The sequence below is a fragment of the Arachis ipaensis genome, chromosome B7 (genome assembly GCF_059453495.1).
Source record: "Arachis ipaensis isolate K30076 ecotype BB chromosome B7, ASM5945349v1, whole genome shotgun sequence".
Taxonomy (NCBI): Eukaryota; Viridiplantae; Streptophyta; class Magnoliopsida; order Fabales; family Fabaceae; genus Arachis; species Arachis ipaensis.
In genome coordinates, this window is record NC_142442.1 from 136163043 (window position 1) to 136235131 (window position 72089).

Genomic DNA, 72089 nt, shown 5'->3' on the forward strand with positions numbered 1-72089 from the left:
CAAGGATTTAAAGTTGGAGGTGGAATAAGGGGTTAGGGTTTGTTTTTTATTCTCCTCCCCCAAATCAAAGTTCATCGTGCTTCAAATGAAAGAATGAGGAAGAGAAGGCTGAATTTGGTTATTTATATGTTGGGCCATGGGCTCATTTTGGATCTGGTCTAACCGGTTCGGCCTGTTGGCCCATTTTTGGGGCAAAAATTTTTAAATTAGTGTCAAAATCAATATTTTAATTATTTTTACTTTATTAAACTATAAAATTTATTTTCCTAATTTTTTTAAATAATAATTAATTTACTAGTTAATTATTTATTAATTACTCGAAGTTTACATCCTACCCCCCTAACAAAAATTTTCGCCCTCGAAAATTTGCTCTAAAATCTTCGTATATACTTCCTCAAATTCAACCGACCTCATATCATTCATTCTGATATTTTCCAACATCAATTCAAACACTAATTCATATTTTCCATTCTCATGTACAAGATCATAAACTTAACCAAATTCAAGCCTAAGTCATACCCATTTGTTTCACTCTTAGCTTCGTCTAGCTCTTTCTTAGTAACTACACTCTCTCTTACCCTTTAAGGTTTCCATCTAAATAAAAATAATCTCAAATGCTTCTCACTATCTCAAACAATAAACAATTCCTCAATCTCTTAGTCTGATTCAACCCGCTATAACCTAAATCATACACTCACACTTTTCATTCCTTGATCCTACGTCAATCCTCGAAACAATCTCCTATTCCAAGACTCCTTTCTCACGTCACTACAACTCTAGAGCCACTAAATCACCACATTTTCGTAGCGTCACTCTAATTATAAATCACTAAGAGCTTAATCCTTCACTCACTTCCACCGAACATCTCCTTACCTCTCTAACTAGACGCTATTGTCCTTTACTCCAGTTGCACGAGTTCTAATCACTTGGTTTTTTTTTTCACACCAGGTCCATTACCACCTCTATTACCATTTCTAGCTTGTTGTCTCAACTTGTCAGCAATAGCCTGTACAGCAGCAGCCCTATCGTCAACCGTATCTGTAACAACCTAATTACCCTAAGCCTTACCTCTAGCCGTAAAGCAAAAGATAATTAAATGTCACAACAGTTCTAAGGCTTATACGATAATATATATATAGAAAAGGATAATAATACGAGAAGCCTGGTGAAGAATTACAACTCAAAAACAGAGATAGAAAAGTGCGAAGCATTCACACGATAACTAAAAGCGTAACGGATAAGATACCGGTACAAGATAACAAGTATATGTAGATATATAAGCATAATAGTCATAGAGTACTAGCCCCAGCCCGCGTTGTTTAGGCCGACTAGTTATATACAGACATAACAGAGTTCTGAAAGTTAAAACAGCATATACAACATCTCTCTCAAAGTTAGCCTCTAAGGCAAATAAAGATACAAAAGTGAGAGTACTAAAACAAAACATTCAAAAAAAAGATGATAAAGATCCTCCGCGTTGTCACCATTACGCAACTCACCGAGGTGGGTTACGACCTGCAGCTGAAAAACAATAACAGAATATGGTATGAGAACTGGAGGTTCTCAGTATGGTAACAATGCCTAGTAATGTAAGATATAAGGCTCCAGGACGCCGGAGGCAATCCTAGAACTTCACATCAAACGTAAGATTCAAGCTTAAAGCATAACTAAAATTTAAAACCATAACTTTAAATCCATAACTAAAGAAGGGTAATCTAACTTAGGAAATTCTAAACTATCATTTTACCACTGTCCCACAGCTTTCACCAGCATAACCGCCATGCGATCCCATCGCCATCGCTTACCGAGCCTCCTCAATCCCAGTAGAAAACACAAGTAATAATCAAGTATAGCAAGTAAATCAAGAAGCAATTAAGCATGTTATACAAATTAAATAGGCATAGTATGCAAGTAGTCAAAGCAAGCAACCATATAGAAAATGCACATGATGAATGCCTGCCCTATTGGATGTGATATCACATTGTCGGTTCAACTGCTAACCCGACACATCCCCATGGAGATGTTGCCTTTTGATCACGAATAAAATGGGTACCTCCAGGGATATCGTGCCCGGCACACGGTCCAGGGATATAGTGCTCGCGCACACTCTTGTGATTTTGAAAGGATGCGAGTGGGATACTCAGCCACAGACCTCACATCTCAATGTAAGCGGGACTAATCACCACCCTTATGCCGCCGCCGCGCCTTTGACAGGTGGGATTAACCTACCGTCTCTGCCAGGCGCATAGCGTCTCAACAATATCAGTATAATACAATATATATCGATATTCCATCAGTGATCACTTTCAACATTCAATAATTCACCATTTCTCTTTGAGTCCTAGACTTGTCATAACTATCATCAGTCCGTAATTCCACAACTCATCACATTAATCATCATTACAGTACTCCGCTATCTCACTCAACGAATCCATCCTCAGTACTCCAGAAACCTAAGTTTCCGTCTTCTAAATCCATATAGAATTTCACTAATTTGATTCACCACGCTATCTCTATCAATATTAGGGCCTAATTACTAATTTGCAATCTTATACAGTAGATAAAGAAGTTTGGAAGGCTAGAGAATCCTTGAAAATAAAGAAAAACTATTTTTTAGCAGAACAGGGTCTGTGCGTATGCACATGTTGAAAAAGAACGTGTCTGCGTACGCGACACTTGATCGCGTACGCGAGTGTTCAACCCGAATGGAATGCTTGCATCGCATGTTCTGGGCCGCGTACGCATGCTACAATAAACTTAGAAAAAGCTTAAAGTTGTAGAAATCAGATTTTTATATCAAACTTCAAACGTTCATAACTTCTTCTATAAAACTCCGTTTTTCTCAAACTTTATATCATTTTAAAGATCTTGAAATCATCTTTATTTTAAAGTAAAAACACACTCAATTTCAAAATCTAAGACTCAAGTTATGATCCGCCAAAGTTCGTTAAAACAAGGTTTTACACAAAAACATAAGTTCTCTAGTTTCCAAAATTCCAAAACCAAACCAAGACCATACTCAAATCATCACAAAACACTACCACACACTACACTTTATCATTCCATTGCACTTCAAATCAACTCAACCTCTTTTTCGCTCAATCTTTCCACCATAATTCAACAAAAATCAACAATTCTCAACTCAAGATCTCAATCATCAATAATTCGCACAATTTTACCATCATAAACATAATTCATCATATCTCACCATAAATTCTCATAATTATTATTATTCAATCTCAATCTCAATCATCAATACCATTCACCAACAATAACATCATAATTCATCAATACCCTCCATCAATCATCATAATCATAAACAACACCAATACTCATCATATTATTATCATAATTCATATATCACACATTCCAACACTCCATATCATCCTCTTCATCATCAAACATAAATTCATATATAATTAATCATGCACCAACATTATTCAATCCTATCTTAGAGTCCACTAGCCTAAGTGTCCAAAAACATTACATACTACATAAAGAAAACTGAAATCATACCTTGGCCGATTTCCAATATGTGCAAAATACCAAATTTCAGTCCAAAATCAAGCCTTCAATCATCAACAATTCACCAACTCAAATCGAATGCTCCAAATCAACTCCAACAATCACAAATTTAAACTATACACAAGCAATATATCCAAAATGAATATCTAGGGTTCACAAAATACCAAACCACAAGGGTTTCGAAGTAACTCACCTTACTCAAAGGAAATAAGGATGAAACAAAACAATACTCTAATGGTAGATCACCCTTAAATAATTACAAAACTTCTTCAAAACTCAAACCTAAAAACGTGAAAATTGTTAGGGCTGAGAAAGGGAGTGTGAAACATGATTCCTTACCAGAAATACTTAGATAAAAATGACGGGCTCGCTTCGCATGGTCGCAAACGGCACGCAAATCAGAGTATCGTAGCTCAAGATACAAGCAAATGAAGGTGAATGTGAATAGTGCCACTTTCCTTCTTCTACTCTCAATCCTCAGCTGTGATTTTGTGTTGGTGGCGTGTTATGAGGCTGAAAGGCTTTATTAAGTGGTTATATATAAGTTGAGCTTGGACCCAACTTGGGTCCGGTCCAACCCGTTAGCGTTTTTGGCCCATCTGGCCTAATTTTGGGCCAAACCTTTAGAATTAACGCTCGGTTTTCAACTTTAATTATTTTCCTAAACTTTTCTACTATTTTTATCATTCTCACACAGTACCGGACATACTTAAGCTGGTACTGCCGGCTAATTTACCGGTACATATTTTTATGTAATTTTCCATAAAAAATTACATTTTCCAACTCAGAAAAATCTACTGAGTCCAAATATCAAATTTAAATGTTCTAATTAATATTCTAAATTTTTGAACTTATTTTTAGGCAATTAAATTATTAATAACGATTCTTACAGTATCACCTCACTTGCATCCACGAGACGCCCTTTGGGTCTTGTCCACACCGAACAATTGATATTAAGGTGATCAGTCATAATATCTCAAGTCTAGTATTTCGAATCTCCAAAAATATGCTCATGAACATTTATGCTATATATGTCAAGCAGACATCCTAAATAACATGTACACATAGCCAGAGTATGCTCAGAAGCATAGTCAGTCAATTCTCTAGGTTCTACGAGAACGAACTGCTCTGATACCATAATACAACATCCTACCACACAGAGCTTTACGCGTAGGATGTAAATCAGGGGTGGTGAGGCGCTATGAACTTTAAACATAAAATACGTACATAGATATAGTTGAAAGAAGTTATAACTAGGAACCTTGAAAAAGAAGTTAAGCAAAATCGAAACAGAAATCACGTCGCTCACGAAAGATAAGCATAGACAGATAAGCAAGATCGAAAGGAAGGCTAAAAGACCATAAACATAGATTAGAATTCCAAAATACAAATATGAAGCTCCGAACTTGACCTGCGAAGCAAAGGCCATCCAAAGTATATATTTATACATACATATAACCCAAAATATTCCAGACTCATAAAACTGACCTCCAAGTCAACCTCTAAGAGGGACATGCATAAAATACAAGATGGAGAATCTTTATACATATATAAACATAAATAAAATACAACCTTAAGTCCCTAGAGTTCTTCGCTTCCACAGAGTATCCAGAATGCTCAGTGAGGTACCTTCTGACCTGCATCTAAAAAGCAACAATATGTATGGAGTGAGAACCAGAGGTTCTCGGCATGGTAAAGGTGCCCACATAATTAATATAAAAGGTCCCAAAAAAGTCAGAGGCAATCCTAGAACTCCGTCACTCAGATATAAACTTAAAAGAATAAACTAAACCATAAATTTGGTAAAACTCTCTAAAGTATCCAAGTCTCAATCTAACTCTAATTCTACAATTCACTTTCTGTCTTATTATACTCTAACCCTACAATTCACTCTCTGTCTCCTCCAATCTAATTGTGATCCAATCCTTCATTTTTTGTTTCCTGCATTCCTCCAAAACTCCGGTGCATAGACAAGCAATAGAGACAAAGCAAGCACAAGTAAGATACAGATACAACAGGTAGCAATTATAGCAGGTAAGCATAATAATCACATAGGCAAGCCCAATTAATGCACGATCAAACAAAGTACACATATGCATATGATGTATACCTGCCCTATGGACGATGAGTCTCATTTGTCGATTATAAAGCCAAACCCGACATGTCCAGTAGCTAACCCTAGACAGAACACTAAACACGGAGCAAGTGGGACAACGCCACAACCCTTGCATCTTACCCGCGTACCCAGAGTAGGCGACAACCTCACCACTGCCTCTTACCCAGACGGTGTTATGCGGAGCAAGCGGCGACAAAACTCAGCCTTTGCATCTTACCCGAAGCCTCGAACTCTCCCGGAGCAAGTGGATAACAATGCTGTATCTTACTCGGCTTATTGACTCTTACCCGGAGCAAGTGGATAATACCACTGCATCTTATCCGGAGTCACATTCAGAAATTCATTCTCATTATCATTACAATTTATTCATATTCATTCAAATTCATAATCAAAATTAGTCTTCAACCTTCCTCTTCCTCATAGCCAACCTCATCCTCAATCATATCTCATACAACTCCATCACTGACCCGGAGCGAGTGGACAATACCACCGGATCTTACTCGGCATCTCAATTCATTCTCGGTCGCATATATATATCACAATCAGTCATCATCATCTCAATCAAACTCATTCATCATCAGCTCATTATCATTATAATTCATTCCTATTCATTCAACCATTAGACTTTAAAATCAATTCTCATTATCCTTCATTCCTTATTATCACACCTCCCATTTCGTTCATCAATAATTCATACTCAAAACACAATTCATTTTTTCTAAATAAAACAAACTCAAAATGTAATCCTTTTCTTAATAACTCAAAATCAAATTATAAAATTCTCAAAAATCTAAATCTTTCTAAATAACCACTTCAAACGAAGCCTCCTATTTTCATAAAAATTTCAGCAACATCTCTAAAACTTAGACTTTTGCCACCCCTCAAGGGTCCCAACCACCACCAAACACGTCTCGGTCATTCAAATCATTTTTAGTATCAAATTATTTCAAAATCAGACCAATTCTAATATTAAATCTTTTTCAAAAACCAACCAACTCTAATAGCAAACCGTTTACGAAATTGAATCACACATCACATACCATATGCACAATCCATCAATAATTCATTCAGTTCATTCCTATCTTAAGGCCTTCTAGCCTAAATTTTCACGTGACATTAAACATTAATTACGAGAAACCAAAATTATATCTTGATCGATTCCTTCCTAAGCCTGGAACACCTCAATTATCCACCGTTCCTAAAGCTCCAAAGCTCCAACTCCTCACCAATTGAATTTTCAGCTCTTAGGATTCAATTCCAAGCTTCGAATATCCACCAATTTAACTCCAATTCAACAAGATATACGATCTAATTAATATAATATAATAATAATCAACATTGAGCTCACTAAATCATTAATTCACAAGGGTTATAGTTTTTTTACCATTACCCACGAGTTAAATGGACAAAATTCGGTGATTATCCACCACTACAGTATCCCAAATTTTTTTAGTAAGTTATGTAGAGAATTACGAGACGAACGTATAGCCGCTGACGGCTCGTCAATTGAAACTCCGGATTGAAAGTTACAAGGATTTGAAATTGGAGGTGGAATAAGGGGTTAGGGTTTGTTTTTTATTCTCCTCCCCCAAATCAAATTTCAGCGTGCTTCAAATGAAAGAATGAAGAAGAGAAGGCTGAATTTGGTTATTTATATGTTGGGTTATGGATCTGGTTTGGGTTTGGTCTAACTGGTTCAGTTTGTTGGCCTGTTTTTGGGCCAACGTTTTTTAAATTAATGTCAAAATTTATATTTTAATTATTTCTACTTCATTAAATTATAAAATTTAATTTTTTAATTTTTAAATAATAATTAATTTACTGGTTAATTATTTACTAATTACTCGTGATTTACACATTCTGCAAAGTATAAAGCATCAGGTGTGTTTTTTTTTTTTTACTTTTTTTATGTTATTCAGTTATTGGGTTATAATTTAATTAACTGAGTTACTGATTAATAATGTTAATTAAGTAAAATTTTTTTATTCTTGATTGTTGTTGATTATATATTTGGTTGATTATGTTCATACTCTGGCCCAAACTCATAAAGGTCAGGTCCAACAAGGATAAAAAGGTCTTTTTCAAAAGATAGATTCTAACAAACTCTTAAGATAAAGGAAATGATTACCCATCAATAAATGTAGAACTATTTCAAAAGGTAGTTATCTACTCTACTATGATACACTGACACCCCTCAGGTATATTCACATTCTAATCTACTAAAACCTGTCAAAAGTCCTTACTAACTTAAGTATCGGAATCTCTTGCAAGTACCACCCTCACCTCCTCACGAAAAACTCGGACGACGGCACCTCAACAAAAGAACAAGTTGGACGCTGTCTCAGAAGGAATCTGGACCTCACGTTCAGGTCCAAAATCATTGGCCATTGCCAGAGACCTAGAGCCCAACCCTTAACAATGACAGATAATCTGTATGAAGATGGCCATACGGCATTAGAATCAAAACCCAAACCTCAACGTGACAATCTTGCACTTTCAATACTTCCACCACACGAGAGAACACACATTCCTCACAAAAAAAGAACATCCAGAAATCTCCCGTCGAGGCAGATCCACTCAGAGGTACATCCACTTGGAGAGGAAGAACACCATTACCCTGTTGTTGGAAAATAAAATTACAAAAAAAGAAAAATAAAAAATGGTCTTATATGCCTAATTGGCTAATGATAGAATATTAATTAGTGGCCCGACGGCCAGTCACACTACTGAGACAAAATATAGTGATTCACGAGGAGAGGTATATTTTTTTTTTTATATTATGGTAATTAATGTATACGTGTAAAACACTAGCTAGGAATATGTATGTCCCAATAATCTACACTTAGAAATTTAATTTATTGCTTTTTTTCTTAAAAAAAAAAAAGCTTAAATAAGTGCAGTAATATCAACAGTTCCTTACAAAATCTAAAACTACTACATAATATATTTACAAATAAATTAAATTATCTAAAAAAAATAACCCCTGTTAAAAACAAGAATGGAACTTAAATTTAAGATGTGTCTAAAGTATGAAAACTGATTGTTTAGATTGCTAAAATTTGGCATAATATATATATTAGCTGGAAATTAAAAGATGCATAGTTATGTCATATATAAACGCACTATCCTTTTCTGCGCAAAGTCGTTGAAGTGCGTTCATTTTGCGCTAATAATTTAATATATAAAATAAATTATTTATTATATACCCCCTCCTCCTGAAATTGAAGCTCCACTGAATTAATTCTGTGCAGCTCAGAAGGACTACAAATATCCAAGTGTATATCACTATGTCTCATAAATTAATGTGGCCAATATCTGTTATTTTTCTTTATGATTAACTGCTAATTAACGGTTATAATCATCAAGAATATTCAAGACATGTTTATTGTTTGTACATATATTGCACTTAATGGCCAAAATGTAGCTAGGCTTTAATATTTGAATAATGTTAGGTAGTTAAAATATTATAGATAATAAATAAAAATATATGATTAATAATATTTGTATATATATGTATAAATTTGTGAATATTATGAGTAAATTTGTCAATTGAATAAATTAATATAAATATTTGATATTTTTTTAAATTTAATTATGATAAAATTTAAAAATATTTGTCTTAAAAAATTAGAATAAATTATTATTATACTTTAAAAAATATAAAACAAATATTATGTAAGTGAGACAATAAATTAGTGATCACAAAAAAAATTAATTAAAATTAATGACAACTAAAATTTAAATTACTCTAATTTCTATAATATTACGTAGGTGCAGTGAAATAATAAAAAAAATTAATAGTTATAAAAAAATCAATTAACATTAATGACATTCAAAGTATATTATTATGATTAGTCTTTAATGCAATAATATATATAAAAATCAAATAGTCACCAAAAGAATATATAAAAATTAAATTATAAAATGTCTCATTAATATATAATATGTTACATCCTAGTAGTTAGGGATATAATGTGATAAGTTAAGTGATAAGAGAATGAGATAAAAAATTATATAAATAAAGTGAAATTAAAAAAATTTTGGTTAGTTATAACCGAATTATTTTAGTTTTTAATTTTTTTTAATATTTATTCTATTGATAATATTAGAGAGAAAAAAAAATAACCAACTCAAATAGTTTAAATTTATTTTATTTAATATTTATTTATTATAAAATATATTAAATAAAATTAAAAATAATAAATTTTGATAATTTTTTATTAATATTTTTTGGTTATTAAATATTTTTATTTTATTGCTGATAATAATGATAGGAATAATGGCACCAGATATATGATTAATTTATTGTTACTTTATATATATATATATATATATATATATATATATATATATATATATATATATATGCACCTCGTTGATTAGTTTTAATGATATATGGATGACGTGCGCAGACACAACTCTTGGCCAATGGCCACTACTAATTAACCATCCTTAATTAGTCAATCTACGAAGGATTAAGTCTAAATCTGATACTAATATATACACTAAGCCTAGGTATATGCTTTCATCATCTCCGATCCGTATAGTAATATATAATGTTACATTGGCTCTGAATGGCTCAGAAGTACATTAAAAAATATAACAAGCACTCAGAGATATTGAATTACATGATTTAAATAATTCTTGTTTATTTATAAAAAGTTTTGATATTGCACTAAACATTAAGTCATATATAAATTCCAGATATATAAATTTCTTTTTTCGATAAGTAATTTTTAATTAAGGTTTCGTGCATATATAAAAGTCTTAAAGATTAAAGACAAAAACCCCATAGTGATTAAAAACTAAGAGAATAATGAATTAAAAAAATTAATAAAATCTGTATTGATTGCTTGTGATGCAAGTTAATCAGTATTACAATTTTTCTCTACAATTATACATATTCTGCCTTATATAGAGGTGAAGGGTAAGGCTATTGTTCTGTATCATAAAGAGAAAAAAAAATTAACTAATGTATAACAGACTTTTAAGGTGCTATTAGAGTTTTACTCTTATTAATATTAACTAATTTGTAAATAAATGTCTTTTAATTTTCTACATTGTACATTATAGCTATATAGCTAGGGACGGACTTACGGAGGGGTGAGTGGAGGTCTCGACCCCCAATTTTTTTAAAAAAATATTAATAGTAATAAGTTATTAAGTACAATTTAATTTTTTTTAAATTTATTTAATATTTAGTCTAATATAAATAAAAATCCAGTCTAACCTAAATATTAATGATTTTTAATATCTAAAAAGTAAGTAACAATATTAAAAAAATATAAAAAAATATTATTACTAATATTTTTTAATTAAATAAAATTTTTCAATTCTTATAAAGTAGATTTTTTTTTTCTTGTGAGCGTTTTTCTTGTATTAATTTTTTCTGTTTCAACTACTACAACTGAGAGTTTTTTTTTCAGCTATGAATATTGTGAAGAATAATTCAGAAACAAAATGAAAGATAAGTTTCTTGCTAATTGTCTTTTAATTATATTGAAAAAAATTGTAGAAAATTTTGACAAATTATATTATCGATGAATTTATGAAATGAGGAATCGACCACTTCGTTAATAAAAGGTATATATATATTTTTTGTACTTTAAAATATATTCTCTATCAATATATTTTTGAATGCATTTTATATTATATAATTTTTTGCATAACTTTTTAATATTATATATATTATTGGCTCCCTATGATACTATTTTTAGATCCGTCCTGTATACAGCCATGTAAAATCGTTAGTGAAAGAGTTTAATTAGGTAGTTATTATGTACCTTTTAGCTTTTGTCATTTGATATGAGGCTAATTTTTTAGTGTCTTTTTGGTCTTGATATATGAATTTTGAAAAAAAACTGTCAATTTAAAATTTATCAGAATATGTGTGTTAGACAATTAATTTTTGATACCATAGATAATAATAATATCTTGGTATGATGTGTTGGCAAGAGTAAAGTTGTATGAAAAGTTGTGTAAAATGTACCTTCTATTGTGTAACCATATATAGTTTCCTCGGTTTGGCTAAAATCAGAGAATGAAAAGAAATGTTTTCTCTTCTTTGTCATGTTTGACCTTTTTCCCTAATATTATATACATAAAAATGTAATAAATATAAATAATTAAGTTTTTGTAGATAGTTGCTTCCCATTCAGCGTGCAACATCAACAGCGCAAGGCACAAGTCAGCGCCAAAAGAAAGCAATAGGAACTGGTTTCTCATCCACATGTATGCATGCTCTTTTTAATTGGAAATTTATACAATAATAAGGTAGAATTATTAAATTAAAGGAAGTTATTTTTTTTGGAATGTATTACTACTATTACAGATAGCTATCATCATCACTGTGAGTTACACATGCTTGTCACCATCATTTAGTTAATGCTGTCTAATTCACCACACATTAAATTAGTTCACGCCAGAATTCATCAACAGTCGCGGATAGATCTAAAAATATTATTATGGAAGAAATAATATATATATATAATATTAAAAAATTATGTAAAAAATTATATAATATAAAATGTATTACAAAAATATATTCATAGAGAATATATTTTAAAATATAAAAAATATTATATATTTTTTTTAAAAAAAGTGGTCAATTCTTCGTATCATAAAATTCATCGATAATAGAATTTGTGTCAAATTTTTCAATGATTTTTTTAATATAATTAAAAGACAATTAGCAAGAAATTCATCTTTTATTTTGTTTCTGAGTTATTCTTCATAATATTCGTAACTGAAAAAGATCTCTTAGTTGTAATAGTTGAAACAGAAAGAATTAATACCAAATGAATCAAGAAGAACACTCACAAAAAAAAATCCACTTTATGGTATTTAAAATTTTTTATTTAATTAAAAATATTAATAATAATATCTTTTTAGATTTTTTTTAATATTGTTACTTACTTTTTATATATTAAAAATTATTAATATTTAATAACTTATTACTATTAATCTTTTTTTAAAACAGTTGGGGGAGGCCGAGGCCTCCACTCACCCCTTTATGTCTGTCCCTGTGAACAGTATATTGGTTACATACATAATGGGAGCCACTCAGATAAAGACGCTTAAAACGTCTTTTTTAAAGATGTTTTTTAATAATTAAAATTCAATACATATACTTAATTAAATCGTGTTATTTTTATCAAAATATAGATCAGATAAATTGATTTGGCCAAAAAATAAGTGAACTACTCCTTGAACCGATCTAAATTAATATTTTTTTTATAAAAATAATTACAATATCTCTATTATAAAAAATAACTAAAATATTCTTATTCTTATTATATATATATAACCCTAAATCCTAATTCTTCTCTTCTCTTTGTGCCATCATAGAGTTAGGATTTAGAGTTCTCAAAATTTTAAAAATATATATAATAGAAGTATTTTAATCATTTTCTATAATAAGGTTATTGTAGTCTTTTTTTATAAAAAAAAATATTGATCAGTTCAAGATTTGATTTACAAATTTTTGGCCAAATTAATTTATTTAATCTAATTTTGACAAAAATAACATAATATAATTAATTATATGTATTAAATTTTAATTACTAAAAAATATCTTTAAAAAAAGACGTTTTAAACGCATTTATCTAAGTGACTCCCTACATAATTTACACATGCTTCTTGAATTTATAATTTGAAGAGGATTATTACTAGGGGTGTCCGTGGATCGGATCGGATCGGATATGGCCGAAAATTCGATCCGATCCGCACAATTTTCATCGGATATGATATCCGCACTTTTTAGTGCCGGATCCGATCCGATCCGATCCGCACATTTGCGGATCGGATCGGATCGGATCGGATATCGAATATATCCGTATAATTAAACCTTCTCTTTTTAGTCATATTTCTATGTAAAAGAATTCGATAAAAATATTTCTTTCATACTTTTAAACTTATTTATTCCTAAAATATTTTTAGTCAAACTCTCTCTAAATAACAAAAGTAAAATAATACAATATATGAATAATAATTACTAACTAAAACATACAAACAAGTAAATATAATACCAAACATATATATATTTATTTATTTTTTAATTATTATAGTGCGGATATGCGGATGTAGAGCAGATATCCGCGATCCGATCCACAAAGGGTGCGGATCGGATCCGATCCGATCCACAAATCCGATCCGATCCGATCAATTTGCGGATCGGATCGAATCCGCAATTTTCGAATCGAATGCGAATATTTACCGCGGATCTGCGGATACGATTCGATTCATGGACACCCCTAATTATTACATCCTCCTATTACAAATTATGATAATGTTACAACGAAAGTAAAACAGTACTGGATTGTTTTACATATTATTGTTTGAAAAATAATCATTTATATATATTTTTTATTACTTTATATTTTTAAGACAAAAAATAATTTCATTATATAGGATGAGATTATATAAGTATAGAATTCAATTCATGTTCACCATTTATATATATTTTCTCCTATTAACTTTTTAAATAAATAATTTTATTATAATTATTGCTATATTAAATAATTAAATAAAAAATATTAGAGAATCATCAAAATTTATTTATTTTTAATCATTATTTAATTATCAACTCAATTTTTTGTTTAGTTTTTTTAATCTAGTAATCTAACAACGTACTTTATTCTATATTTTTAAACGGTAATGCTAGAGAGACAAAAAAAATCAGAACTTACCTTATTTAACATTCATTAATTGTCACAACAATTAATAAACACTAAATAAGACAAATTATATCTATTTTTTACTATTTTTTTTAGTTGCCAAATATTTCTAATTTTTAAATATTAATGACTAATAACCTAAAACAATAAATTTTAATGATTCTCTAAATTTTGTTAATTAAATTCGATGATCAAATTTGGTTATAGTGGCTTTAAATTCGGGGAATCTATATAAGGGGTACTTGAATCGCCATAAGCATGATAAAATGCCCACCACTTTTACATGAAAATAATAATGGAGAATCCCACTCAACTCCCTAGAATTTTTCTAATGAAAATAATAATGTTGTTCTAAATTCGATTATATGAGCAGTCATTATATATACGCGGGAATCCACTTAGCTTTTAATTAGAAAAGGGTAATGATGAAGACGGACGAGTCAGGTTCAAACTAAAACAAAGCTAGTTTTGGTTGGTCATTTAGGTAAATCTTGAAGAGAAATTATTTTTTGTATATTTGTTTATAGTATAGAAGATAAATTTTTATATTTACTTATTTCTTATCAAATCACTTTCAATACTAAAAATAAAAAATATATTAAATGAAATAACATACACAAAAATAATATACTTATAACGTTTTTTAATTTTAAAACTTTTAAATTATTAGTATTAGAAATATAATTATTTATTTTTTTATCAGTTTAAATTTTTAAAATAAATAATATGATATTAAGATAATATATATATATATATATATATATATATATATCTCAGAAATAAAAGAAGTTTAGAAATTAAATATTTAATATTTCATATCTAGAGCCTTATTTGAAGGTGAAAAGAAAGGATATAGCATTCGAAGTCTCTGTTATATATGGTAATATTTAGTTCTAAAAATAGAATAAAATAGGATATTAAGAACAATATATAAAAGATAAAAATATAAAAATTATTATTTTTATATTTTATTTGATGGTAAATTAAATATAAAAAAAATAAATTATAAAAATTTAATATATTTTTATTTTTTCATATAAAAATTTTAAAAAAATTATATTTATAAAAAAATAAAAAATAAAAAATAAATTATATTTTTTATTAATATTTTATATTTTTATTATTAAAAATAATATAAAATATACTAATTCAGTATCTTTAAATACAATATTTATATTCATATCTTATCTAATAAATATAATTTCTTTTTCTGTATTTTGTGCCTATAAACAAGTGCAATATATATATGAGATATGATGACGACGGATACATAACACTATATATAGCAGCGCATATGTTCTTGTTTGTTCATCCATATATGGCCCAATGCAATGCAAACACAATAATGTATATGACACTAACATTACTGTAGTTATTTCTCATCATTATATTTATATGTGACCAGTTGTCTTAGGATGATGATATTAGAATTTAGATTGAGTGAACATAACTTAACCTAAAAAATAATAATTTAATTATTTTGTTAATTTTTATAATTTTATTAAATTTTTAGTTAAATTCTCAAAAAAAAATTTAATTAAATTTTTATATTATTTTTAATTTTATAATTAGATCATTTTCATATTAAAACCGTATGTATAATGAATTTGGATCGAATTTGGTTGGCCATCGAATTGATGATCGTTACACTGCACCATAACCCTTATTAGCTTATTTTGTTGTTGAAATCCAAATGATCATGAATGTAAACAAAAAAGCATATAGCTTTACATGGAAAGTACAAATATAATTTTCTTGCTGATTTATATAATTGTTCAAGAACATTCCCCCCATTAGCAACCTAATCATGATCACAATTATATGCTAAGAAACCGCAAGCATAAATAATACAACCTAACAACAGTGCTAGATTTTTCATGGCAACAAAAAGCACAGGATCCATAAAAATGGCTCAATTATTTTGTCACGTGCATGAATTGGATCAGTTAATTAAGATTGCCTTCTAGGAAATCTGTAATTAGATATCGGATGATGTAATTGGGAGTTGTTTTTGTTGCAACTCTGTTTGCTTTGTTGTTGTTGTGGTCGGCGTCATAGTGGGGTCAGAACTGTCTTTTCCTTTACCCCACACCACAGAGTAAAGACCCACTGCTATAATAATTGCTCCTATGATACTGCCATTCAAAATTACATAAACAAATTAATAAACATTTTTTGGATGAGTATAAATATAACAACTTACATTCAGAGTAAAAGTAAATTCTACTAATTTTTTTTAAAACACGTCAATTTATTTAGAGGCTAATTATTTTGTGAGTACATATTATGGTATAAATTATTAAACTTATGGTAAAAATTCAGGTGAAATCGACTTCACGTGAAGTTGATACCTGAAATGGCTCTCAAGTATCAACTTCACGTGAAGTCGACTGCACCTGAATTTCCACCTAAACTTATATCTATTCAAGAATTTGCTTTGATGATATCAATTCCTAGTATATGAATAAGGATCTTGTTAACGTGCATTTTAAATAGATATTTTAAGAGTATCATAATTAATATCTTAATTTTTAATTATATTTAAAAAAGGATCTTGTTTTATATTAATATCTTAATTATGATTTAAGAAAGTGTATAGAATTGATTCTTTTTGGTGATTTTAAGAATATGGGCCTTAATTGGGCTGGGCTTGGAGTCCAATAAGAAAGAAATGTACCTGCCCAAGTGAAGAGTCTCAGAGAGAAGAAAATAGCCCAAGACGGAAACAATGATCATGCAAAGGGGATTAAATGCCGTTAAAAACACTGGCCCTTTGCTTTGTAACACCAACCCTTGCGCGTAATACGCAATGGCTGAGCTAACTATACCCTGCAATAATGTTCAAATATTATTGATTAGTAACACTTCAATTATTATTTATTAGAGTTTAAAATATTTTATACAGTGCTACAATCACATCTATTTTTTGGATGACTATTCACACGGTTAATGTCAAAGGTAATTATTTGTACTGATGTGACATAATATAATTAGATACACATGTAAAACTATTTTACACCGTGTATCAAAATTAAATTATATTTATTATTGATCTAATAAATTTCACTCAATGACAAAGAATTGGATATATACACTCTTGTATATGTTCTTCATGTAACAACAAGTAATGTCAAGTTCCATAACCACTCAGACCCAAAAAGAAAAAAAAATCATAAGCCCATTTCTGTTTAGAAAAAATGCTTAATTTACATCACTTAACTCAGTTGTTCCTCACATGGTATTTATATAAAAATTTAGAAGGAAAATAATGCAAATTCTGGTCGAGATATTATCAAAGACAAAGAGAAGCTTCTATCACTTAAAAAAAAAATTTATATATATCAAAATTTTTATCTCATAAAATAATTTTTCAAATTAAATTAAGTCTATTTAATCTCAATTTAAATAAGGTAAAAATTCACATGTAGTTAGTTGTATTCATGTGAAATTAATATCTGACAATTGTTAGCGTGGTGGAATCATTGTATGAAAACAATTGTATATGGAAAAGTCTATGAGATCAGCAATTTTTGTGTTTTCTGACCAGTACTTAACCATCAAAATAAAAGTGAGTAATTTTCTACCATTAGATGTAATCTGACACCATTAAAAACACTATTAATGACTAATTGATGGTTACAAAACACCAAAATTGCTAGTTCCCTAGCATTTTTCATTGTATATAAATCTTTATCTTCAAATAATAATGGTAAGTAGTGATGACGAACCGAGTAAAGAGGACCATAAAGCCTGAAGTCCCAACCAACGATCCAAGGGCGAGCGCCGGAGTGATGCTCGGCCACCGCAGCGACGACGGAAGCTTGCGAAGCACCCGCCAAGCATATCAAGGAGGACAATGACATCTCGGCCGGGTAACTTTTCAACGTTACAGACTGTAGATTGATAATATTTTGTTAGACTTTCTTACAACAATATTATATAAAAGGGAAGTGTTAGGAACAATGAAAATTTTGAACAACATGAACAACAACCAATTAAATGAAAATACACTACACCCTAATTTAATGCTATTAATTAAATTTACTCTTTTAACCTTATTAATTCACATTATTTACACATTGTTCAAAAATCTTGTTGATTACCTATACATTTTCTATATGGGGAAATATTAATTAGAGCAATATAATTGGAAAACTTGCCTGTAACACGTAGAAGGATGACCAAGCGACACAACCGAGAAAAAGAAAGAGAGTTCCAGAGACCCAATGAGAGAGGCTCTGAGTGGAGTGAGTTGAATCATGGTGGTGATGATTATCATCATGGATTGCGTGTGAAGAACCAAAAAGGTTCATAATAGGGCCTTTGTAGAGTATCATCACCAATGCGCCACAAAACGTTACCAATGTCCCAATCACCTTTGCTAGGCTTCGCACCTCTTTCACGTTTACTCGCTCTATTCTGTATTAGAATTGAGATTCAGTATGTCTAACTTAATTTTAAAAATTAATTTATAAAGTAAACAATGTTTTTCACTTATAAATTTTTAAAGATTTTGTCCAGTGAAAATTCTTGCTCTATATTATTTATTTTGTAAGTTTGAAGTTAATCCCTATTTTATTAATATTTTTAAAATTTAAATTAAAAGTAATAGTAATTCTATAATATTAATATGAAAGTCAATTCTTTAATTTTTTGATAGTTTTTCTGGTTTTATATTAAATTATTAGTTATTATTAACACATGCATGTAAGTGGTACGTATGTGGAGAATATCCACAAGTGGTAATATTAAAAATAAATAGATGAAACTAATAATCATCTATCCTAGTGAGATTATTTATCCAAAAATTTAAATTATTAAGTATATATATATATGACGAATTTTAGATATTTTAGTAAAAAATTTTGATATCATATCTTAAAATTATATAAATAATTATATATTTAATAAAAAAATAAAATTAATTTTTAAGTAATTAATATTAATATTAATTTTTTATTTTAAAATTACTTTTTAATCTTTACTTTTGAAAAATTTAAGATTTAAAATTTTAATTTAGAATATAGAATTTAAATTTTAAAATTTAAAATAAAAAAAAATCTGATATTGACTAAAAAAAAATTACCTCTCCCATTAAAATCATCTAATAATTATTAACATATTATTAGCGTAGACTGAAAATTTCATCAAATTGAAGTATTGGATTGGAATAAATAGTTAGTAAATATTATCCAGTTGGTTATAGCTAGGTATAAGATAAAGTAAAGAAGCATTTACCTGAAAATGACTGCTAGGACAAAGGTAACGGATGGGACAGCATTCATAATGGCAGATGCAAATGAAGCTGATGTATATTGCATCCCTAAGAATGTGAATCCTTGGTCTATCACTGGCCTAATTGTAACATCAAAATAAACCATCTTAATTAGTTTATCATCTATTAGACTGCTATTGTTTATAAATATAAAATATTAAGATATAGATATATAAACACAAAATTATATTTAATATATGAGATATAGATAAAAATATATTTTAAAAAATTAAATTAGTGTAAAGATACAAAGATACTGAAAAAAAATATAATTTATTTTATATTAGTTATTACTATCAATTTTTTTTAATTATATTTTTTATTATTTTATTTTTTATTCTAAATTTTGTATGAAGAAAAACATAAAAATACATTAAAATTTTTGTTATTTATTCTATCTTATATTTATTTCACTACAAAAAAAAATATAAAAATATTAATTTTTGTATTTTTTTTATGTACTATTCTCAGTATTTTTTTATCTTATTTTCAAAATCAAATACCACCTTATAATCAATCTTTGAGATATTCATCTTTAATTTAACTGAAGAACGAAAAAGACAAAGTTAAATTTTATTTTGTACTCTATTAATGAGTAATTCTTGACTTAGAATTTATTAAGATGGTAATTATTTGTTTTTTTTTTAATTAGAAACTGTAAATTTGAATTATAAGAATGAAAAAATAAAAAAGAAAACAATCCTAAGACTTTTACTTTTTCTTACAAGGCTTTAGTCAAATCATATTTAATTAATTAAATTCTTAAATCTTAAACTAAAAAAAGTTGGGATTCTAGTAATGTAACCTCTGGTGAATCAATACCTCACTAACATTATATCGGGTAGAAATTCTTTCAAAAGTTCACTAACTATTTATGTTTTCTTTTATGCTAATCAAATACAAATAATCTTCACATACATCAGCATGCATACATCATCTAATTATTTCAATTATTAATTATTATTAATCAGTAATATGCATGTTATTTATTACTATCAATTAGGTATAGAAAAAGATTAAGATCATTACTCCAGAAGCCCGAGAACCAATATTCGAATAAAGACAGAGAGTGTCATCTTTGGCCTAACCTTCCTGCATCAATCGAAGCATAACATTTTACTTAGCTTCATAAACTCAAATTAATAAAAGTAACATGCACTATATATAGTATGTTACAAAAAAATTATTTTTGCTTTCAATATTGTCTCTGATAAAACAAAAACACATAAATAGAAATTCAAATAACAATAAAACCTTATTTTACTGAAAAAGTTTAGCTATATAAATCAAATAAAATTATTATATAATATTCTATCATGTATTATATTTGCAGTGAAATTATTTTAAAAAAAAATGGTTTGACCAGCTCATACGCAGAAAATTATTTTAAGTCAAATAATGAAAATATATATAAAAAATTATATTTTTGCTTTGAATATTGTCTCTTATAAAACAAAAACTCATAAATAGAAATTCAAATAACAATAAAACCTTATATGATATTCTATTATGTATTATATTTACAGTAAAATTATTTGAAAAAACATATATATATATATATATATATATATATATATTTGACTAGCTCATACGTAGAAAATTATTTGAAGTCAAATAATGAAAATATATAAAAAAAATTATATTTTTTGTATTTTGAAAATAAGAAAATACTTCTATATTTAATTTCTTTTCTTTTGATAATTCTACTCTAGAAACAAAAATTGAAATTGAAAGGCAACATCAGTATGAGAAGTTATCAGGTATATCCAAAAATACCGGTATTTCAGTTATTTTAACCGTTGATTTTAATTAATATATATTATATATATTTTTTATAATTCAGATCAACGATTAAAATGAAACACCGATATTCCCGATATACCTGAAACCCTTCCTACGAATATAGAGAAGGTAACTAGTTATATTAGGACCTTTCAAAAAAGAATGCAAAGGGAGCGAGGGAAATAGCAGCAATGAGATTGCGATAAACAACAAAGACATAACGACTCATTCCATGGTTGAGACTGGCCATGGAGAATATGTAGGTTCCTGCCAACCCAAACTGAAGCCCCACAGTTAGCAAATAAGGCTTTGCCTTGCTCATCACTAATGTTTCTCCCATTTTTTTTTTCTCTTGTAAAAGAGAGAGAGATTGATGAATGATGATGTTTTAATATAGCTAGGTAGGTTCTATATATCTCAAGTGTGTGAGGTGGCCTTCCTTATATAGTAACAGCGTCTATGATGGTAATGAGTAGTAGTGATGATTAAGACCATATAAATTGCACTACTACTAGGCACCCATAGATCAATAATAATAATAAGAGGATAAGGCATGTTGGGTGTTGGGATATACTAATGTCAGCAACTTTAAAAGACCATAGAATTTATTATTTTTTGTGGTCACTTTTAATTATTAATCTGATTTTTTAAATTTAATAATTTAAAAATATACTTTTAATTCATGTTTTTAAATATTAATAACTAATTATTAATTAAAAATAATAAATTTTCCTATTCTTTTAGTATTTTTCTGCCACCATTACTAGGTACCATTATTTTAAAGTTATATATGCTTCTGTAGGTCAAACTTTTATATATATTATTTTGAGAAAGTATAGGAGGCAATGAAATATTTGTACAATATGTACAATAGAAGTTTAGGAATGTCCAATTTAGTATTAGAGATATAAGCATTAGTGTTATCTTTTTTCATCAGCTGAAACTTTTGGGATGAGTGGTATCATGACATGGTATTAGAGCTCTAAATTTGAAAGGTTAAGAGTTTGATCCTTGGTGAATCCCAAAATCAGCTTAAATTTTTAAAATGAGATGTTTATTATTCCTAGTATTCCGGATGATTATTCTGGATAGTATAAGTGATGTTTATTTTTTAACTCCCATTGTATAAATATTCCATTGATTCCCTAGCAGGACTCTATTATTTTTTATTAGATATTAATAGTTGAAAAAAATTTGTATATTTTTTTTAGCTTAAATCTTTAGAATATGTATTGTTATGGCAATATATACTAACTAAATGTATGTGTATGTTTTTTAATTTTAAAATAGCTAATAATGCAATTGAATGACTTCTAGAATTAGATATAAAAAGAAATTAAAAAAAATAAATTTCTCTTAAATAATATATGAGTTTGAAAATTAACAGAAAAGAAAAGAAAAAAAGCTTTGATGGTAGTTGTCTTATAGGAACAGTAATAAAAGAAAGTAGATTGGAGTATTTTTACAATTTAAACTATAATTAATAGTAAAATCCTAATTTAAAGTATATTTGTTCTGTAATAAATATAGATTATTAATTATTTGTTGGAGATACCCCTTCTAGAGACAATCTGCTTTAATTTGTTTGATTCCCTCTTCCTTGATTTTCTCCACCTGTGACTCAGAATACACTTTCTTATATAGCTTTTTTTTAATAAATAAATAATTGGCTTAATTGTAAAACTAACGTTGAATAATGCTGCATATTATGTATGAGAGGATCACAATTCATCAATCATCATGTTTTGTTCACTCGTTTAGCAAACAAGTTCATAAACATGTGAATATGACCCCCTCTAATATTCTCATACATGTGATTTAATTTTGAGTATTACTTTTCATTTTTGTTCATGCATGGAATTCTCCAATGTTTCAATTTATGCTGATGGAAATTCGAATTTACAGTATCTTACTATCGGTGCAATTGGACGACATATATATACTAAACTTTAATAATAATGCTTGGTGTCATGTCAACCACTAACTACCCCATAATTAAACAAATGATAAGGCCATGTTTAATATCTTCCTAAGCGGTATCAAACACATTTTATGAGATTTTGTTACTGAATTATTATTATTATTATTATTATTATTATTATTATTATTATTATTATTATCTATATATTAACTATAGCAGTAAGCTTGTTTGAACCCAAATTTGAGTCTCTAATAATATCCCTAATTCAAATTAAGCAAGAGAGTGGAGAGAATGAATTTTTAAGTTACCGGCCAATATATATAAAAACCAGCCATGCTAGCAGGCAGGCATTAAATTTAGTTATCAAAGTAAAATATATGTTAAAATATAAAATATACATTAAAAATAAATTAAATTATACATATATTTATATATAAATATATAATGATTAATTCTAGTGTGTAGATAATATTTTTGTATAAAAATCAAGGAGTTAATTATCATAAAAAAGGATTTTAAAAGAGTACATGTGCATCAATTCGGTTTTATTGAAAAATTAATTTTTTTCAAATTAATTTTTAAACAATACAATTTTAAATTATATTAGTCTTTTTGTCAATTATATGATGAGATAATTATTTTGTGACATGCAACGTTATCTAACTAACAAAAAAAGCTAATTTAATTTACTATTGTATTTTTTAATAACCAATTATTTAAGACATTTGATTTTTTTTGTTTTAAAGATCATATTAAGATAAACATGATCTTTCGAAAACCATTTTCACCATTAACTCTCTATATAAGTGTCTTCATATAATTCATATCTTTACTTCTCATCCAACCTTCAATTAATTACACAATTTGTCACAAAAATACTACTTTATACTTGCAAGAGTGGGAGATCAAACTTCACCATCTCATTGCATGTCTTGTACGCTTTCCATTCCCATAATTAGTATATTTTTTTGTCATCACTAAGGTAATTCACAAAGTTGATTAAGAACTTAACATTCTTTTTTAATGAAAGTTAATATAAATATACATGAGCCCTTTTTCTCTCTCTCTGGAAGGAATTACCAATCTTGTGAAACTTGTTAGTTATAACTTAGGGTCTAATTCCACATACATTAGTTTAAGATTAATGGATGAACCTTTGATGTCAATGAACTTGTTTCCCATCACAAAAAGTTTATAACTTTTTGCAAAAATGATCAACTTTTATTATAAAGTTATTAACTTTTATAAAAGAACCAACTATATATAAATATAATATAAATAATAATTGAATTAGTACGCAGTAGTCATTTATTATTTGGTTTATTTATGAATAAAATTCTAGGATTTGACCAACCTTTTGGTGCCATTAGAGGCAAGTTAAATCATAAATTTAGGACCTAAATTTGAGGCCCAAACAACATTATTGCTAATAGCTGTGGCCAATTATAATAATACAAGTTTGCCTTTTCAGCTTTCTTTTATGCCATGGAAGCTTTATATCCATTTATGATTAAGATGCATTGTGCTTAGAAGATTGGAGGGTATGGACTCATCATAGAAACTTCATTTTCTTGGGAGAGATAGATAGAGGAATTAAAGCAAGCTAAGTTCCCAGAAGAATAAAAATTGTTCATAATCATCATAACTAGCTGGATGATCTTCTAATTTTGAAGATAAGAGTGAGGAGTGAATGTAGATCCGCATATCGAGGAGCATGTCACTTTCAGTTTCTTAGTGATTATAAGTTACTTTTAGGCAATTATTCAAAATTATTGAGTTTAAAAATCAATCTATAATGTCAAGTTGGCTTCCTATTCAGCATGCACAACAATATATAATGAAAGCTAAGAAATCAATAGTCTTCTGATATGTTGACCTTAGTTGTTAATCTCATCCTTTCTTTTTTTTTTTTTTCAATAATATCTCCCAACTCGATAGGTCAATGATTAATATGTTACGAATTTAAGATCTATTTAAAAATCTGTCGCTAGCCAATGAGTTATTATTGCATGGCGAAATTGTTGGGTATATGAAGATGGATTCAAGACTATATTAGATCACTTTTTTTAAAGAGATATTTGTCTCCATACTTAGTTGTTATAGGGTTGATAACAATATTCTCTTAAAATACAACGAAACCTAAAAATTTCTTACTTAGCAATAGTAAAAAATTCTCAACTCTTTTGAATAAAGAAAATCTCTTAATAGTTAAAATACACACTTGATTAGTATGTATAAATAATGGACAAAGATTTTATTTGTATCTATTGCACATAGCAATTATAATTGGAAAAGTCTTGGAGGCCAGCAACTTTTCTAAATTCTAGCCATCATGTAACCAGTAAGGAAAAGTGAGCCATTGGATGAAATCTCACACCAATCTCACACCATTAAAATTATCATTGATGGCTATTTGATAGCTACAAATACCAAAAATTGTTGGTCCCCTAGCACTCCTCGTTATAATTTGTCACCTACATGAGTTATTGTGACTCTTCTATTGTCAATAGGTATAATATTTCAAACATATACTATTATTAAAGGGTTGTGTCCCTCTAACCAATAGATATAATATTTCAAACATACACCATTTTTAAAAGATTATGTCTTTTAGCCAAATGCTACTATGTACTATTATTATAATTGATAATATATGAACAATTAGTAACCATTTATTAATATTAATAATACTAATTAATTAAATTTGTAAATACTTTTTAATTCCTCATTATTTACAAAATTTTAAATATCATACAATTATATGCATAAAAAATATGTCATTAAGATTAAATATTCTATTAGTGTAAATTTTAAGGTTCTAAAAGTAAAAAGTGTCTAATCGATTAAATTTATACTTCATATGCTAGTACCAAAAATCACACACATTATTTATATCCTCTAAATTTAAGAGTCTATAATTTTAAACATTTATATGACTTTGTACTCATCATGATTTCATGAATATTTATAAGAATAAAACTTCTAAAATTTTCTATTAGAACGAAACCACTTCTATATTCATATAGGTGAAATCTTTTAATAAATAATATTATCATTTTATTAATTAAGAGTTTTAACTCACCCTCTTAATTTATTATAAATAGCACTAACCCTATACCTTAGTGCTCCAATTGTTAAATAACTTGTTATTACCCATAAAACCTTGAAACTAATAGTTTACTAGAATAAAATTGGGTTCCATCATTTAACAACAATAAATTTTAATCCCATTTTAGCAGTAGTCTATTTGATTTTATCCCTTGACAAACCTTTAGTCAAAGGGTCTGCTAAATTTCCTTGAGATCTTACATAAGTGATGGTAATTACACCATCATCTATTGGTTGCCTCACAAACTTATGTCTCAAACTTATATGTCTAGACTTTTCATTATAAATTTTATTATATATTCGAGTCATGGTTGATTCACTATCACAGAAGATTGAAATGGTTGTCATCTGCTATGGTCACAGCTTTATATCATATAACAATTTTCTTAATTATTACGCTTCTTTACCTGCCGCTGATAAAGTTACAAACTCAGCTTACATAGTAGAATGTGTAATACATGTTTGTTTCTTTGAAGTCCAACTTATAGCTCCACCACTTAGGATAAAAATCCATCTTGAAGTAGATTTGTTATCACAAAAATTTGTAATCCAACTTGCGTCGTAATAACCTTCTAAAACTACGAGATAATCACTATAATGTAATACCAAGTTTATGATTTTTTTGAGATAACAAAGAACTCTTGTTATAACTTTCCAATGTTCAATGCTAGGTTTTCCTTTAAACTTTGATAATTTGCACACAACAAATGCTCTATTAGGTCTGGTATAATGTATTGCATACATTAAATTTTTTATAGCACTAGCATTCTAATTGTGCTATAGGTCTTCCCATGTTTTCTTCTAATTTAAAATTAGGATCATAGGGTGCATTGAATTCTTTAACTGTAAGATGATCAAACTTTTTCAATATATTTTTTTATATAATGGGATTGACTTAAAATAAAGCCAACTTCATTCTTATGCACCTTTATGCCTAATATTGTATCAACTTTATTCAAATACTACATCTTGAATTTAGAAGTTAGATACTCCTTCGTTACACAAATTTCTTCTAAATTTATTTTGATGATTAACATATCATCAACATTTAGACAAATAATTACTCTATAATCTTTAGTAAATTTGGAGTAAATACATTTATTCGCACTATTATGTGAGAAGCTATTTGATAATATCACTGAATCAAACTCCTCATGCCATTATTTAAGCGCTTGTTTTAAGTCATACAAAGACTTAATTAGTTTACAAACCTTTTTTTTTCATTTTTGGATAGCACATAACCTTTCGGTTGCTCCATATATATATATATATATTTCTTCATTAAGATCTCCATTTAAAAAAGGCGTTTTAACATTTATTTGATGTATATGAAGCTTGTGATAGATGCTAATGTTATAAGAGTCCTAATAAAAATCATTCTTGCCACATATGCGTAGGTATCAAAATAGTCTAGGCATTCTTATTGTCTAAATCCTTTAACCACTAACCTTGCTTTAAAGGTTTGTAATGAATCATTAGTATTATACTTTCTTCTAAATATCCACTTACATCCTGTAGGCTTTGATCCCGGAGGTAAATCAATCAAGACCCAAATATTGTTTGATAATATTAAGTCTATTTCATTATTTGTTTCTTCTTTCTAAAAAGTAAAATCCCTTGAAGTCATAACCTCTTTGAACGTTTGAGAATCACTCTCTATGTTTATCGCAATAAAAATCTTGTTTGTCACAAAATTTCTGGTTCTTTCTACCAAAAAGGTGATAGCCTGAGAAAAAATAAAATTTGGACCAAGTCTTTTTTTTCTCACTCTCAAACTCTTCCTTGATTTAATCAATTCTTTATCACTTAGACGTTTATTATTTTGATTATTTATTTTTTATGAAATATTAGTATCATTTTAGAGATATTCTGAACTAAAAGTTGAATCATTGATAACTTTATTTTCAATAAATTCTACCTCTCTTGATTCAACAACTATATTAGACACTAAGTCTAACATTCTATATGCTTTAGAATTTTGAGCATATCCTATGAAAATGTTTTTTATGCCTCTTGCCCCCAATTTAGTTCTCTTTTAATTAGGAGCTCTATAAAAGGTTAAACACCCTCACACTTTCAGATAATTTAAATTAGGTTTTCTTTCTTTCTAAATTTTATAAGGAGAAACTTTTTTATGTCTTGATAGTATCCTATTATGGATATGACATGATGTCAATAATATTTCTCCCCACAAATTGTAAAACAATTGTTCATTTAGTAACATTGAATTAATCATATCCACTAAGGTACAATTTTTTCTTTTATTGCCATGTTGTGTTCTGTAATCATGCCAATATGTATATTTTGTACTTTTTTTTTGCAACTATAGCAATTAGATTTTTCTCTTCTATTAAGTTAGTCTTTAGTACTTTTTTTTTCATAAGTCTATATTTTTTGAAATGATGTCCTTTTTTTGTGACAATGATAATTCTCTTTTTGTCTCTTTTTGTCTTGCTTTGAATTTTTTGAAAATTTTTTTATTGGTGTTGTCTCTTCACCAATATGATTCACTTTAGAACTTTGAGAAAGATACACAATATCACATTTTCGAATTTTCTTCTCTATATGTATATGCCTTAGTAATTTTTCAATTGTGAATTTCTTACCAAGATGTAAAAATTTCTTCCTGTAATCCAAGATGAACATTTTTTTGAAATAATTACTCCAACGTGTAATAATTTAGGGATAACTACTTGTAGATCACGAAGTCTACTTACAAGGATTGGTAATTTATGAATTTAATCCATAACAGGCATAGTGGCATTCATAATAAATTTAAAATATTCCATCATAATAAACTTATCTGTTTCTTATCGTTCAGTATTGTACTTTTCTTCCAAAAATTTTTAAATTTTCAATGGTATGTAGAGATCATAGAATCAGTCAGATAAAGTATTGAGAATATGACCTCGACTTGCAAAAGTATCTTCATCATATTTCTTTTTTAATTGAATAATCTTTTCTTTTTCTTTCAGTGTGGAATTTTCAGCAGCATTGGCAATTGGTGTAGTATTTGGGTCAATCACATATGTAAGATTGAAAACCGAAAGAAGAAACATCATCTTGTCCTTCCAACGGTTGAAGTTCATTCCATCAAAGTGATCCAATTTGACAAACTATTGATTCATGATCTTGAACAAGGTATTTTGATCTTGTGCTATCTTCAAGTAATATCTCTCTAAAATTGTTGGGTAGTATATGAAGATGGTTTCAAGACACGCACGATTAGATCGCTTTCTTTAGAGAGATATTTATTCCCACACTTAGTTGCTATAGAGTTAATGGCAATACTCTTTCAAGATATAATGAAATCTAAAAATTTCTTAATTAGCAATAGTAAGAAATTCTTAACTAATAAAAAAAATCTCTTAATAATTAAAATACTCACTTAATTAATATATAAATAATGGACAAGAATTTTATTTATATCTATTGCACATAACAATTATAATTTGTCACGTACATAAATTGTTATGACTCTTCTATTATCAATACTTACAATATTTTAAACATATATACACCATTCTTAAAGAGTTGTGTCCTTTTAATCAATAGGTATAATATTTTAATCATACACCATTTTTAAAAAATTACATCCCTTTAATCAAATAATACTATATACTATTATTATAATTTACAATATATAAACAGTTGATAACCATTTATTAATATTAATAATAATATTAATAATAATAATATTAATTAATTAAATTTATAAATATTTTTAATTTAATTTTTTTACACTTATTTAAATAGATAAGTTAATTACTCGACCACTTTAGGTTGATTCTCATACTTTTTCTTTATTCTACAATAATAATAATTTTGATTTTCCTCAATAATATGGTGTCTCAAACAACTATTCCAAATTCAATATGCAAATAAATCTATGTGCCTTATATATGGTCACCATTAATTTAACTTAGGAAATTTGTCATGGCAGTAAAAATGATGGCTAATATATATTACTTGTGGTGGTGTTCATTTAATCATGAAAAAATTCCACTTTCTTTCCCTGTGATATGTTAAAATGACACTCTCCTTCCTTTTATTTTATAAATGTACATTCTCCTTTTTTTTAACTTTTAAAAAACCACCTCTTTAATTCATTTTAAATTTTTTGTGTTAACTAATATTAACTTTATCCATTTAAAAAGAAATTATTTTTTAAAAAAATACTCATTAACAAAAATTTTATTTTTTATCATTAAATTTTGCTTACCAAAATATTCTTTTAATAAATTATTTTTTTATTGATTAAATTTTATTTTTATTAAAATACTTTTAAAAAATTAATAATTAAATTATTTTTTTCTAAAATACCTACCATTCAATAATTTTTAATTATTAAATTATGATTTTTACTAAAATTTTTCTTAACAATTATTTTTATATTTTACTATTAATTTTTTGATATCAATATATATTATTTTAACATTAAATAAAAAAATCTTACCACTGTTAATATATATAACAATTAATATATATTGATATTGAAAAATAATCTTATTAAATTTTTTTATTTAATAATAAAATAATATATATAGATATCAAAAAATTAATACTAAAATATAAAAAAATTATTAACGAATATTTTGATAAAATTATAATTTAATAATTAAAAGATTATTGAAGGGTATTTTAGAAAAAAATTTATATAATTATTAATTTTTTTAAAAAATACAGTTTAATCAATAAAAGAATAATTTATTAAAGGATATTTTGGTAAGCAAAATTTAATGATAAAAAATAAAAATTTTACTAATGGGTATTTTTTTGAAAAATAATTTATTTTTTCTTAAAAAATGAGTAAAGTTAATATTAGTTAACACAAAAAATTTAAAATGGATTAAAGAGGAGGTTTTTTGTAAGTTAGAAGGAAGGAAAATATACATTTATAAAATAGAGGGGAGGAGAGTGTTATTTTAACATCTTGCATGAGAGAGAAATGTAATTTTTCTTTTAATCATTTACATACGGTTCTTCTAAACAAGAAATATAAAAAAATTATAGTAATGCTAAAAAGATTTAAAAAAATAGAATTTATTTTATTTAATATTTATTAATTATAATTTATTTTAATTATTAAACATTTTTAAAAAAACTAATTATATTTTATATTCAGGTTATAAACAGTATTTATTAAAAAAATTGATACTGAATTAAAGAGAAGATGATGATGATGATTGGATCAAGAAAAACATGCAAATAGGAGTTTGGGTACCACCTTAACGAGTAACGACGACGGCCTTGATTATTATATATCTGAAAATAATAATAACGTGCGAAAATAACTAAACTCTTTAGTTTGCGTTATTATTGTTAATCATATATAGCTGCTGGTCAAGAAGCAGATACCATTATTGAACCTTTTTCTGCTTATTAAAGTTTCTTGTTGCTTTAAGTCCTCATGAGTATGGCAGGGAAAGGATTCGGTATGTAGTTCACTCTAAAGAAACTAAGAAAGTATTAAACTATTCTTTTACATTAGTCTATGACAATAATAAAGAAGTTTTATAGTCTACAAATTCAGCCCAATAGAATACATAAATTCAGTTATAATTTTAGTCTTTATTATTTTATCTTATCTTATCTTTAGTTGTTCTTATCTTATTTTTATTTGTTTTTATTTTTCTTAGGTCAATGCTTGATATATATTTAGTTTTACCTTTGTAATACAATTCAATTCAATCAATCAAAAAATACAAAATATAATATTCTTTCTCTCTTCTTTTCTTATTTTTTCACAATTTTATCAAAAAAGGTTATTTATGTTTCCTTAATAAGTAATTACACTTTGTCTTCACTGTCTTCATGAAATGGTCAACAACAAAGATCTTTGTGTGGTTCACATTTCTTTACTCGATCAAGTTGAGAATATTTTTACTAAATTTTTATCTGCACTTATCTTTACAAATTTAGAGACAAATTTAAAGTGGTTATTAATCCCACTACTAAGTTTAAGGGAGTGTAAAGAAAAATAACAAAATTAGTTATTATAATATCTTCACATATAAAAAGTTAGTTAAGAATCTGTTATATAGTGTAATTAAGAATCACTTTTCAATGCTATTTATTTTCTAATTTTCATTTCTGTCACTACTAACTTTTTCTCTTTTATTTTGTTCTTGTTCGTAGTTCAGACTAACTTCATCTTCTCATTGCTTGAGATGCTCATTGATTTTTAATTTGCTCTAAGTTAGAATTTTTTCATGATATCTACTTCATTATTTGTGATATTTCATTATTTGTGAGGCATTTTTTAATTTCTACAATCTTTCTCTTAGCTTATGTGGATAACACTGTAGTTACCGACAATAACAAAAGTACAAAACTGAAATTGACATTCTTATTTCTGAATTAAATATTTTTTTTTTCTAAAAAACCTTGAAAAGTTAAGCTATTTTCTTAGATTAGAATTCAATTATCTAAATGATGACGGTCTATTGGTAACATAACACAAATAGCGTCAGTAGAAATAGCACAGAAGCTGAATATAGATCCATGGCAGTAATGTAATTAGAGTTAATTTCTATTCAGAGTTTGCTTAAGTAACTAAAGATTCATCAACTTATAACACTTACAATTTATTGTGATAATCAAATTGCTTATTTTCTAGCTGCTAATCTAATCCTACATACAAGATGCAAGCATATGGAGATTGATCTTCATTGTCTTTAAGAAATAGTCAATTACAAGGATCTCTATGTGGTTCACATCCCTTCACTGATCAAGTTGAGAATATTTTTACTAAACCTTTATCTGCACTCTTCTTTCACAAATTCAGGGACAAACTTAAAATGATTGTTAATCTCACTGCTAAGTTTGAGAGGGGAGGGAATTGTAAAGGAGAGTAATATAATTAGTTATTAGAATATCTCCACATATAGAAAGTTAGTTAAGAATCTGTTATGGTGTAAGTAATTTTTCATTCTGTTGTTTCTATTTTGCTTTTTCCTCTCTTTATTGTTGAGATCCTCTTATATAAATGCTTGTATCTCATGTGTGTAAAGTATAACTAAGTCATTTTTATATTGTATCATTCGTATAATTGGAATACACACGAATCTTTTTTTTACTGTTCTCTTTTACTTTTCTAACATGGTATTAGAGTCATAGTATCCTCTTTGAAGAGGATATGTTATTTTTTTTTTTCTGGTGAAATCACCGTAACTTTTTTACACTTTTTTTTATGCCATTTTTCTTTATCTTTTGTCATTTTTTTTATACTTTTTCACCTCACCGATTAGTCTATCTTCTCCGTCTTGTGTCTTTTCGAGTGATTGTCATTCGCTGTTTACTTATTCCCATGGAAAAACTATATATTTTTCATTACCTTCCGACAGTTCGTCATCCTTTGGCATTTTACCATCTCTTCACACAGTTTACCACTTTTCACTACTAGAAAATTAGTTATTACAGACGGATATTTCCGACGGATTTTATCCCACTGAAATACAGACGGAATTTCAGAGGGATTTTTTTGTCAAAAAACAAAAAAAATAGATTAGCATAAATTACAGACGGAAAAGAGAATCCGTCTATAATTCCGTCGGAAAAATTAATTTTTTTTTCCGTAGAATGGTTACAGACGGATTTTCCGTCTGTAATTAGATAGACAAAACGCGCGTTTTATTTAATTATTACAGACGAAAAATCCGTCTGTAATTTAAATGAAATCCGTCGGAAATATTGAAAACCCTAACTCCACTCACTCGCCATTCACACCTAGTTTTCGAACGCTGTAGAAGGCTCATCCCTCCAACTCCCAGGTTCCCGAAACTCCCAGGTTCATTTCACTTTTTCACGTTTTCCTTGCTCCCTGCCTTCTCTCTCCGTTGAAGATGTGACGTCCTCCGCTGTCACCGCCGCCGCGGCTCGCGTCGCACGAGCTCCCTCCGTCGCCCTCATCGCGTTTGCTCCCTTCGTTGCCATCGTCGTACGACCTCTCTCCGCCGTGCTCTTGTCTTACGAGCTCCTTCCGCGCCGCTCTCGTCGCTGCTTCTTCTCTCCTCGCTGGAGGTTTGTCATCATCTCTTCTCGTCGCCGTTAGTTCAGGTAGGCCTCCGCCTCCTTCTCGTCCATATCCCTAACCCCTTCCATTGTGATTCTATTCTGATTTCATTATCCCTAGCCCTAGCCCTGTCCCTTCCCTGTTGCTGCTGCTAATTTCACAGAAAAATAAAAATAATACTAATTAACTTCATTCATTTTTTAATTTGTTGAGATATCGAGATCTGTTCTTAATTAACTTAAAATTACTGATAAGTTTCTACAAATTTGTTGAGATATTGAGATATTGAGATCTGCAATAGTTGGTGCTGTCCGCTCTAGCTACTTACATGCGCTGTTTGATGTCTTTGCAGAAGTAAACTTTCTGCAGAAAGTTCCGGCTATTGTTCATGGAAACTTGAAGCTCTCCGAGAGGTAATTCTTGATAAGGAACCATGCTTTTTAACCCTCCTTTCTTATTTGATTCTACACTTAAATGTCAAAGGAACAGAAATTGAACAAGTCCTTTCAGGAGGAGCTTAAAATATTAAAGCTGGATAGAGACAAAGTGAGTTTATATTATATATATTTCGTCATTGTAACTGAAGCATTCTTTTGCTCACCGTGAGATAAAAAGAATCATTCTGTTTGTAGTTATACTATGGGGAGGTCATAATTTAAAAGACTTATATTTTTTAGTTGTGAATTTGTGATATTTACCTCTAAAATGCACTCTACTATAACCCATTCTTCTCATTATTGTTAGATGGAAAAGAATGAAATTGAGGCTGCTCTTGAAACAAGCAGGAAGTCTTTAGCGGCTAATGTCCTTTCCAGTGCTTCTCAGGTACAGGTCAAGCATTCAAGGGATATCAGTTATGTTAACAATATAATGGCTTTTTGATAATGTAAATAATTACTTTTTGGAATGCCGGCATTGGCTTTTTATAACAGATGTCAGATCCTTCCAAAAGTTTTCCAGAAAAGGAAGAAATCGTAAGTTCCATACAAAAGCTAAATAAAGATTTGATGGATACACAGTCGAAAAATCAGAAAAAATGGACAAAGACATCAAAATTATTGAAGATCTAAGGCAAAGCAATGATTACTTAAGGGCTCAAGTATCCTTGGTTGCTGAGAAATCATAGAAAATTGAATTCTCGCTTTTCACTACTTGCTTTCGAATTTCTTGTATCTTCTGCATAAAATGGTTAAGTAGTTTCCACTTTCATAACATCGTTCTTAATAATGTTTTTCTCTTCCAGATGGAGCTAGCAAGAAAAGTTTTTACGGACGGAAGGGATGTTGATTTAGAAGGTTGGTCTAACATTTTGTTGCTAGAGCTGATATCTTAGTATTAGTCATTACATGATACTATTTTAGTTTAATATAATACATTAAAAATCTGACTTTTAAGAACCGCAAAATGCTGATGTCGATAATTTTGTTCATAGATCAAGTCATTTCAGATCAATTCCAGATTGGCTACAATTCTTCCAGATCAAGTCATTTCAGATCAATTCCATATTGTCGATATTTTAGTTTCATGTGTGTTTCCATCACAGGCCTTAAAACTTGCATGCCAAGTGGATATTCATACATTGAAGGAATTGAACATTTGCTTCTTTCCTTAAAGCAAAACAACTATGAGATGCATGCTTTTACAAACTACCCCATATGGTAAGACAATTGTTCTTATTATGATTTTGGTTTTTTGGCTCCCCACAGTCTTCTTCAGAATGTCTTGTATTGTAGGTACCAACTGATTGAAGACAAGTTAGAACTATCAAAATATTTATCTTGGACATTTTGTTCGTGTACATATGGTATAGCACAACTTGTTTTGATTTGATTAATGTGGGATGAAGCATAAATTCACAACTTGCTTTGATTTTATAATGTGTTTCAGGAAAGAGGAAGCCTAATACTGAGTTCTTTATGGAAGCTTTGGAACATCTTAAAGTTGATCCAGCAAATTGTATATTTGTAGATGACAGGTTTCTTCTCTTTCTCTTTATATACTGTACACTATTCGGTTATTGTCATCTATATGAGAATGAGTATTTAACTTTCTTTAGTTCTCATCCTTTTCGTGTGAATGAATGACTATTTACCTCTGTATTGAGGAATGTATCAAGGGAAAATGAGTTAAGATAGAATATTAAAAGGTTCCTTTTTTTTTCTCCTTCTGTTTTATGACCTTCTTTTCAGCTTAAATATTAATGGAAAATAAAATTAACTTTGTCTATGACCTACTTGGCTGAGGAGTGAGGAGCAGATACTCCGGGATGATATCAGCTTTTCAGGAGAATAAGGAACATGATTTATTTCCTTTTTTCTTTTCGAAGGTGTTTTTCTTTTTGGTATATATACTGCAAATGAATTTGATTTTCACTTCTTGGGTCTGTTTGGTTTTTGCTTTTATTTTCTGTTTAGTATAAGAGGTATGCATTTCATGCAAAGATTGCAAATGCTGATTAGTTTTGTTGGCTTATATGATTTGGCAGGTCTCAGGACAAACCTCTGGTTGTAATGCAATTTTTGTATTGACCAGAGCTTGCTTCTCTTGCCATAAGTGTAATGCAGTTTCCTTTGATTATTGTTATGGTTAATAATTCTATAATTTTGCAATTCCTTAAAATAGTAAACAACTGTGTAATGCCAATGTCTTTTATTGTGGAAATTTGCTTGTGCTTTTTCTAAAACAATATTGTTACTACCTCGGAAATAAAATAATATCCAAGTTTCACTCCATGGCTTGGCAATTGGTCATTTTATTTCATATTGTAGAGAGGCTGGTATGACTAAGGAACGCATTGAAAAACTATTGAAAGCTGGAGCCAATGTTGTTCTGACTACTATGGATGGTGTTTGATATGAGTCATATGACTCTCCTACAGAATTTGTTAGATTATCCTCATATGCTAGATTATCCAAATCTTTGAGCACCAAGGAAAGTAGATTTTTCCCTTCTTGAAGTCCTCCAAAGTAATGTGTTGTGGGACTGTATAATGTATGTTAATATTTCCCAAAATGTCAATCAATCAGTTTTGTTTTGTGCCTTTTGTTTTTAAGAGTTCTGCAAACTTCTTTTGTATACTGGTGCAAGTTACGGAAAAAATAGCTATTGAAATTTTCAGGTTCAGCTGATAGAACAGTGAAATTCTGGGATTTAGAAACCTTTGAATTGATTGGTTCTGCCAGGGGCGAGGTACTTAAATGTACTTAATCTTAAGTTTCTATTCAAAAGGAAACAATTATGTCCATTTATGTCTTAATTTGTGCCTCTCTCTGTCTCTCTCTGTCATAAATATAAATGTCATTGCTTTAAAGTTATGTTGCTTCTCTGAAACATATTATATTACTTTAAATTAGGCTACAGGGGTGCGCTCAATAGCATTTCATCCTGATGGAAGAACCCTATTTACTGGGCATGAGGATGGTTTGAAGGTAAGAGATTGAAAGAGATAATATAATGAAGAACTTGGACAAGGATAAAAGAGTCATGTATAATGCCGATATGATATGTTGCAGGTGTGTTCATGATATGTTGCAGGTGTATTCATGGGAGCCTGATATGATATGAAGAACTTGGACAAGGATAAAAGATTTTTTATTTTTTATTTTATTTTCCCCCTACATTGCATTGCATGCACTATGCTTTATCTCTCTTTAACTATATTATTATGTGTTAATTTCAACGTGTCAGCTTATTAAACCATACGGTGATGGTTCCGGCTTGGATGCCAAGACAAGTGAAGGCATGGAGCACAAACTTAATCTTAAGGAAAATAAACAAGAGAAAGTAGAGGTTGATGTGGGGCCAACTACCAGATTCCGCAGTGTGTCCCCTGATGAGTCAAAAGAGATAAAGAATATATATATTGACTGTAAGCCGCTGACCTTTGATCTTCTCTTATTTGGTCTTCGAGTACTGCAACACTGTTAATCATTCGCAGTGTGTTTCTGAAACTGCCAAATTTTATACATTTCAAGATTTTTCAGAAGTGTCAAGTGATAACTCTTGTCAAGTGATCCTTTTATAACTGTAAGCTATGTAGTGGTTTGTGTCTGTGAAGGATGTCTGTAGTGACTCAAGGCTAGAAACTTAACTTCTACATGCATTTATGTGCATCTAATGAATGATATTTTCTTACATATGAAGCTTCTGGAGGGAAACCGATTACATTACAGGGAAACAATAGCAGGACTACTTGAAGGATGTTTCTGTGCGGCATAGTGAAATAAAAGCACCTAAAGTTCGAGATTCTTTATCTTGGGGGAAGCGAAAAAGTCAACATTCTGCTGAGGGAGCTGCACTCATTTCTGCAGCAGCATCTAGCCTAAATAAATTTTCTAATGATGGAAGCTTTATGCGTGAATTTGTTAGCAACAAAAGGTTTTTTAATTGTGAGTAATCACTAAGCCTCACAAGTTCCACTGCATTAGAGCTCAAGCTTCAGGTGATTCAGATAGAACTGTTAGATATATAATATGGTTTGTGTTGATGATTACTAATATGAATGTTAATGTTTATACTCTATACAAGGTTCAACAAAAATTGAGGGGATTTCTGAGAAAACAGATTCCAAGGATGATAACTTAGTATTTGTTGCTGGTGCTACTGGTAGAGTTGGTTCAAGAACTGTTAGGTACATTTGTTAGTACTCTTCAATTCACTTGTTCTTTAAGAAGAAACTTCTTTTCTTTAAAATGATGACTAGTGATAGTTTCATTTCAGAGAGCTTATAAAACATGGATTTAAAGTAAGAGCTGGAGTGAGGAGTGCTGAGAGAGCTGGTCCACTAATCAAGGTACAGGTTCTATCTTATGAACAAGATTTGGTATCCATTAGTGCTTGATATGAAAAGGATGTGCATTAAGATATAGAACATATGCAGAGTGTTGAGCAAATGAAGCTTGATGATGGAACAAGTGGAGGGAAGAGTACTGGTTACTTCATTGGGAACAAATAAATTTGGTTTACCTGCAGCTATTCTCAAGTGAGCATTAATGAAATTCTTTCTGATATTATCATATTTTAACAAGAAGTTCAAACTCATAACCTAACAGTATCAACAGAAGACACTTTATTTGGGGGTCAAGTATCAAACCTTCAGGTGCTTAACATGTAAACTTTTGTGCTGATTTCCAATTTTGTAAAACTAGTCCTATGAATGACAGAGCAAAAGTAACAAATTCTGTTTCATGGTAGGTGGCAGAACTTATGGCAGTCATGGCCAAGAAACCTGATCTTGCATATTGTAAAATAGTGGAGGTAGTAGCAGAGACAATTGCGCCGCTGACTCCCAGGGAGGAGCTTCTTGCAAAGATATCATCTCAAAGACCTTACATTTCTTCACCAAAGGTATGTCCTTTCTTACATTACAAGTTATGACAAAGAAAAATTTACCTCACTGCTATAACTAAGCTCTAATTTATGATTCATTGTTTATTGTGATTATGCAGAAACCGGATGCTACAGCCATCAGTGATCCGGCTCCCTCGGAACCTGCCATTGCCACAACCACTGAGAAGGAAACTGCACAACCAAAACCGGTTGCGAAAGAGTCACTTTCGCCCTTTTCCAATTGCATTAAGAGATATAAAGCAACACCACATTACTCTAGTTGATTGGCTTGTAGAGATTTGCATAATGTAATTTTTCTCGTATAATACAATGTTATGAATTATAGCTGATAAATTTAGTACGGTTGGACAATACACTTAGGATTATAATTGATGTATCAATACACTTCGTTTATGTTTTAATAATACGATGAATTTATGTATTTTTTGAAGTATTATAAATATTCAAATACAAATTAGATAAAAATTTGTATTAAATTTATATTTATTTTGTATGAAAACAAGTTTATTTTGTAATTGGAAAAATAAAAAAAAATTTATTTTACCTTACCGACAGATTTACAGACGGATTTTCTGTCTGTAATCAAAGTGAGATGATTTTCTAAGATTCAAATTACAGACGAAAAATCTGTCGGAAAATTTGTCTGTAATTACAGACGGAAAATCCGTCGGAAAATCTGTCTGTAATTACAGACAGAAAATCCGTCTGAAAATCCGCCTGTAATTACAGACGAAAAATCTGTCTGAAAATCCGCCTGTAATTATAGACGGAAAATCCGTCTGTAAGTTTGTCGCCTTCAGGAAATGGAGGAAAAATTTACAGAGGGAAAATCCGTCGGTAACTAGTAAAAATCCGTCGGTAATTTCGTCGGTAACCAAAAATCCGTCTGTAATAAAGACTAAATCCGTCTGTAAATCTGTCTGTATTAATCAATTTTCTAGTTGTGTTTCGGCAGTTTCCGAGCAATTCGCCATCTTTTCGACAGTTTTGTCTACACTTTCTTGCAACAGTTTCGTCTGCGCTTTCTTTGCGGCAGTTCCGTCTGCGCTTTTTTTGCGACAGTTCCGTCTGCGTTTCCTTTCGACAGTTCTTTTGCACCTATTCTATCAGTTTATCTAATTTTTTTATTTCATTATTTTAAATAAATTTCAAACTCAAGTTGTTATTTGAGTTTGAGAAAAATTTTAGAATATATCAAGATCAATTAACATTCATTAGAATTATTTAACATATCTAAATATTTATTATAAAATATTACATCTTTATTATTTCGATTCTCTTAAGATTTATAAATACTTTTTTATATTGTAATATTCTATACAATTGAAATATACACAAACATTTTTTCTATTGCTTCCTCTTACCTTTCTAACACAAGGGAACTTTTGTAATTTGGAAAAAATTGACGTGGGTATAAAACATAATTATTAATAGAAGGGGCACCAGTAGCCTCCTTTAAAAAAGTTCACAGAATCCTTTTGCCAACAAACATCTCCAATAGAATTATAAAAGACTCTCTCTCTCTCTCTTATTATTTTTTCCTGCTAATGGAAGAACCATCTCATTAATCAACCTCATTAATCAACCTGATTTGCAATCAATTATATGCTTTGATCGCTCCAGACAAAATCGCAACAATTAGTGTTCTTAATTAATGGATATATCTTAATATCTTATTCTAGTAGTGGCATATTAAAGTGTAAACAAAAAGAAAAATAAAGTTAATTCTTTTTAGTGCAATAAATTAAATAGCTCGCGTATATATCTTGACCATATGGACATAGATGTCTCTTTATTTCGATTTCAGATCCTTTGCTTTTTTATTTTTGTCGGTCTATCTTGATACTTCATTTTTAGAATGGAGATGGTGTTATTTTTTGTTTCAAAAAGAGATGTGATACACATTATTTGAAATATATTATATATATTCTTTGGCATAAAAGATGTTTAAAAGGCTGAAATAATTTAGATGTGATGACTTAATCAACGATGTTGTATTGTTGATTCTAAAAACAGTTGTATCTCTTATTATTTTATAATTTATAATATATTTATAATAATTTATATATTAACTTAAGATCTAATGTGTTGTCCTTTCTGATTTATGAATACTTGTTAGTCTTTATAATTAATTTTTTATTCATAGCAAAAAAGTGAAAAAGTTTGTGGAAATAAAATATGAAAGAAAAGCTTAGGGTGCAATTAGTGCATGGTGTGTGACAAAGTATGGCATGTCACGTATGATGGGTGGAATTACTTTTCAATAGTTCTTCAAATTTTGATTTGGACCGATCGTCATACACAGCAATCTTATCCACACTACTTGCATATATAGATGAGTATATGAGATCAATGAAAAAGATTTTGAGTAAGGGATGTTGAAGATATTGACCACCTTTCTATGTATGTGGTGAAATTTTATTTGATGGAGACCTCGAATTTTAAAAAAGTGTTATTTGCGAATTAAAAAGTTTATTATTAAATTATTATATTTGTATATAAATATGTGTTATTTTATTTTTTATTGATTTATATTTTATATTTTATGTTTAATTATTTTGTTGATTCTTATAATTTTATTAAATTTTTAGTTAGGTCTTTATATTTTATTTTTTTAATTAGGTCTCTAAATTGCTTTTAATTTTATAATTAGGTATTTTTCATATAAAAAGTTAAAATTATCCGAATATTTCTTTAAAAAAATTATGTGGTTAAAGATTTACTTAGGTTCTTAATTGTTAATATCTTTAATTTGTAAAAAAAATATTTAGTTAACTCTAATATTTTTTATATTAGAAAAGACCTAATTACAAAATTAAAAATATTGTAGGAATTTAATTAAAAAAATATAAAAATTTAATTATAAATTTGTTAAAATTATACGGACTAACAGAATAATTAAATCTATATTTTAATATATATCTTATAAAATGACTAATTTAATAGTTGATTTTGTGTGTATATATTGATATATTTATAAATATGAATCCTATTCAAAATATTATCAAATAACAAGATTTATTTTAAATCTTAGAAATGTATTTTTTGTAATTTTAGAGTTGACGGAATATGGTTTAGTTGGTTAGGTATCTATAAGACTATAACTGCATTCTGTTATGCAGTCTTTTGTAGCATTGGTTTAAATAATTCTCTCGGGTTGTTAGGGAGCTATATATATATATATATATATATATATATATATATATATATATATATATATATATATAAGTCTTGTATCATTGTAAAGTCAAGTTAGTTTACTCAAAACAACGTATTATGTAGATTTAATAATCGTAATTATAGATTCATTGACACCTTCATCACTTCATATTTGCAAATAATATAATGTGTAAGAAGGAAAATAAAGACATGTTAATAAAGGAAAACAAAAAAAGTTACATGAATGAAACTTTTTTAAAAATATTGCAAGAATGTGATAATTTGAAATATGTACAAAGTTTTACGTGAGATATTATGTGTCACGTTCTTTGCAATGAGAAATTTTGATGCAATGCAACTTTTTAAGTATTATTAGAAAAATAGATATTTTTATTCTTAAAATTAAGGGTAAAGTATATTTATTTTTTTTTAAATTTGACAAAAGTTTTAAAAATACTTTTAAGTTTTATTTTGTTTTAATTTTGTCCAAAAAATTTTTAATTTGCATCAAATATACCTTTGACGGCTAAATTTTCAAAAAGTTTAAGACCAATCTAACAATAATACATGAAAATTATGCTTGATTTGCTTGTGTTGAAGGTTGTTCTTATGAAATTGTTGTTGAATTAGTCTTAAACTTTTTGAAAAATTAGCTGTCAGGAGTATACTTGATGTAAATCGAAAACTTTTGGGACAAAATTGAAACAAATTGATGGTAATCAGTGGCTAAAATAAAGGGGTTAAAATTTGCCTTCTTTTAATTTTACTTGTAACTTTGCGTTCTATTGATGGAATACAGGAGAGATTTTAATTTTGTCTCCTGACGCAGTAGGAGTTAGAACAGTATCACTTGCAAGGAGTGTTGTGATGAAACGAACCTTCGTGAATAATTCAGGAGATAATTTGTTTTTTGTCTCTTTAGTGCAGAACCAGAAACAGAGAAGAGAGTAGAGAATGACACACAGATGTATCCTGGTTCGGCTACCCAATGCAATGTAGCCTACATCCAGTTTCCATCACAACAATGACGATGGAATTTCACTATCTTTTCAACAGATTACAATCACCAATTCTCCCTAGGATATACGCTAATCCTATCTGGGACAAGTCCAGATTCTAACCCAACTTGAACTTGACTAGAACTCACCCTAACTTTCAACTGCAAAGTACTAACCCAACTTGTAAGGGAATTCCCTCAAGTGTCTAATCTAGTAAATCAATCAATCGGTAGTTTGTTAATCACAATTAATCTCCGGCAACAGCGCCATAAACTTGATGCACGGAAACTTGTCTCTGAACAAATATCCCTTGGCAAGTATACCGAATTGTCGTCAAGTAAAAACTCACAATAGAGTGAGGTCGAATCCACAGGGATTAACGGATTAAGCAATCAATGGTTAGTTGATTATCCTAGTTAGACGAATCATTAAGGAGTGATGAGCAACAGGAAAAGTAAATAGCATAAAAGTAACGAAAGAAATAAAGTGCAAGAAAAATAAATGTAAGAAATAAAATGAACATTGGGATCAAGAGATATTGCAATCCTCCGGATCAAGTTCATCCTCATCTCTTCCTCAATCAATGCATTCATTGATCTCCTTGGCAATCTTAAGTGATTCGATCCCAATTCCTTGGCAATCCAATCTCTCTAAGCTTGAACAATTTCCCAATTCCTTGATTTAATTGCTCATGGAAAGAGATGAAGTATGGTCACTGATTATACCACACACATTCATAGATCAAAGTATTGGTAGGATTAAATGTCACAATATCCATCCAACCACCAACTTAATCCAATGTGAGAGAGCATTTCTAGCATGATTTCCTCATTCTTCTTCTAAGGTTCAGAGGAAATCCAAGTATGAGCAATTTCTCTTCCGAGACAATTACCCAATTAGATTAAGATCGAAAGCTCTCTAGTAAAATCAAGAGAAAAAAAAAGAAGAAGAAGAATAAAAACTACCATTGATCCATTAAATCACAATAGAGCTCTCTAACCCAATGAAAAGAGTTAGTTGTTCATTGCTCTACCAAAATAGAAAAGAAAGAAAATGCATAAAAATAAAGATGAAGATTAAAACTGAAATTGAAACTTCAAAGTTCATAAATGAAAAGTACAAACTAGAATTAAACTCCTACTAAGAAAAGAAAAAGAAGGAAAAGTGTGTGAGGGGAGGGAGTCTGAAGACCCCTCTTCTCTGGTGTGTCCAGCCCCCAGAATACTGTCCTCCCCAATCCCCTTATGAATTGAATGTTAAAACTAAGGCCTTTATATAGGCTCTCCTAAATTACAAAATGAAATGAAACTAAAAGTAAATTACAATAATGAAAATTCCTATTCTACATGCTTCTTGTGACCTTGATTGATTGACACTTGTGGGCTTGCTTCCTTGTGGTTGGGAGGTTCTTGAAAGAGAAGTAAATTAAGTTGAGGTCCAGGTGCTAATCGTTAGTGCTGAAGTTAGTGTGGCTAATGTCACACTTGCTACCCAGTTGGTGTTTTTGGGGCTTAACAGATACCTCTTGTTTATACTCCAATTTCATGCCCACTATAGACTATTATATATCGTTGCAAAGCTCTGAATGTCAGCTTTCTAACGCAATTAGAATCACCTCGATTGGATCTCTATAACTCAAGTTATGCTTCCTTGAAGAGGACAGGGTCGCTGGCATAGTCGCTGGCGTTATTGGAAAAAGTGAGTGCCAATAACGTCCGCGTTCAGGGGATTAGTATTGCCAGGTTCTGAAGCTCAAAATTAATATCCACCCCATACTATTATATATTGTTGGAAAGCCCTGGATGTCTACTTTCCAACGCCTTTGAAAGCGTATTATTTGGAGCTTTATAGCTCGAGTTACACTTCTTGGAAGGTGAAGAGGTCAGCTGGCCTTACTACAGGTTGATACCATGTTCATCTTTGCACTTTTGGGGTGGGTTTTCTCCCTCAAATTTAGTGTCCACCATGTAGTTCCATATATGCTTGGAAAGCTCTGGAATCCTACTTTCCAACGCCACTAGAATCATCTCATTTGGAGCTTTTTGGCTCAAGTTATTCTTGTTTGAAGAAGGCATGGTCAGGCTGCGGGGTGAGATTTTGCCCACGTTAGTGTTCACGTTAGTGGCACTAACGTGGCCACTAACGTAGGCCTTCTTTGCTTCGCAAACGTTAGTGGTGTTCACTTTTTCCACTAACTTTCACAGCTGCCTCCTTTTTTCCACGTTAATGCCCACGTTAGTGGCACTAACGTAGCCACTAACGTGGGTGTTCTTGGCTTCGCAAACATTAGTGGCGTTCACTTTTTCCACTAACATTGGAGTTTTCCTTTCCTTTTACATTAGTTCCCACGTTAATGTAACTAACATGGAAACTAACGTGGGTCTTCTTGCCCTTTGCTAACGTTAGTGGTGTTTACTTTTACCACTAACGTTCCAAACTTTCCTTCCTTCCACGTTAATGGCCACGTTAGTGGTACTAACGTAGCCACTAACGTGGCTCTTCTCTGCTTCTTGTTACCTGAAATCAATCAAACAAAGTGCATCAAAGTCTTGCTCTTAATCATGAGATCATGCATCATCCATTTTATCATTCAATTCATGCATAATTCTCATGAAATCATTCAAAATTCACAATGTTTGCTTGAATCATGGTATGAATGCATTTTCAACCAAATACTTTCTTACTTCCTAAGAAAATGCATGAAACAAACCTAAAGCATACAAAAAATGGCTAGTAAAACTATCCAAGATGCCCTGGCATCACTCATTTCATCATTTTGGCCGAAAATAACAAGAGAGAAAAGAAAGAAACTTTCATGAATACTTAATCTTCAAAGCTTGATTTCTTCTGAACTAAAACTCAAATCAAAACTTCGATTTCACCAAAATGATCCTCTCTTCTTCCTCTACATAACCATGTGACTTATCAAGGCTGGAAATAAGGTGAGATGGCTCTCTTCCTCCCTCTTCAAATCGGTTTTCAAGAAAACATGCTTAAACAAGTGTTTTCTTGATGTTCTTCCTTAGATCGCTTGCTTAGCTTGACTTGTGGGCCAAAGATCCTTGATTTCCTGCATGTTTAAGGTAAGGATAACCTTCCTAAGATGCTGCTGAAGTTCGTTTAGTTGATGGTTTAGAGTTTTAAAGTTGTTCTTGATGTGTTTTAAGAGGAAAAAGTGCTTTAAGAACACTTCAAAGAGTAACCAGATTTGGAGCAGCAAATCAAGGTAGGGTGTCACGAAATTAATCTTGAATATTTGTGTTTGATTTGTGTGAATGTTGTATCATTTGGCTGTGCTAAAAATTGGTTGCATACATGATTGATTCTTGGTGAAAATTTGGTGAAATTTTGATGAAATTTGATGAAATTCAAGCTTTGAGTTCATGTTCTTAGAGCTGCTAGAAAAACGAAACCCTAGGCTTAAATTGAGGTTCAATTTGTGTTGAAATCATGTGGAAAAGATGGGGTTTTAGTGGCTGGTAATTTATTATGAATTATAGTAAAAATCGGTTGCTGAAAAGACTGAAAAACGGGTAAAAACGGAGAAAGAATCTGAAGAATTTATGAAGAATATGAAGAACAGTGAGTGTGATGAAGAACAATGAAGAACAGGCTTTAGATCCTTAAAAGGGCAAGGAAGTAAAAGTTTTGGTGTTTAAGGGGTTATTTGGTAATTTCTGAAAGTTAGGGTGGTTAAAGTAGAAATATTAAAAGTTACCGGGGTAAAAAGTTAATTTTAAAGGTTAAAAGGTAAAGGCAAGGTAATTTTCAAAACTTTAATGTTAAAATAAAAAATAATAATAAAATATTAAATAATAATATTTAATTAAAAATAATATTTTAATAAAAATAATAAAATAATACGAAAGAGACAGTTTTTTGTAAAAGCTTTAGAAAGACAACTTTAAGCGCAGAATCTCATAATTACCTTCATAAAACACTTAGGGAGTGGTAAGAACATATTAGTGAGGCAAAGATAAAAGAAAGATAAAAAGTTGAAGAAAAGATAAAAAAAAAAAAAAGAAAAGTCTGTAAAGTTTTAACGACAGAAAAATAGACAGAGACTAGTGAACGAACTAAGGCAACATAGTTAGTCCTTGAGTTGCGACTAGGGTTAGGTAATATATGGAAAGTTAAACTGTTTCAGTATAGACTTAATGAACCTATACATGGGACAAGCTAACTATTCATACCGAAATTTACATAAGCTTTAAATACATACGTTAAGCGGAGAAATCAGAGCAGAGTAAAGAAAATACAGAGAACAGAGTAACCAGAGAAAAGTAAAGAGATACAGAAAAAAGAGTAATCAAAACAGAGTAAAAAGACAAAGTGAAAAGAGGCACTGCATAAGAATGTGAAAGTGATGATGAATAATGAGAATGATAATGAATGATGGTAATGAGAATGATTATGTGATGATCTGCTGCGTGAAGGCAGCCAGATAGATAGTGGTACGACCACAGAACGTTTTCCAGTGCTACACAACTATTGAGAGCTATACCTGCAACTGATAACCTGGGATCACTTGCAGGGGATATTAATTCATACACGGCTAGAATGCCGCACCTGTAACGCAAGTATTGCTTACAGAGGACATGATTTTATACACCGCTAGAATGCCGCCACCTGTAAGGCAGAGTTTGCTTACAGAGAATATGATGCATACGTCAGTTAGTGAGAACTGTACCTATGCTGACTGGAAAACCATACCCGTTTCAGCTCCTTCGGGTTACGTCGGGAGCGGGTAGAAACCGACAGATGAGCTCATTACCTGCATTAAGGCTAGACATGCATCATACTTGGTTGTGCATTTCCTCCATTATGTTTGTTGTATGAATGTATGTTTTCTTTGTGTGTATTATATTCTTTGTGTTTGTGTTATTTTCTTGTATTCTTCTATTTGTGTTCTGCTATATGTTTTCTCTATCTTCTCTACTTATCTGTCTTTTCTATTTACTGCTTTTTTATATTCTGCTAATAGTCTGCTAAACAATATAGAATTAATGAACGTAACTAATAACCCCGACCCTACTAAGAACTCCCCAGTTCTTACCCCTTCTCTCTCCTTTCCCCCTTCAGATGGAAGTGAGAGTACCTTACCGTAGTTCGTTGATGATGGTTCTGCAAAGAGGATTCTACTCTAGATAGTCTTCTGTGAGACCAGCCAATGTCTGCATCCCGCTTGTACATGAACTTTAACCTAAACCTTGTGTACGAGACTTATATTGTGTGGTTACTTGATGAGGTACCAGAGAGACGTCCTATGGCAATGTTTGATCCTGCAGAGGAGTAGCAGATGAAGTTCTACCTTTTGATGACATTCTACCTGACTTGAGTTTTAAAGACCTAGAACGTACTTTCCCTCGCTTTAGTAGTTTAGAGGGACTAGGTGAGTATAGAATCTAGGCTAGTCTAGGTGCCAGCTTGGGGACCTCTTGAACAGGTCAGGACCTGGGATGTTGTATGTATGTATATGTATATAGTTATTATCTAGCTATATCTAGGGGTGTTCTAACTAAAGGTCTATACTCTAATAAAGACTGGATCACTGAATGTTGCTAGCTACTTGTGATGTATTTATGTGTGGTTGCTTATAACTATTTTATCTGTTATCAGTTGTGAGTTGATTATGAATGATTCCGTCTATTAATCCAAACGTTTAAAAAAAATTTACCTCGCAAATTAACTACGCTTTTAACAACGAATCAGGCTCATATGATAAATAATAGATAGTAATTAGGAAGACAAATTGGTAGCGCTCAGTTTCCAGTATGATCTAGACATATTGAAAATTGGGTCGTTACAATTTGGTATCAGAGCAGTTCGTTCCCAGTAGAGCCTGAGGAGTGGACTGATTATGCTTCATTGCATACTCTGTTGTGTGTCTCATGCGTATAGGATATCCCAGTGATATATGTTGCATGATTGTTTCTGTGTTTTCATTTTGGAAATGTTCACACTTGACTTGAAGTGTTAAGACTGATCACCTTAACAATGATTGTTTGGTGTGAACAGGAATACAATGGGTTCACGGAGATGAGGCGTACGAGAAGGAATTCCTAATGTTAACTATGAGAGGGAACAGAAAATGTTTATGGCTACCATGAACAACATGGCTGAAGTAGTGCGTGAAGCTGCGGCAGCAGCGGCTAGGGCTGTTGAATGTCTTGGAGTGAGAAATGGGAATGAGAATGAATACGGAGAAGATAATGGGAATGATGAGAATAACTTAGGGCATCTTAAAAGACCTATGACCCTTGCGACCTTTCTGAAGGTTAATCCGCCTAAGTTCAAAGGTACATTCGTTGCGACTGACGCTGATAACTGGTTTCGAGGTATTGAACGATCACTGAGAGCGCAACATGTTCCGGAAGGACAACACGTGGAGTTTGCTACACATATGCTTGAGGGAGAAGTTGAGTACTGGTGGCAGGGGATACAGGGACTACTACAACGTAATGAAGGTGACATTCCTTGGGATATTTTTAAAGATGAATTCTACAAGAAATATTTCCCAAGAGCAGTGCGTGATGCTAAGGAAATAGAGCTTATGCAGCTGAGGCAAGGGGATATGACTGTTGCTGAGTATGCTCGTAATTTCGATGACTTGTGTCGTTTCTATAAGATCTGTCAAGGGAATCCTGCTGACTTTGAAGAATGGAAGTGCTTGAACTTTGAAGGAGGCCTTCGTGATGATCTGATGAGTTCAATAGTTCCACTGGAGATACGTAATTTTGCCGAATTAGTTAACAAGAGCAAGTTAGTGGAAGAATGTATTAAGAAAGTGATTGTGGCCAAGGTGAGTCACCAAGGATTTCCACCAAGGCGTCTTAGCAATCATCAGGCAGCTGGAAGAAGGGTGCATTTTAAAGCACGTGGCATACGACAACATAAGAAATATGTTCCCGATGAGAGTCACGTTTTACAACCAGAAATAGCACAGTTATGAAATGATTTGACATATCAAGCATCACCAGTTCAGATCGTAGGAAGAAGTGATAAGCAGCAAAGAGGCAAGACTGTTCGCTTAGTCAAAGTAGCATGGGAACCAAGAGGAGAAGAAGAGCACACTTGGGAATTGGAAGATAAGATGAAATCTAATTACCCGCATTTATTCTCAGGTAACTCAAATTTTGAGGACAATTTTCTTTTAGGAGGGTAGAATGTAACAACCCAGTTTTCGAGTACGCGAGATCTTTTCTGAAGGCACGGAATCCTCCGGAAGATCAGTAAAGGGAACATCTCTGTTATATCATCAAGCATCTCAACCCTCATTATCATTATGTCATCCTTAAGCTAGAACCTTTTCTGAGGCAAGCTCGATAATGCAGTCACGAAGAACCTAGTTTTTGAACCGTATCAGTTAGCAGTTTTGATTCTGATTTTCGTAAATAGTCTCTGTTTAACGAACCGGACTCGATTCATGAGAGGAGAGAGATAATAGTATAATATCATAATTATATTAGTATTATAAAATTCTTGAATGATATTATAAGGTTACCTGGTCTGTTTTTGTTAAAAACAGAAAATCGGTTTAACCGGGTTTACGGTTTACTGGTGCAGCTTAGCACCAGCACTCTCTGATGAATTTAGCAATGCTAAGGCCTCATCATACATGTTCTATTCTCATAATAAATATGTTACTAGTGTCATTTATGCCAGTAGCTCAGAAAATAATTTTTAGAGATGTTTTTACGAGTGTTCCGATACATCTAGTTTTAGTAGTTATACACCTGAGATATTTTAATATTATTTTAACCCACCTCCAAGCCAACCAATCACAACTCACCTTACACCCCCAAGACCTCCAAGGCTGTCTCATTTCATCATTTTGGCCGAAAATAACAAGAGAGAAAAGAGAGAAACTTTCATGAACACTTAATCTTCAGAGCTTGATTTCTTCTGAACTAAAACTCAAATCAAAACTCCGATTTCACCAAAATGATCCTCTCTTCTTCCTCTACATAACCATGTGACTTATCAAGGCTGGAAATAAGGTGAGATGGCTGTCTCCCTCCCTCTTCAATTCGGTTTTCAAGGAAACATGCTTAAACAATTATTTTCTTGATGTTCTTCCTTATATCTCTTGCTTAGCTTGACTTGTGGGCCAAAGATCCTTGATTTCCTGCACGTTTAAGGTAAGGATAACCTTCCTAAGATGCTGCTGAAGTTCGTTTAGTTGATGGTTTAGAGTTTTAAAGTTGTTCTTGATGTGTTTTAGGAGGAAAAAGTGCTTTAAGAACACTTCAAAGAGTAACCGGATTTGGAGCAGCAAATCAAGGTAGGGTGTCACGAAATTAATCTTGAATATTTGTTTTTGAGTTGTGTGAATGTTGTATGATTTGGCTGTGCTAAAAATTGGTTGCATATATGATTGATTCTTGGTGAAAATTTGGTGAAATTTTGATGAAATTTGATGAAATTCAAGCTTTGAGTTCATGTTCTTGGAGCTACTAGAAAAACAAAACTCTAGGCTTAAATTGAGGTTCAATTTGTGTTGAAATTATGTGGAAAAGATGGGATTTTAGTGGCTGGTAATTTATTATGAATTATAGTAAAAATCGATTGCTGAAAAGACTGAAAAACGGGTAAAAATGGAGAAAGAATCTGAAGAATTTATGAAGAATATGAAGAACACTGAGTGTGATGAAGAACAATGAAGAACAGGCTTTAGATCCTTAAAAGGGCAAGGAAGTAAAAATTTTGGTGTTTAAGGGGTTATTTGGTAATTTCTGAAAGTTAGGGTGGTTAAAGTAGAAATATTAAAAGTTACCAGAGTAAAAAAGTTAATTTTAAAGGTTAAAAGGTAAAGGCAAGGTAATTTTCGAAAATTTAATGTTAAAATAATAAAATAATGCGAAAAGGCAGTTTTCTGTAAAAGCTTTAGAAAGACAACTTTAAGCGCAGAATCTCATAATTACCTTCATAAAACACTTAGGGAGTGGTAAGAACATATTAGTGAGACAAAGATAAAAGAAAGATAAAAAGTTGAAGAAAAGATAAAAAAAAAAAAAGAAAAGTCTGTAAAGTTTTAACGACAAAAAAATAGACAGAGACTAGTGAACGAACTAAGGCAACATAGTTAATCCTTGAGTTGCGACTAGGGTTAGGTAATATATATGAAAAGTTAAACTGTTTCAGTATAGACTTAATGAACCTATACTTGGGACAAGCTAACTATTCATACCGAAATTTACATAAGCTTTAAATACATATGTTAAGCAGAGAAATCAGAGCAGAGTAAAGAAAACACAGAGAACAGAGTAACCAGAGAAAAGTAAAGAGATATAGAGAAAAGATTAATCAAAGCAGAGTAAAAAGACAAAGTGAAAAGAGGTATTGCATAAGAATGTGAAAGTGATGATGAATAATGAGAATGATAATGAATGATGGTAATGAGAATGATTATGTGATGATCTGCTACGTGAAGGCAGTTAGATAGATAGTGGTACGACCACGGAACATTTTCCAGTGCTACACAGCTATTGAGAGCTTTACCTGCAATTGATAACCTGGGATCACTTGCAGAAGATATTAATTCATACACGGCTAGAATGCCGGACCTGTAACACAAGTGTTGCTTACAGAGGACATGATTTCATACACCGCTAGACTGCCGCCACCTGTAAGGCAGAGTTTGCTTACAGAGGATATGACGCATACGTCAGTTAGTGAGAACTGTACCTATGCTGACTGGAAAACCATACCCGTTTCAGCTGCTTTGGGTTACGTCGGGAGCGGGTAGAAACCGACAGATGAGCTCATTACCTGCATTAAGGCTAGACATGCATCATACTTGGTTGTGCATTTCCTCCATTATGTTTGTTGTATGAATGTATGTTTTCTTTGTGTGTATTCTATTATTTGTGTTTGTGTTATTTTCTTGTATTCTTCTATTTGTGTTCTGCTATATGTTTTCTCTATCTTCTTTACTTATCTGTGTTTTCTATTTACTGCTTCTTTGTATTCTGCTAATAGTCTGCTAAACAACATAGAATTAATGAACGTAACTAATAACCCCGACCCTACTAAGAACTCCCCAGTTCTTACCCCTTCTCTCTCCTTTCCCCCTTCAGATGGAAGTGAGAGTACCTTACCGTAGTTTGTTGATGATGGTTCTGCAAAGAGGATTCCGCTCTAGATAGTCTTCTGAGTCTTGGGTGAATCTCGTTCTCTGTTTATATGTATATACTGTGAGACCAGCCAATGTCTGCATCCCGCTTGTACGTGAACTTTAAGCTAAACCCTGTGTACGAGACTTATGTTATGTGGTTACTTGATGAGGTACCAGAGAGACGTCCTATGGCAATGTCTGATCCTGCAGAGGAGTAGCAGATGATGTTCTACCTTTTGATGACGTTCCACTTGACTTGAGTTTTGAAGACCTAGAATGTACTTTCCCTCATTTTAGTAGTTTAGAGGGACTAGGTGAGTATAGAATCTAGGCTAACCTAGGTGCCAGCTTAGGGACCTCTTGAACAGGTCAGGACCTGGGATGTTGTATATATGTATATGTATATAGTTATTATCTAGCTATATCTAGGGGTGTTCTAACTAAAGGTCTATACTCTAATAAAGGCTGGATCACTGAATGTTGCTAGCTACTTGTGATGTATTTATGTGTGGTTGCTTATAACTGTTTCATCTGTTATCAGTTGTGAGTTGATTATGAATGATTCCGTCTATTAATCCAAACGTTTTAAAAAAAAATTTACCTCGCAAATTAACTACGCTTTTAACAACGAATCAGGCTCATATGATAAATAATAGATAATAATTAGGAAGACAAATTGGTAGCGCTCAGTTTCCAGTATGATCTAGACATATTGAGAATTGGGTCGTTACAATTTGGTATCAGAGCAGTTCATTCCCAGTAGAGCCTGGGGAGTGGACTGATTATGCTTCATTTCATACTCTGTTGTGTGTCTCATGCGTATAGGATATCCCAGTGATATATGTTGCATGATTGTTTCTGTGTTTTCATTTTGGGAATGTTTACACTTGACTTGAAGTGTTAAGACTGATCACCTTAACAATGATTGTTTGGTGTGAATAGGACTACAATGGGTTCACGGAGACGAGGCGTACGAGAAGGAATTCCTAATGTTAACTACGAGAGGAAACAGAAAACGTTTATGGCTACCATGAACAACATGGCTGAAGTAGTGCGTGAAGCTGCGGCAGCAGCGGCTAGGGCTGTTGAACGTCTTGGAGTGAGAAATGGGAATGAGAATGAATACGGAGAAGATAATGGGAATGATGAGAATAACTTAGGGCATCTTAAAAGACCTATGACACTTGCGACCTTTCTGAAGGTTAATCCGCCTAAGTTCAAGGGTACACTAGTTGCGACTGACGCTGATAACTGGTTTCGAGGTATTGAACGATCACTGAGAGCGCAGCATATTCCGGAAGGACAACACGTGGAGTTTGCTACTTAATGCTCGAGGGAGAAGCTGAGTACTAGTGGCAGGGGATACAGTGACTGCTACAACGTAATGAAGGTGACATTCCTTGGGATATTTTTAAAGATGAATTCTACAAGAAATATTTCCCGATAGCAGTGTGTGATGCTAAGAAAGTAGAGCTTATGCAGCTGAGGCAAGAGGATATGACTGTTGCTGAGTATGCTCGTAATTTCGATGACTTGTGTCGTTTCTCTAAGATATGTCAAGGGAATCCTGCTGACTTTGAAGAATGGAAGTGCTTGAAGTTTGAAGGAGGCCTTCGTGATGATCTGATGAGTTCAATAGTTCCGCTGGAGATACGTAATTTTGCCGAATTAGTCAACAAGAGCAAGTTAGTGGAAGAATGTATTAAGAAAGTGATTGTGGCCAAGGTGAGTCACCAAGGATTTCCACCAAGGCGTCTTAGCAATCATCAGGCAGCTGGAAGAAGGGTGCATTTTAAAGCACGTGGCATACGACAGCATAAGAACCTACAAGTTGGTAACATTACAAGGCAAAGAGTTTCTTTACCTTTCACGGTTGTGTTTGGGGCACAAACCACCAATAGCCTAACCTTAAATACCACCTAATCAATCAAAACACAAAAATTCACTCAAAACCAAAACCTAAATTTTTGAACTTCTTAGGGCAGAGAAGAGGAGAGAAAATGTCAAAATATTACCTACACAAGTTAGATAGAACTAACAGACTTGACAAGAGCTTCGTGCAGCCGCTGACGGCACACGAATTGGAGTACCATAGCTCAAGATATGGCCACCGAAAGAGAGGAGTGAATAGTAACTTCCCCCCTTTCTCCTCTCAACTCATGCAGCTGCCCAAACCCTTATGTGTGGGTGTTTGTGGCTGAAAGGGTTCATTAATAAGTGTTATATATGTTGGGCTTGGGCCCAACTTGGGTCCGATCCAATCCGTTAGCATTTTTGGCCTGTTTGGCCCAACTTTGGGCCAAACCTTTTAAATTAGCGCCCAGTTTTCAACTTTAATTATTTTCCTAAGTTTTTCTACAATTTTTATTATTCTCAACACAATACTGGACAGATTTAAGCTGGTACTATCGGTTAATTTACTGGTACGCATTTTTATGCAATTTTCTGAAGAAAATTATATTTTCCAACTTAAAAAATTTACTGAGTCCAAAAATCGTATTTAAATTTTAAATTTTTGGATCCTATTTTGGGCAATTAATTTAAAATAATTAAACGGTTAATTGGTCACGGTTCTTTTATGAAGCACCTCAAAGAGGTATTGATTTCTTACCTTATCCAAATGAAATTAGGATGTAACCTAAAAATTATCCAACACTAGATTATACTTAAATCATTAAAATCACAAATTTTTCTCAATAACCATTCCCAAAACTCGAAAATATAGGGAGGGAAGAACTGAGCATGAATTACAAAGTTTCTTATCACTTTGTTTAGATATAATTGAAGAGGATTTCAAGACAAACGTGTGGTTGCAAACGACTTGTCAATCAGAGCTCTGGATTGAAAGTTATGGGAGATAAAGGATTGGAATGGAAAGTGGGTTAGGGTTCTTCATATCGTCTTCTTCCTTGCAGCATGAATCACATGAATTAAAGGGGGAGTGGCTGATTTGGAGCTTATTACATGCGTTGAGTCTATGAGCTTGGGCCCATTTGAGCCCGGTTCACCTGGGTTAGTCCGTTGGCCTAACTTTGGGCCAAAATCTTTAAAATTAATGTTTTAATTCCTATTCTAATACATTACTAAATTATAAAATTTAATTTTCTAATTTCTTTACATCATAATCAATTTATTAGTTAATTATTTATTAATTTACCGGGTTTTACAAGCCGGAGTGGAAGGATTATTCCTATTTTGTTACAGGAGACTAAATTTTGAAGGCAAAATTTCTTTTAAGGTGGGTAGGATATAAAATTTGGATAAATAACAAATAATTAATTAATATATTAAAATGAGCTAAAAGGGCTAAGAAATTTAAAATTTATAATTTGGGAATTTACGATGATAATTTAACTTAGAAAATTAATTGAAGTGCGAAAAGATAAATAATTGCGAAAAATGCGTACCGATGTTATAATTAACTGTGCAGGCTTAAGTCTATCAAGTATTTCATATGAGAAAACAAAAACTGTAACAATAACCATAAAAATATTTAGAATAAAAATTGGAACACTTATCTTAAAGATTTTGGCCCTAGGTGTGGCCAATAGGTGAAAGGACAAAAATGTCCCTCACCCACTTGATATAAAAAATGTGATTCAGTCTCCTCTCAACCCCAAATTCATTTGTTTTACTATAGAGAGGGAGAGAGTCACAAAGAAAAGAGAGAAAAGAAGAGAGAAGCCCTAACATTATTCATCTATCCATTCAAATCCACTTTTCTCTCAAATTGGAGCTCCGATCAAAGATCCGTTTGCGGTTATGCATTCATCTTGATTTTCTCTTCATTTCTATGTAGCTTTTGCTGTGAGTAATCATGAGAAACCAACTCCATTTCTCAATTTATTACTGATTTTGCATTTTGGTAGTTGAGGTATTGAAAATTGTAATTTTGATGTTTTAGAGGAAGCTCAAGCACAATTTCTAGCAAAATTTTGACCCATGGTTAGGTAAGAAAACTTAATCTCTCTAATATCCCCAATTTTAAGTAAAAATCCTAGTGTGAATACTTGATATTTGGTATGATTAGATTGACATGGAGTAGCTTGAATACTTGGCTTAATTTGGTGCGAAATTGAGTGTACTATTTGATTGGAGGAGGATTTGGGGTGAGGCTTGGTTGCATTGATTAAATCTTGGGTGTGATTAGAGAGGAGATTCAAAATATTTGAAAAACCTCTGTCAACGAAGGTACTAATTTTAGTTTCGAGTAAGCATTATGCAACATTAGGAATAATTGATGTGGTTGATATTGATAGTTTAGTGTGAATAATTAACGTTGGTTGATGGTTGAATGATGATGTGCTGTGACATGATTTTGAGAATTTAAGTATTGATCAGCAATATATATATATATATATATATATATATATATATATATATTGTGGTAATAAAAAGGTTGAGTTGTGTTGTGGTGTATTTTGGGTCGGAGGCCGTAATTGTATGAATAGGGGGATTAAAAATGACGTAAGATTGAGTTATTGATGGGAATTTGTTGATTTGATGCATATGAGAAATGATATGATTTTTGGTAATGAAAATTATGTTTGGTAAAGAATTGAGTGTTTGGGTAAGTTGAGAAATGCAAATGATAGGAAGGATTTGATTGATATGGCAGTTAAAATGAAAAGAGGTTGTGGTGTTGATTTCAAAGGGAAGGATTTGAGAAAATTAGGGTTTAATTTATGCAGAATTTTGGGTATAAGTGAGATTTTGGCCAACTTCAATGGGCCATAACTTAGCACTCGGAGTATGAAATTGAGCGAAACTTATTTTAAATTAAAAAGGGTGATGAGAGCTTTAAAACCGTTAAAAAATGAAAGAAAAATGAATTTTGTAGCAAAAGTTATGAACGTTTGAAAATCAGTCTCGAAAATAGAAAATTACAAATTTTACAGCACACCAAAAAACTTTTTGATGGGTGCGTGTGCACAAGAAGAAAAAAATTAACTTGTGCTCACGTACATGGTGCTGCGTACGTAGCACTCTAAGAAACTTGCTGATATGTGTGTGCGCACAAAAGTATGCATGTGTACACGACCTATTTACCTTTTCCGGCACCTTTGTAATTTTCATATGATATCCAATAACCAATTTTTAAGCTTTGAAAAGTCTATGGGAATAAATTAAATTGAATTAATTCCCAGATTAACACTTGGTTAACTAGATGAAAATATTTTGGGGATGGTGGTTCGTCCCGTCTAAAGTGAGGATGGTGGCGTCGTTCGGCTCATGAGATAATAAAATTGATAAATTAATAACGAGAATTGAATCAATTTTTATGAAATTGATTTAAGTCAATAATTTTGATTGAATGTGGTCTGAAAAACTGAATTGGCAAGGTTGGAGGTTTGTCCTGCATGCATGGCAAGGTCGTGGATTTTGTCCCGTTTGTGTATTGATTTGGCACCTAGACCGGGCAAGGACGGTGGTTCCATTCCGCTTGTTCATTGTTGTGGTGTGATGTGGGGATGTTGGTTTTGTCATGTCCACGGCGAGAACGCTGGCCTTGTCTCACTCACAAATAGGTAAGTTGAGGATGAAGGATTCCCTCTCTTATTGCGGAGAAAAAGTTTAAGGTTGAGGATTCCCTCTCTTGTTGCATCGGGGATTGGATAGAAGGTTGAGGATTCCCTTCGATTCAATTTCCAACTGTGGTGAAAATGGTGGTTTCAATTTTGATTGTGATTATGATTGAAAAGTGTGGCAGAAACTATATCCCAAGAGTGTGTCGGACACCATATCTCAAGAGTGTGGCGGGCACTATATCCCAAAAGTGTGGCAGGAACTATATCCCTGATAGCACATTTTTCTCTGGTTGTAAGGTGAAAACACACACTCTTTCGTATGTGGAAAGACACAATCCTTCATAATTCCTCCAAGAGAAGGGGAAAAGACACTCTCCTTCGTTTATATTCCTTCTGAAGATGCACAACCGAGAGATCATGTCCGAGTTAACTATCGGATGTGTCGAGTCTAGCAGTTTAACCGACAAGTGAGCTCACAGCCAATAGGACAAGCATATATCATGTGCATTTGTTTGCTATTGTTTGAGTGTGCATAACTATTTTGGTTTGTCCAATTGAATTTCTGTTAACTGTTAAATGAACTATTTGTTGTAATTGCTCTTTAGTTGTATTTGTTTTGTACTTATTTTTTGTGTATGATTTTACAATTGAGACTTGAGACTTGAAATTAATGGTGATTATGACTATGTGAATGAATGAGATCGTTGGTAGTTCAGAGTATGTTAAAATTAGCAATTAACTCCGTATTGATTATTTTTTGTGATTGAAATTACCGAACTGAATACTGAACGGAGTAATTGGATATTGGGAGTAAAGATGAGATTATATTGGAAATGATTGAGGTTTGAGGTAATTGATAACGCTGAGACTTTAGCAAATTGACCCAGTTGGGATTAGCTAAAATCCTGGACTTGAACTTCTGTGAAGTTGGAGAATTAGGATTGCCTAGTGGGTTCATATTTCTTTATATAGTCTTTATTTGGAACTATTACTCTACTAGGAACCTTCGGATTCTCACCCATCGTGGTTTTTCTGTTTTTCAAATACAGGGCGTGACGCACCTCGCTGAGTGTGTGGGATTCTGTTTGGCGAAATGAAGGAGATTCTTTTGAAGTTCATTTTTATTTATTTAGAGTTTTCTCCACTTTTGAAATCTTTTTTGTATATTCCTATTAGAAGTTTTTATTTGGAAAAACAGGAACATTCTGGTGTAATATTCTAGCCAGCTTTTTTTTCACGGGTCGAGACTAATAATTATTAAATATCTTATTTCAGAACTTACGTACCTATATATGTAAACCGTTTTTCTTCTGTATACGATGTTTACTTGCATTAACATGATTCGAGTGTGATTAACGGCTGTCAATTGTTTAAAAAAAATTTTCATAGGCTCCTAGTGATATTTTTATTCTTCAAATATTATATATGTATCTTTCTTTTAGGTATTATAATACCTCGCCACCTTTGATTTACGATTTAATTGTAAAGCTGTGTGTGGTAGGGTGTTACAGAAAGCTTGAAGAGTGAAAACAACATGCTTTTCTATGGTTGTTCTTATCTGAAGTTTTGTAATAGATTTTATTATCGTTGTAAAATAGTAAAATAATGATATGTATAATTATGTTTAATGTAAATGCTAATACTTAGAACTCAAATATTATATACAATTACATTCAGGGACGGATTCAAGAAGGGACAAGCATAAGCTTTGCTCCCATCTTTTTTTGAACAAAAATAAATAATTTTAAGTATATAAAGTTATTATATGCTATATAATTTTATTTTTTATTTAAAAATAGAAGAGTAAATAATTGTCTTATATAAATAATTAAATTATTAAACTCAAAAATAAATAATAATCCTTAAATTAAAAAACAAATTATTGTCAATTAATTTTGAATTAAATAAATTTTTAAATCTTTTAAAATTTTAAAACTTTTGTTTTTGAATATTTTTCTCTTAATTTTTACACCTATTATTATATAAAAATATTTTAATATTTATAATAACTAAAACAATCTTTATATATTATTGTACATACATAAAAATAAATTATTTTAAAATTTATGTATTTTTCTCAGGATATAAAAATTGTAACATATTAAGTAAATTTATTTAAATGATTATATTTTTTATATTTTATACACGAATATATTTTAATTACATATAACAAAATTATTAGAACAACTTATTTATATTATTTTATAGTATTTTTTTATGATATGAAACATAAAAATATAATTTATTGTCACAATAATACTCAATAAAATAAACTAATTAAAAAATAGATAATTTTTATATTTTATCGGATCCAAAATAAAAAATAAATATATAAGAATTAAGATCATTTTTTATTATAACAAGCACTTATTAGTATTTTTAATTAAAAAAATATTAATCATGATTATATATTACTAAATATATAATATTATATTTGATTATACAATATTTTAAATTTTGGTCCCACTTCTACTAAATTTTTGTATCCTTTCCTGATTACATTTAATTGTAGTTTTGTAATCATAAGACATATTTTATTGGATGTTACTATTTTAATTTTTTACATTTTAGAACCTACTTCCTAGATTAGATATGTAAACTTGTTATTGATATTGTGTTTAATAAAATATTTTATTTTGTAGTAATTAATTTTAGTATATTTATATTATTTACAAATAATAATAATTGTCTGAAAAGATAATTTGAGATTTTAGAAAAAAAGATATATTGTTAGTCTTAATAAAATGAGTATAATATAATTAAAAAATGTGTTAAGATTTTAGCGGCAATAACAATAGCAACTAAAAGTGAATAATATTATAATCTTAGAATTACTTTTAGTAGCCATATAAAATTTTGAGAAAATGGTCACAAAAAATTATAACTTTAGGGGCCATTAAAAATTTTTTTATTGACAATTGTATAATTGCTACAAAAAGTTATAATTTTTAGCGGCCATTAAAAAGATCTTTATTGACAATTGTATATGTAAGACCTGGTTAATTAACGGCTAATTAACCCATAAATGAGAATTTATTCTAGAAAGCCAAAAATATTATTTTTATGGCTAAATGTGATAGAGGAGTTTGAGACGAGAATTTCGGTACCAATTTTATAGGAATCGGACCAAAATTGGACCGAATGGGCCAAACCGGGCCAACCGGATCCAAAGTGGGCCCATGGCCCAACTAAACTAAACCAAAATCCTAGTTTTCAGCACTCTCTCTCCTCACAACACACAAACACACGCTGAAATGGTGGAGAGGAAGGGAAGAACACTCTCTCAAGTTCTTTCTCTCACTTGATCTTCAAACCACCATAACTTTTGATCTAGAGCTCCGATCGCCGCACCGTTTGTGGCCACGCGTTCACCGCGGAGAGCTCTACAAAACTCATACAATCAATCTTTAGGTGAGCCACATTTTGCTCTTCGAATTTCCAGCTTTGATTTCGAGTTTCATGAGCAAAAATGTTAAGATTTTGGGCTCTTTGATGTTATAGGACCCAACTCTCTTGAATGAAAAGGTTAATCTTGTCTCCTTGAATCTTGGGTAAGGTAAGATATCTCAAACCCTAGTGAGAATGTTGAACTTGTGGTTTTGGGTATTGAGCTCTTGTGTTTTGGTATGATAATTGTGGCTTAGGTTGTGTATATGTGAATATTAGAGCTTGATTGGTGATTTTGGAAAGCTTGGGAGAGAGTTTTATGTGATAAAAATCTGTTCTTGGAGGTGTTGGGACCTTGAGAGCTTGTGAACAAGTGGTTTGAAAGTGCTCCGGTTGAGCTTGGGAAATCGGCTAAGGTATGGTCTCGGTTTCTCGTATCTAATATGTAATGTGGTAGGAAAAACTTAGGCTAGAGGCCCTAAGATATGCATTGAATTGTTGATGTTGTTGAATGGTTGAGCTATATGATGTGATCATATATGTGATTATGAATATTGATGCCTTGATTGTGTGATATATGAGAAATGCATGTCGTGATATATGCTTGATGAATGATTGAGGTTGAATTGGTGGGTGGTACCATGTTGATGGTGAGTATGATGTTGATTATGTATAATGATGGTTGATTGGAAATGATATTATTGGAAATTGGGATAAGGAAGGATATATGACATGATATTGTGTTTGTCCTTTAGCCATTTGATTGAGAAGTGTTAAAATGGTTGGATGGTGATTTTGGGAATTTTGGGTAAAGGGTCAATGTGTGAGTTGAGGAAGGCTTGATGTTGATTTTGGTATATTTTGATTGATTTCAAAAAGGGTTGAAATTGGCATGTTTTGATTGATTTTGAAAAGAGTTGAAAATGGCTTGTTTTGAAAATGGCACTTTGTGATTTTGTATGAAAACATGATTTTTAGGCACACTTTGATGGGAATTTTTAGCAGATTGGGGGTCAAATCTGTGAATTCTGCAGCTTTTAACTTAGAAAATTTTTAGCAGAATGACCCTCCGCGCGTAGGCGCACTTGGCGCGTACGCGCCGTTCTTCAAGAAAGCACCATCCACGCGTGCGCGTGGTGTGCGCGGGCGCGTCGATGCGCTGCACCAAATGCCCAGTCATTTTCCTGAGAGTTGTGCCAGTTTTGTGCCTGGGGCACAAATGTACCTGCGCGTACGCGTCGCTGACGCGTGCGCGTCGTTTGGATATTTTTCAACCCGCGCGTTCGCGCGTATGACGCTTGCGCGCCGATGAGTTTTGTGGCCATCCATGCGTGCGCGTGGAGTGCGCATACGCGTGGCCCTGTTTTCATCCCAAAGTTGATTTTTGAGTTTTAAAAGCCAAATTTCATACTTCTAAGCCTCCGATCTCACTACTTATGTCTTAAATCATTATGATATGCCTAGCAATGAGAAAAGGAGCTAGTGAATGTGGTAACTTGTGAGTGAAGCAAGGGAAAGATGAATGATCAATGAGGATCAAAGATGATTATGTGAGATACGGAGGATGGCGGTAGAAGTGCTTGTTAAGCCATGGGCTGAAGAGCCGTAATTGTTAATGAATTGGCTGGTTATGGATTTAACCGTGAGCCGGATGGCTGGATTATTGTCGTGTTACGGCGGAGCCATGATTATGGCTAAGTATAAATGCATATATGTTGTTGAATGAATTGTGAATGTTTGCACTTTCACTATCGGAGATGAAGGTTTCCCTGGGAGGAAGCAGTGGCTAGCCACCACGTGCTCCAGGTTGAGACTCGAAGCTCTTTTGACCCTATGTCGTAAGGGTGGCCAGGCATTGTGAAAGTCCCGGATGAGCTCGCCCCCGTAAATATTCACCAGTAAGGGTGATGGATATGGATCATGATTATGATCAAGTTTATGATGAGTATAACTCGAGTTGGGGATGCGCGACAGAGGGACAGTCCAATGGTTAGCTACCAGGACTTGTCAGGTTGGCTCTATAACCGACAGATGATATCATCAGCCACTAGGGATAGGCATTCATCATATGCATACTATATGAATTGTTTGAGATTGCCTATTTGACTGCATATTACTTGCTAATTGTCTAAATGCCTTATCTGTTCCTATTTGTAAATCTCTTGTCTGATATAACTGTGTTTGCTATATTATACTCCTGCTGGTGGTTGGGAGGTCTGAAGAAATTGGAAAGTGAAGTATTAGTTAGACTGAAGGATCTTTAGTCAGTTGCCACTTACGGTTTAGCCTGTTTATAAGCTTTGATTTTATCTGAAGGAAGTTCTAGGATTGCCTTCGGCTTTCCTCTATTATTATGTATTATATATGTGGAAGTTGTTACCATGCTAGGGACCTCTGGTTCTCACCCATGCGGATTTTGTGGTTTTCAGATGCAGGACATGAGGTTTCTCGTTGAGGCATGCTGGAGACTTCTGGATTAGCGAAGATCCTTTGTTCTGGGGACTCTGTTTTGGTTTATATATATTGTTTAGATACTTTTATCTCCATTAAATAATACAAACTGTGATGACTCCTCTTATAGGAGATTTTGGAGAATAGGTTCTCTGTATTTGTGTCCCTTTGGGTTTTCCTTGGGGTTTTCCTTATTTTATTATATGTATATATTGCTATGCTCGGACCGGTTATCTTCGCAACCGGATTTTGAGTCTTGATATTTCCGTTTTTGACACTCTTTTGTATATATATAATCTCGCGTTAGCTTATCCTTTGTTCGTTACGTTATCGATCGGAGTGTTGCGCTTTCGAGTTACGGTTTTTGTTTACCCCTTTTTATACAAAGGCTCCTAGTTATAATCCTTATTCACACTACTATATGTACTAAATTTTTATTTTAGAGGTCGTAATATCTTGCCATCTCTGAATTATGACTTAAGCATAAGACTTTGGATGGTAGGGTGTTACATTATGGTATCAGAGCAGTTCGTTCCTGTAGAGCCTGAGGGATGGACTGACTATGCTTCTGTGCATTCTCTGTATGTGTGTTATGTGCTATTAGTATATCTGCTTGATATAATTGGCATAAACGTTCATGAGCATGCATTTGGGACTTTGAAGCACTAGACTTCCGATATTGAGACTGATCAACTTAATATCAATTGTTTGGTGTGTATAGGAACCAGATGGCGTCTCGTGTACGCGGTAGAGGCCGTGGGAGAGGTCGTACTAATGCTCGTGCGCTGGAGAATAACCCTAATGACCCGGTGAACTTTATGACTGCGTTGGAGAACATGGCTGCTGCTATGCAAGCCACTGCTGAGGCTCTTGGTCAACAGATGAATAACCATGGTAATGACGGAGGTGGAGTTCAGGGCCCGATGACATTGGCAAACTTTTTAAAGGTTAATCCACCTAAGTTCAAGGGAACCACTAGCCTGACTGAGGCCGATACATGGTTTCAGGCCATGGAACGAGCACTGCAAGCGCAGGTGGTACCTGAAGGGCAGCGTGTGGAGTTCGCTACCTATTTGCTCACTGGGAAAAGCGTCGCATTGGTGGCAAGGAATCCGACACCTCCTGCAGCAGAGGGATGATTATATCACCTGGGATGTCTTCCAAGAGGAGTTCTATAAGAAGTACTTTCTGACTTCTGCTAGGACGGCCAAGGAGCTTGAATTGTTACAGCTGAAGCAGGGTACTATGTCCGTATCTGAGTATACTGACAAGTTTGAGGAGCTGTTCAGATTCTCTCGTATGTGTCAAGGGACTCCGGTGGAATATGAGGAATAGAAGTGTGTTAAGTACGAAGGAGGACTCCGGAGCGATATTTTCGGTTCGGTGGGACCAATGGAGATTAGGACTTTCTCCGAGTTGGTGAACAAGTGTAGGGTTGTTGAAGAGTGTGTGAAGAGGGCAGCCGCTGAGAAAGGAAGTCACAAAGGATCATTTCCACAGAACCGAGGAAAGAGCCTTGCACCTAGAGGTCTGCCTTTCAAGAGGGGAGGTTTTTTTAGGAGGCCCAACAACAACAACTCCCAAGGGAAAAGGTTTGGGAAGCAGCCTCAGAATGATCAAGCTTGTACGAGGTGTGGAAGTCTCCATCCGGGAGTACCATGCAAGGCCGGATGGGGTTTGTGCTACAATTGTGGAAAGGCAGGGCATAAAGCCGCAAGTTGTCCGGAGCAGCAGAAGCAAGGTGCTGGGAAAGCACAACAGACTGGTCGGGTGTTCACCACCTCAGCTAGGGGCGCAGAGGGATCCGAGACACTCATTCGAGGTAACTGTGAAATGGCTGGTCAAACTTTAAATGCTTTATTTGATTCGGGAGCATCGCATTCATTCATTGCATTTGAGAAAGCCCATGAGTTAGGATTGAAGATCGTAACTTTAGGTTATGACCTAAAAGTGTATAATGCTACCCATGAAGCCATGGTAACTAGGCTAGGATGCCCGAAAGTTTCGTTTAGGTTCAAGCAGCGTGATTTTGCCCATAATTTAATCTGCTTACCGATGATCGGTCTTGATCTTATCTTGGGATTGGACTGGTTATCTGAGAACCATGTCCTACTTGATTGTTCTACAAAGTCGGTGTACTTTATGTCGGAAGATACAGAAGGGCCGGTCGTGGTGAATAATTATTACTTAAATTCGATGATGGTGAACTATTCTGGAATTGAATGTCAGGGTATCCTGTTGTTAACCGCGGGTGTTTCGGGTGATGATCAAAGGTTGGAACAGATTCCGGTAGTGTGTGAGTTTCCGGAAGTGTTTTCCGATGATATTGAGGAATTCCCACCTAACCGAGAGGTCGAGTTTGCTATTGAATTGGTGCCTGGGGTGGGACCAATCTCAAGTGCTCCTTATAGAATGTCACCGTTAGAGATGGCCGAGCTAAAGTCTCAGTTAGAGGAATTATTGGGTAAGAACTTTATTCGACCAAGTGTTTCCCCGTGGGGTGCTCCAGTGTTACTGGTAAAGAAGAAAGATGGAAGTATGCGGCTCTGTGTAGATTACAGGCAGCTGAACAAGGTCAGCATAAAGAATAAGTACCCATTGCCGAGAATTGATGATCTCATGGATCAGTTACAAGGAGCTGGGGTTTTCTCCAAGATCGATTTGCGATCCGGTTACCACCAGATAAGGGTGAGGGGAGAGGATGTCCCTAAGACCGCTTTCAGGACTCGTTATGGTCATTACGAGTATACTGTAATGTCTTTTGGGTTGACGAACGCTCCTGCAGTATTTATGGATTACATGAATAGAGTGTTCCGTCCGTTTCTGGATAACTTCGTTGTTGTCTTCATTGACGACATACTGATTTACTCCAAGACTGAAGAGGAGCATGCGAAACACTTACAGACCGTGTTGCAGATTTTAAAGGAGAAGAAACTCTATGCGAAACTGTCTAAGTGTGAGTTCTGGAAGAGTGAGGTAAAGTTTTTGGGTCACGTGGTGAGTAAGAAGGGAATAGCCGTAGATCCAACTAAGGTGGAAGCTGTGATGGATTGGAGGCAACCAACCACAGTAACCGAGATAAGGAGTTTTCTGGGATTAGCTGGCTATTACCGAAGGTTCATCAAAGGCTTTTCGCAATTAGCCTTGCCGTTGACAAAGTTAACCCGCAAGGACACTCCGTTTGTTTGGACTCCTGAGTGCAAGGAGAGCTTTCAGACATTGAAGAAAAAATTGACCACTGCACCTGTGTTAGTGTTACCTGAGCCAAACGAGCCTTTTGAGGTGTACTGTAATGCCTCATTAAAGGGTCTAGGGTGCGTGCTGATGCAGCATCATAATGTGGTGGCGTATGCCTCGCGACAGTTGAGACCTCACGAAGTTAGTTACCCTACGCACGATTTAGAACTCGCTGCGGTTGTGTTTGCCTTGAAGGTATGGAGGCATTATCTCTATGGGGTTAAGTTTCAAGTCTTCTCTGATCACAAGAGCTTGAAATATCTCTTTGATCAGAAAGAGCTTAATATGAGGCAGAGGAGGTGGATGGAATTATTGAAGGACTACGACTTTGAGTTAAATTACCATCTGGGAAAGGCGAATGTAGTGGCGGATGCGTTAAGTCGGAAGTCGTTATATGCTGCTTGGATGATGCTTCAAGAGGAGAAGTTGCTCAAGGGATTTGAGAGTCTAAAAATTGGTGTTCGAGAAGTATCTGGAACCTTGTGTTTGAGCCGATTATAAATCTCGAGTGACTTTAAGTCCGAACTCCTAAAGGCTCATGAAAATGATGAAGCATTATGGAAGGTGTTACCGGCTATCGAACAAGGAAAACAGTGGAGAGTGTCGGAAGAAAAAGATGGGTTGTGGAGATTTAAGGGTAGGATCATTGTGCCGGATATTGGCACTTTGAGGCAAGATATCTTAAAAGAGGCACACAAAAGCGGATTCTCCATTCAGCCGGGAAGTACTAAGATGTACCATGATTTAAAGGCGATGTTTTGGTGGCCAGGTATGAAGAATGATGTGGCGAAATATGTTTCAAAGTGCTTAACTTGTCAAAAGGTAAAGATTGAACATCAAAGACCTTCCGGGATGTTGCAACCCTTAGAGGTTCCCCAATGGAAATGAGAAAGTATTGCAATGGACTTTGTGTCGGGATTGCTAAGGACTAGGACTGGTTTTGATGCTATCTGGGTGATTGTGGACCGACTGACGAAGTCAGCTCACTTTTTGCCCATTCGGATGACTTATACCCTTGAGGAGCTAGCACGATTATACATAAAGGAGATTGTGAGACTTCATGGTATACCTGCTACTATAATCTCGGATAGAGATCCTCGTTTTACTTTGAGGTTCTGGGGTGCATTTCAAAAAGCTTTTGGAACCCGATTAAGCTTGAGTACAGTGTACCATCCTCAAACAGATGGTCAATCCGAGAGGACAATCCAAACACTAGAGGATATGTTGAGAGCTTGTGTTTTGGACCAACCGGCGAGTTGGGATCGGTATATGCCGTTAGTAGAGTTTGCATACAATAATAGTTACCATGCGAGCATCGGAATGGCTCCGTATGAGGCATTGTATGGGAGGAAATGTCAATCTTCGCTATGTTGGTATGAAGCTGGAGAGAAAAGCTTGTTGGGGCCAGAAATGATAGCTGAGACCAGTGAACAAGTTGAGAAAATCCGAGATAGGATGCTTACGGCGCAGAGTTACCAGAAGAGTTACACCGATCAGAGGCGGAAGCCCTTGGAATTTGAGGCAGGAGATCATGTTTTCCTGAAGGTTACTCCGACCACAGGAGTAGGTAGGGCGATTAAAGCAAAGAAGTTGAATCCTCGATACATTGGTCCATTTCAGATCCTGGAGAGGATTGGACCAGTGGCGTATCGGATGGCTCTACCACCTCATCTTTCGAACCTGCACGATGTGTTTCACGTGTCACAGCTTCGGAAGTATACTCCTGATGCTAGCCATGTGTTAGAACCTGAATCGGTTCATTAAGAGAAGATTTGACGCTTCCAGTGGCTCCAGTCAGAATTGATGATACTAGTATCAAACGGTTGCGTGGAAAAGAGGTTTCATTAGTCAAAGTGGCTTGGAGTCGAGGCGGTGTTGAGGAACACACTTGGGAACTTGAGTCGGAAATACGAACGGATTATCCGCACTTATTCTAAGGTAATTGAATTTGAATTTTGTGGGCGAAATTCCCAATTAGGTGGGTAGAATGTAAGACCCGGTTAATTAACGGCTAATTAACCCATAAATGAGAATTTATTCTAGAAAGCCAAAAATGTTATTTTTATGGCTAAATGTGATAGAGGAGTTTGAGACGATAATTTCGGTACCAATTTTATAGGAATCGGACCAAAATTGGACCGAACGGGCGAAACCGGGCCAACCGGACCCAAATTGGGCCCTTGGTCCAACTAAACTAAACCAAAACCCTAGTTTTCAGCACTCTCTCTCCTCACAACACACAAACACACGCTGAAATGGTGGAGAGGAAGGGAAGAACACTCTCTCAAGTTCTTTCTCTCACTTGATCTTCAAACCACCATAACTTTTGATCTAGAGCTCCGATCGCCGCACCGTTTACGGCCACGCGTTCACCGCGGAGAGCTCTACAAAACCCATACAATCAATCTTAAGGTAAGCCACGTTTTGCTCTTCGAATATCCAGCTTTGATTTCGAGTTTCATGAGCAAAAATGTTGAGATTTTGGGCTCTTTGATGTTATAGGACCCAACTCTCTTGAAGGAGAAGGTTAATCTTATCTCCTTGAACCTTGGGTAAGGTAAGATATCTCAAACCCTAGTGAGAATGTTGAACTTGTGGTTTTGGGTATTGAGCTCTTGTGTTTTGGTATGATGATTGTGGCTTAGGTTGTGTGTATGTGAATATTGGAGCTGGATTGGTGATTTTGGAAAGCTTAGGAGAGAGTTTTGTGTGATAAAAATCTGTTCTTGGAGGTGTTGGGACCTTGAGAGCTTGTGGACAAGTGGTTTGGAAGTGCTCCGGTTGAGCTTGGGAAATCGGCTAAGGTATGGTCTCGGTTTCTCGTATCTAATATGTAATGTGGTAGGAAATACTTAGGCTAGAGGCCCTAAGATAGGCATTGAATTGTTGATGTTGTTGAATGGTTGAGCTATATGATGTGATCATATATGTGATTATGAATATTGATGCCTTGATTGTGTGATATATGAGAAATGCATGTCGTGATATATGCATGATGAATGATTGAAGTTGAATTGGTGGGTGGTACCATGTTGATGGTGAGTATGATGTTGATTATGTATAATGATGGTTGATTGGAAATGGTATTATTGGAGATTGGGATGAGGAAGGATGTATGACATGATATTGTGTTTGTCCTTTAGCCATTTGATTGAGAAGTGTTAAAATGGTTGGATGGTGATTTTGGGAATTTTGGGTAAAGGGTCAATGTGTGAGTTGAGGATAGCTTGATGTTGATTTTGGTACATTTTGATTGATTTTAAAAAGGGTTGAAATTGGCATGTTTTGATTGATTTTGAAAAGAGTTGAAAATGGCTTGTTTTGAAAATGGCACTTTGTGGTTTTGTATGAAAACATGGTTTTTGGGCATACTTTGACGGGACATAACCTGGACTACGGATCTCTATTTTCTGCCAAATCTTTTTAGAAATGAAATTGGATCCGGGA

At 32.2% G+C, this 72089-nt stretch overlaps 4 protein-coding genes and 1 pseudogene across 4 annotated transcripts; 4 read left to right on the forward strand and 1 right to left on the reverse strand.

Moving 5' to 3' along the window:
• Positions 1-16042: 16042 nt before the first annotated feature.
• On the reverse strand, positions 16043-21913 carry LOC107606070 (WAT1-related protein At4g08290). The gene is made up of 7 exons (XM_016308036.3): positions 21523-21913; positions 20621-20683; positions 19555-19671; positions 18477-18735; positions 18045-18209; positions 16994-17145; positions 16043-16451 (listed from the first exon to the last, which is right to left on the reverse strand). Exons 1-7 carry the CDS (start codon positions 21711-21713, stop codon positions 16295-16297), a joined length of 1104 nt encoding a protein of 367 aa, XP_016163522.1. The 5' UTR covers positions 21714-21913; the 3' UTR covers positions 16043-16294.
• A 12070-nt stretch (positions 21914-33983) lies between these two features.
• On the forward strand, positions 33984-36944 carry LOC107607827 (uncharacterized; annotated as a pseudogene).
• A 250-nt stretch (positions 36945-37194) lies between these two features.
• LOC148554285 (uncharacterized) lies at positions 37195-39636 on the forward strand. Its single transcript, XM_088495074.1, has 9 exons — positions 37195-37261; positions 37535-37605; positions 37770-37844; positions 38104-38284; positions 38944-39046; positions 39136-39208; positions 39296-39397; positions 39477-39525; positions 39610-39636. Exons 1-7 carry the CDS (start codon positions 37195-37197, stop codon positions 39368-39370), a joined length of 645 nt encoding a protein of 214 aa, XP_088351200.1. The 3' UTR covers positions 39371-39397; positions 39477-39525; positions 39610-39636.
• On the forward strand, positions 39500-40028 carry LOC107606071 (protein TIC 62, chloroplastic-like). The gene is made up of 2 exons (XM_021106384.2): positions 39500-39762; positions 39864-40028. Exons 1-2 carry the CDS (start codon positions 39622-39624, stop codon positions 40026-40028), a joined length of 306 nt encoding a protein of 101 aa, XP_020962043.1. The 5' UTR covers positions 39500-39621.
• Positions 40029-49092: 9064 nt separating this feature from the next.
• LOC148554286 (uncharacterized) lies at positions 49093-50874 on the forward strand. The gene is made up of 3 exons (XM_088495075.1): positions 49093-49170; positions 50200-50518; positions 50606-50874. The coding sequence occupies exons 1-3, from the start codon at positions 49093-49095 to the stop codon at positions 50872-50874; spliced, it is 666 nt and encodes a 221-aa protein (XP_088351201.1).
• The last annotated feature ends 21215 nt before the right edge of the window (positions 50875-72089 follow it).

Coding starts and splice junctions, on each gene's coding strand:
- LOC148554285 (XM_088495074.1), top strand. CDS start 37,195: ATGACTAAGGAACGCATTGAAAAACTATTGAAAGCTGGAGCCAATGTT. Junction 37,845..38,103: donor GGCATGAGGATGGTTTGAAG/GTAAGAGATTGA, acceptor TCAACGTGTCAG/CTTATTAAACCATACGGTGA. Junction 39,209..39,295: donor GAGCTGGTCCACTAATCAAG/GTACAGGTTCTA, acceptor GAACATATGCAG/AGTGTTGAGCAAATGAAGCT.
- LOC107606071 (XM_021106384.2), top strand. CDS start 39,622: ATGGCAGTCATGGCCAAGAAACCTGATCTTGCATATTGTAAAATAGTG. Junction 39,763..39,863: donor CTTACATTTCTTCACCAAAG/GTATGTCCTTTC, acceptor GTGATTATGCAG/AAACCGGATGCTACAGCCAT.
- LOC148554286 (XM_088495075.1), top strand. CDS start 49,093: ATGTCTGCATCCCGCTTGTACATGAACTTTAACCTAAACCTTGTGTAC. Junction 49,171..50,199: donor TTGTGTGGTTACTTGATGAG/GTACCAGAGAGA, acceptor ACCTTTCTGAAG/GTTAATCCGCCTAAGTTCAA. Junction 50,519..50,605: donor GACTGTTGCTGAGTATGCTC/GTAATTTCGATG, acceptor TGAACTTTGAAG/GAGGCCTTCGTGATGATCTG.
- LOC107606070 (XM_016308036.3), bottom strand. CDS start 21,713: ATGGGAGAAACATTAGTGATGAGCAAGGCAAAGCCTTATTTGCTAACT. Junction 17,146..18,044: donor TTTATGGTCCTCTTTACTCG/GTTCGTCATCAC, acceptor ACATTATTGCAG/GGTATAGTTAGCTCAGCCAT. Junction 16,452..16,993: donor GAGACTCTTCACTTGGGCAG/GTACATTTCTTT, acceptor TTTGAATGGCAG/TATCATAGGAGCAATTATTA.